Source organism: Dama dama, chromosome 20, assembly GCF_033118175.1.
Source record: "Dama dama isolate Ldn47 chromosome 20, ASM3311817v1, whole genome shotgun sequence".
NCBI classification, from domain to species: Eukaryota; Metazoa; Chordata; class Mammalia; order Artiodactyla; family Cervidae; genus Dama; species Dama dama.
Window position 1 is genome coordinate 19,295,400 of NC_083700.1, and position 72,089 is coordinate 19,367,488.

The window sequence follows — 72,089 nt, forward strand, 5'->3', positions numbered from 1 at the left end:
AGGAGTCAAAAAATCTAAATTATTTTCCATGAAGAATGGCATATCAAGATTTTTTAAGTTATAAAAAGTAGGTCATGGCAAAACTTCCGATTACCCTAAAAATATCCTGAAACTGAATATTCTGAACTTTTTATTTTATTTTTTAGCTGTGCCCTGGTGCATGCCCTGGTGCCCCAACCAGGAATTAAACCCATGCCCTCTGCATTGGAAGTGCTGAGTAGTAACTACTAGACCATCAAGGAAGTCCCTATTCTGAACTTTTCTAACCCATCAGTTTTAGAGATGTGAATGTCAGAATCATGCAATGAGAAAGTCCCTGTGCTGGGAAGCAAAGGCCACCCGATGTTGATACTTGAAGGCATCTCACTCAAGGCACTGCCCAAGTTGTCGTTTGATAGCTGTGCAAACTAGACCTGGAGATGCGTAGCTACACAGGGCAGAGTTTGTCCACATCCAGGTAAATTGATGCTACTAGGCAATTGTTTTAGATTATCTTTTGTATGCTTTACAAATGTGAATTTCCTTCTGCAGAAAGAAATAAACTTTAATAGAACCAAATCATACCACTTGAAATCTCCCAACAGCTCCTTTTGATTCCTCCACTGACACCATACGTGGCAGGACTCACCGGGCCCTCCAGCCCCTTCTGCCTCATCTTTCACTCTCTCCCATTAGCTCCTTACTCTGGTTACTCTCCTTCCTCCTGCAGAAGACTTGTTCAGGCTTTTGCCTCTTCCTCGTGAAGTCTTCCCTCACTGCTCTATAATTAACTCTACTCAACCTTGAGATCAAGCTGTACTTCCTCAGAGAAATCTTTTCTGACCACCCTGACCAAGTAAAATCTGCATATTATATATGCTGTCAGGACACCTGGCCCTCCTTCATCACAGCTGTGCAACTTTTCATTTATTTACTGGATTTCTAATTGCTTATTCTTTCTCTCTGTTGTAAATCCCTACATAATAGAGATGGTGCCTGAAACAAAACTGATGTTCAATAACTATTTATGAGATGATGAATGAAAATCAGATATAAAAGTGATTTCTAGACCTTGAAGACTGGCCAGGTTCATGAGAGCTACTCAAATTCTTGTCTCTGGTCTCCTGAGACCAGTGCAAGAGGGGGTGTCCATGGCCATGTGGTGGTGTTCATTGGGAACTGCTCCTGGGTACTTGCCCTGGATGCCTTGAAAGCCTAGATTCCATCATTTGCAGCTTTTATTTGCGTGATCTTTTCTACACAGCCATCTAACACACAAGTACAGCCCTCCTGAAGTTCTGGAGTTCTAGGAAGATATTTCTGTTCTAATCCATTTTATGCCTCCAAATTTAGCCCCATGTTTCATGGGGATTTAATTTTTGTTTACTTGTTTTCAGCATGAGCTTAATCTTTCTGAGGTCTAGGGAGTGGTTATACAGCCATGTTCACTGTGTAATATACTTATGATTTGTGTACTTCTCTGTGTGTTGTATTTCCATTTAAAACTTTAAAATATCTTTATTAAGACCTTAATAGCAGAGACAGACTGAGAGAGACAGAGAGAGCCTAAAATATATATCATAAGGGGGAAAAAGAGGATGGTTAACTAAATCATCAGCCACAACATTAGAAAACAAACAACAAAAGTAATGGGAAGATACAATTGTATGCACTAACCAAAATTGATGTTCAATATTAATTTCTTTTTTTTTCATTTATTTTTATTAGTTGGAGGCTAATTACTTTACAATATTGTAGTGGTTTTTGCCACACATTGACATGAATCAGCCATGGATTTACATAAAACCAGGTAATCATAGAGCAATACACACATATTGTGATTCTATATAATAAAAGAAAATCTTTAAACAGATAATTGAGATTTATTAATACATGTATTTCCCCCTGCCTTTCCTTTAACTGATACTCCCTACCAAAGAGAATTATGTTTGCCTTTTAAGCTTTGTGATCCCTTCTATCTTATTTATACAAGATCAATAGGATGGGGGAGAGAAAGAGTTATACATTTGGAGAGAAAAGGAGAGGATTTTGTTCCTGGTCACTCCCTCTGAAATGAAGAATCCTGGAACAGGGCAAAAGACAGAGAAAACTAACAAAGGAACCAGAGAGACTGGGGTTACACAACTAGGACCAGACTTGAGTCAGGTCATGGAGGGGAGAGGAGGAGAAAAGGGGAAGAGAGATAAAAGAAGCCACAATTTTTGGATGTTGTAGAGCATTTAGTGGTGCTTAGTGAGAATGTTCTGAGCAGCTGTAGAATATGGGACAATTGAAGAGGAGAGAAAAATGGGGATTTTAGAAGTAAGTTGTGGATTATGAAATAGATTGCCTACAATATTTTACAGCAAGCAGATCAAACAAGTCAATCCTAAAGGAAATTAACCCTGAATATTCATTGGAAGGACTGATGCTGAAGCTGAAACTCCAATACTTTGCCCCCCTGATGCAAAGAACCAACACATTAGAAAAGATCCTGATGCTGGGAAAGATTGAAGGCAGGATGAGAAAGGACGACAGAGGATGAGATGGTTGGATGGCATCACCAATTCCATGGACATGAGTTTGAGTAAGCTCTGGGAGTTGGTGAAGGACAAGGAAGACTGGCGTGCTGCAGTCCATGGTTCACAAAGAGTCAGACACAACTGAGCACCTGAACAACAACAGTACTTTTTAGATACATCAATGCTTGACTGAGTTTTGGGAGATGCCATTCTCACAGAAACTAAGTCTCAGGGGACTCCAGGAGTTTTTCAGCTGTGTGTGGTTGATATATAACCAAAAGGTCTAAATGGATAAAATTCTAACTCAGCATGGACACCCCTGGAAAAGGGTGTAGAATTAGAAGTCTAAAGATAACGTTTCATTTTTTATCTGTATATGTCTGTTAAAATGTTTATACAGCTCATGCAACTTAGTGATTTTTTTAAACAATAAATGTAAAAAAGCATTATAGCATGTGTGCTTGGTCATATCCAACTCTTTTGCAACCCCGTGGGCTATAACCTGCCAGGCTCCTCTGTCCATGAGATTTCCCAGGCAAGAATACTGGAATGGGATGCCATTTCCTTCTCCAGGAAAACTTCCCAACTCAGGGATCAGACCCATATCTCTTGCATCTCCTGCACTGCCAGGCAGATTCTTTACCAACTTTGCCACCTGGGGGAAAAGCATTAGATGCTTCTGTTAATTGCAGAACAAGCTGCACTCTGACCTCCCACAATGAGGTGCCACATGGTGGTACATGAGGAAATTATGGTCCTGGACAAGACTGCTCCCAGCTCTGAGCAGGCGTCCAGTGACTGGGCTGCAAGTTGATGGCATTTGAATAGAGGGATGGAATATGATTGTGGAGCCAGGGGTGATTTCAATGTTTAAATGCAGCACAGGAGTCCAGACCACTTTCTGTCCCAGAGTGACTCAAAAGAGGTTGCTTAGAAACAAACACAAAATTCTCTGTTCTTGTAAAAACATCCATTTATGCATTCACCAAACACATATCCAGGGCTCATGCACCAAGCCTTGCAGGGTTGCTTTGAACATCACTTATCCCTCTACCTCTTCTTTTAATGTGTGGGTTTATAGTCTCTAGTTACTAAAAAACAATTTACCCCAAGCCCTCCAGAGTTAGCAAAGTCATGGAGAAAAAGGTGCTAATGAGGAAGAGTGCCTGGCCTTAGGACCCAAACGACTGTCCACAAGGCTTATCTTCCTCTCTGAAACCTCCCACTCACTACCTGAGCTGTCTCTCCAGTGCTGACAGGGAGATGTCTACCTGCTTCAGGGCAGCTTTAGCTTCTTCTCTCAACTCTTTACTCTATGGTGTCAGGAGGGCAAGCTTATCAGATGAGTAAAACACCCACCATGAGTTCACATCCACTCACACAGCAGCTGGAATATAACTGTGATGCTCCTGGGAAGTTCTGATTCCGTAGCTGCTTCTCCATTCAGGATGACAAACTCTGAGTTTACATCCAGTGGTCATGCTACCAGGACATCCTCATCAAGGCCATACCATTTCCTCAGATTGATCAGAGGGCAAGAGAGAGGTGTCCTTTAGCCCCCAAATCTTCCACCCCGGATCCTGATAACATGTATGCTGCTAAATTGCTTCAGTTGTGTCCAACTCTTTGTGACCCTATGGACTGGAGCCCACCAGGCTCCACTGTCCATGGGATTCTCCAGGCAAGAATGCTGGAGTGGGTTGCCATGCTCTTTCTCCAGGGAATCTTCCCAACCCAGGGATCAAGCCTGCGTCTCTTACATCTCCTGCATTAGCAGGCAGGTTCTTCACCACTAGCATCACCTGGGAAGCTTAACTTGCATAGGGAAGTTTATTCCCAGCTTTCTGGGAGGCAAAAGAGTCCCCAGGGGCCACCAGCCCAACCTGCTTGTTCATGCCCTGCAGATGTTTCATCTTGCTGAGAAACAAGAGTAGAGTGGGGAAGGTAGATGAGTTTCTGAGGGAAAAGTGTATATATGAGCCAAATAAACAGAAAGTCACTGTAAACTGCATTCAAAGCTTTATTCTTGCCAGAGTTTGGGAGTTGCGCTAACTCTGGTAGGCTGCCTTAATAATGAAGCAAGGTAGGGAGGTGGAGCAATGAGATTTGAATACAGGGAGGGGAGCAGAAGCTGGGGAGTCTCCCAGAAGATAGAGCAGAATGGTGAGTTCTGGAGCAGAGCTGTTCTGTATTTAACAGTCGCAGTCATCGTCGCAATCACAGCATGCAGGACCTCGGGACCTCATGGGAATAATTCCTAGACAACAGCACCCAGAGCCACAGCATCCAGAGCCACAGCACCCAGAGCTGCAGCACCCAGAACTGCAGCACCCAGAGTCACAGCATCCAGAATCCTCACAGCCACCAGATGATCCTGAGTTGCAGTCCTGGGGCCGTTGGATCCAGCGTCTCAGGGGACTCACCCCGAAGGTCCGGGGAGCCAGACAGCAGTAGCTGGTGGAACAGGGAGCAGAGCATGGATCAGGGACACAACATGAGGTGACTGAGCCTCTTACAGGAGCCTGAGCATAGTAGGTTTGGGAAGGAGCAGGGGTCTGAACATAGTATGTCTGGGTCTGGCAAGGGGCTGGGGATTTCACATAGGTCGTCTGGCATGGAGCAGGGCACTTCACAAATGTCTGGCAGGGAGCTGGGTATTTCACATAGGTCGTCTGGCTTGGAGCTGGGCACTTCACGAGGGTCTGGCAAGGAGTTACACATTTCACATAGGTCTTCGTCTGGAACGGAGCTGGGCATTTCACATAGTTTTGAGTTGGACACAGAGGTGGACATTTCACGTAGGTTTGAGTCAGACATGGACCTGGGCATTTCACAAAGGTTTGAGTTGGACACGGAGGTGAGCATTTCACGAAGGTTTGAGTCGGACATGGAGGTGGGCATTTTACAGAAGTACATTTGGTACTCTGCACAACCCCCAATCCCGAACCTTTCACGCAAGATGGAGGGAATTGTGTCTGTTTCTGCTGGTCACACATCTTCCTGTGGCTTTGCAAAATCTGAAAAGAAAGTTCTCATTAGGTCTAAGAAGGCTTCCAAGGAAACCTGCAGCTTCCCCTGTGGATAAAGTGGCCTGTAAGTGGTAGCCTTTTTGAGAAGGTCACAGGCACCAAGATCTGGCGTTAGGGCAGACTCAGAATCAGGGATCCTAGGCTCAGCTCTTGTGACTTTATCTGAGCTGGGTGCCTTTGCATAAGCCACTGCTCACCTGTGGGAATCTGTTTCCAAAATGGAAAATGAAGAGGAAGAGTTTGACAGAGAGATCTCCATGTTTCTACCCAACTCTTCAAGTGACTTGTTTCACCTATTCCAACTCCTCCATTATGAATTCACCTGGGGAAATTGTCATTTCCCAGTTGATTTCCCCTCCTCACCAAGTCCCCCACAAGAGGCTTCTCTTCTTCCTCCTGCCTGGTCAGCCAGGACCCAGGAATTCCAAATTCACATCACCAGAGGCTGAATCAACCTGAGTCTCAAGCTGATCCTAACAGAGGTAGGACAAATTTGAATAAGTCTCCACCTTTTGCTCTTTGGATCGGTGGTACTATCCTTGCACCTCATTAATGGACCCAAGAGAGGATGGCACAGCTGAAATCGAAGAGGGAGAGGGTGGCAACCCAGTTCTCTGCAAAACCCTCTCATGCAGAACTAACAGCTGGTCCTGTCCTCTCACACTCCAGACTCTGAGCTTCCAGCCAGTGACTTCCCTTTGTGTCTCATCCTGACCACCCTCATCCCAAGAGCCAAGTGTCACCAAGGCTCTCCTTCTTTCTGTGTCACTGTCCCAGGCATAGACTTACCCTCTTTGCTGATCGAGCAGAACTGGAAGAAGCCAGTGATCTGAAGAACTGGCCATTGGGGACACCTTTTATAGGGTAGCAATGAAGCAATTTAATGGCATCTGAGTGAAGCATGAGATCACAAGGACGAGGCCTGGCATGGCATTGGTGAGATTCCTCCCCAGTATGCTTGGCCCATCATCAGGGCATGTCTCTGCTTGACACTGAATTTTCCTGAACACAAGATAAATGATTCCTATCACTTTCTTCATGAAACTAGTCAGTCTTCTCCTAAGAGTTATGAGAGATGAGATGCCTGGAAGAGCTGCCATTATGAAATGATTTCTACATCACATGAGTCTTCAAGGACTTGTTCAAGATATAATTAGGGTCTCAATTCTTCACACTCTGTACTAAAAGCTACACAGAATCTTCCCAGCCTATATAATGTGTTCTCTCTGAGGGCTTCCATGGTGCTTCCTGCTGGCCTGAGTTGTTGGGCCCAAATAGTTTGGCCCTGCAGTCTCTGCCTCAACGTGGCAGCAAAGCACCCCCCCCCCCCTCAAGAAATGGCTTGTTCTGGGCTGGCAGGTTATTCTAAGTTTCTTGGGGAAACTGGGTGTGTACTTGATGATCCCAGACCCCAGGCTCTATATCTAGGCTGCCTCTCCTCTCCTCCTCATGCACTATAAACTCCCTCATCCTAACCTTTCTGGACTTCTCTATCAGGTCTAGATCCACAAGGACCTAGAACAGGGGGAATTTAATTGAATGCTTTTTATGTGCCAAACAGTTCACAATACATGTTCACTTATAGATGGTCCTGTAACTGAAGCCCCAAAAGATTAAGTTACTCCTTGTCACAAAGCAAGTAAATACCAAAGCAAGAGTTCAAATGTAGGCAATCTGCTTTCATAAGCCATGGTCTTTATCTCTACAACATATTGCGTCCTATTTCTGGACATAGTATAGTCCCTGAATCTCTAAAACCCCAGGTGGCACTAGTGATAAAGAACCCGCCTGCAAATGCAGGAGACACAAGAGATGCAGGTTTGATCCTCAGGTTGGGAAGATCCCCTGGAGGAGAGCATGGCAACCCAGTCCAGTATTCTTGTCTGGAGAATCTCATGGACAGAGGAGCTTGGCAGGCTGAGTCCATAGGGTAACAAAGTGAAACAAGTTAGCACCAGCACCTGGATCTCTACCTCCATTCCCTTCCCAGTACAGTAGATATAGGGAGAGAAATGGGAATATATGTATTAAGCACTTATGTTCTTAATGTACTCAATGTACTGCATACTGTCCTGGCTTCTTCACCTGTGTTACTTCATTTGATCTTCACAGTAACCCTTAAACATAGGCTACATTAGCCCTGTCTTTTAATATTTATTTATCTGGCTGCATGAAGTTTTAGTTGCATCATGCAGGATCTTTCATGGGCTCCAGAGTGCATGGGCTCAGTAGTTGCAGTGAGCAGGCTCAGTTGCCCTGCAGCCTGGGGGATCTTAGTTCCCCATCCAGGGATTGATCCCACATCACCTACATTGGAAGATGGATCCTTAACCACCTGGGAAGTTCCCCTGCCCTGTTTTTAAAGGAGAAGAATCTAAGATCCAAGGCCTAACCACTTCACCAAGGTCATGCCACTGGTAGGCAATGGAGCATCACTTGAATCCAAGCATGTTTTGTTTCAGATTCACACTCTTCCCATCAGGCCACGCTGGGTTGCCCAGTGTAGATTATCTTAATCCTGAGACTAGCACTGGTTCCAAACTACCTCTCCCCTAGATCAGCCAGTCCAGGTCCCACCATGGGCCCTGAGGCCTCTAGGGTAAGAGGTGCTCCTGCATTTGTCCATCAAGGACCCTCAATTTCCCTAAGACCTGTAAGCTCATCAATACCTAGGCCTGACATTGTGCAAACAGAAGAGGAAAGAGATGATGTTTTATTGAGGCCAGGTACTTCACATGGGATAACTCATCAAATTTAGTTCCTACAATAAGTGTCTCAAATAAGTAAACAAACTTGCTTAAGCTCCCATAGCTAGAAGTAGTAGATGTAGAACCCCAGGTTTATATTTGAACCTGGGTTTATATTTCAATTTTTTTTCCTACCACAACAAATTGTTCCTACCACAGCAAATGTTTCAAGTGTTAAAATCCAAAACGCTTTATAACCATTCCTTTAAGTCACTCAACAGACACATTCATTAAGCCCACTATCTTGTACATAGGATGGGACAGCCCCACTCTACAAGGAAGAAAACACTTTAAAAGTACAGCTATTTTAAGGCATTTTAGAGAGACACTTCCAGGTACAAGTAGAACTCAGCCCTGGTTCTGATTCTGCCACTGCCCTGCAGTGTGATTCCACTGTGCCCTCCATCTCTGGACCTTTCCTTCTTCCACTCTGAAATAAAGAGCTAGATGAGGCCCCTTCTGGCTATGATATCCTGTGATTATAAGGGCTTGTTCTAGAAAGGAAATTTATCCACATCCTAGTGGTCCATGGAGTTATTCCCACTGGACTATAATCCCCATGTGTTGGAGACTGTGGACATGTTCCCTGTATGTCACCTGCCTCAAGCACCGGACATAGGGAACTCTGACTAGATGAGTGAATGAATGAATGGGGATGCTTTGCATGGACAGTGCAGTCTCAATCATCTTCTCCCTCTGTATGGTGAGAGCCCATCCTGCTGTTAACCAGTCTTTCCATCTCATGTCATCTGTGAGCTCTCATTAGCAAATGTCCTGCTCTGTGGGGTCAGACTCTACTAATGGGCTTGACATGTTCAGGTAGCACTGACATCCCTGGCAAGAGATACTGCTTCCAGGTGCCACAGGTAGGTGGGTTGTGCCCCACCTATTCTATAGGCGGCAAGGCAAGGCAGAGTTGTCAGATGACTAAGTGCCAGGATGAGTCACAGGGCTATCCCTACAAGGCCCTGTTTATCTCTTTAGATAAAAACTCATTGAATCAGAGACTGTGGACTCATGCAATAATAGTCCAGTAAACTCACAGTGTAATAGGTAGAGAGAATAGTGAATTCACAGAATAACAGAATCACAGATTCAGAATTCTGGCATCTCTGAGGTGGAGAGGACTAACACAAGTCATGGGATCTGGTCTTTGCCATAAACTGGGTCAGTACCTGCGTCATCATCACCTGGCCTAACTTCTACTTAGGAAGATCTTCTGGTCTTCAGCATTCTCTGAAGTCCCACTGGTTAGCTCATTTCAGAATTTACTGCCTGGAGAATCAGCTAATGTATACTAGGTTATCTCTAGAGTTCTTTACAGCATTAGCTGTATGTGCTATAAGGTGTTTGAAGTTGTGCCCCTGAATGTGTGAACAAAACCAAGATTTCAACCCGAAACAGGAAATCAGCGGGAGAAGTACCCAAGTTGGCATGTTGTTCTCTGGGGACAGGGCCTGGATCTCCCTTCTTCTTGTGAGCTTTCTTTGATCAGGGTCTGTGGATGCTCTGAAGGTTAAAATGTGAGTCCTTCCTTTTCTGTGGAAAGAGGAAGTGAGACGCCACCTCCCAGGAGGGGGAGGGCACAGGAACCTTGAAGTCCAGTGAAAAATGTCACTGCCATGTCTGAGAAGATAGTATGGGGGTCCCCTCCATTAGATCCCATATCTGCATGAGTCTCTGTTCCAGACTCAGCTCTAAGATCCTCTCCATCATTATTCCAGTGACAACTGGGGGTTCCCCCTAGATGACTGGGAGATTATATTATAGAGTCATGGAATGGAGGACTAGTGAGGACATTTACAGGCACAGGTAGGAGTAAACCCCCTATATTGTAACTGAGGTCTGCACAGAAGGAAAGAAACTTACTCAAGGCCACACATCCAGGTAAGAGAAGATGCTAGACAGGAATTTCTGAATCCCGTCTAGGGCACATTCCAGTATGTGGTCACTGAGCAGGCCTGTTAAGGAAGCATCATCACCTGGCCTCTTTCTTGCCTCCCTCCCTGCCCTCAAAGTCACCAAGGTTATCACAAGAGAAACCAATGCAAGTCCCCTAAGAAGCATCCTCTACAGAACCAAAATGTTTTCACATATGTGGGGAAGGGTCACCCAGGATTCCCACTGTGTGAACCTATGGGTTGTCAAAAGATGAAAGCCCCAGCCCACATGTCTCAGAGCCCCATGGGTCACTGTGTATATGTACCACAGCCTTCTTATCCATTCATCTGCCAATGGACATCTAGGTTGCTTCCATGTCCTGGCTATTGTAAACAGTGCTATGATGAACATTGGGGTACATCTGTCTCTTTCAATTCTAGTTTCCTCAGTGTATATGCCCAGCAGTGTGATTGCTGGGTTGTATGGCAGTTCTATTTCCAGTTTTTTAAGGAATCTCCACGCTGTTCTCCATAGTGGCTGTACTAGGTTTCATTCCAACCAACGTTCCATTTTCTCTGCACCATCTCCAGCATTTATTTTTCATAGCCTTTTTGATAGCAGCCATTCTGACCAGCGTGAGATGATACCTCATCAAGGTTTTGATTTACATTTCTCTGATAATGAGAAATGCTGGGCTGGAGGAAGCACAAGCTGGAATCAAGATTGCTAGGAGAAATATCAATAACCTCAGTTACGCAGATGACACCAACCTTATGGCAGAAAATGAAGAACTAAAGAGCCTCTTGATGAAAGTGAAAGAGGAGAGTGAAAAAGTTGGCTTAAAGCTCAACATTCACAAAACTAAGATCTTGGCATCTGGTCCCATCACTTCATGGTGAATAGATGGGGAAACATTGGAAACAGTGGCTGACTTTATTTTGGGGGGCTCCAAAATCACTGCAGATGGTGATTGCAGCCATGAAATTAAAAGACGCTTATTCCTTGGAAGGAAAGTTATGACCAACCTAGGCAGCATATTAAAAAACAGAGACATTACTTTGTCAACAAAGGTCCATCTAGTCAAGGCTATGGTTTTTCCAGTAGTCATGTATGGATGTGGGAATTGGACTATAAAGAAAGCTGGGTGCCAAAGAATTGATGCTTTTGAACTGTGGTGTTGGAGAAGACTCTTGAGAGTCCCTTGGACTGCAAGGAGATCCAACCAGTCCATCCTAAAGGAGATCAATCCTGTGTGTTCATGGGAAGGACTGATGTTGAAGCTGAAACTCCAATACTTTGGCCATCTGACATGAAGAGCTGACTCATTTGAAAAGACCCTGATGCTGGGAGGGATTGAGGGCAGGAGGAGAAGGGGACGACAGAGGATGAGATGGTTGGATGCACCATCGACTCAATGGACATGGGTTTGGGTAGACTCTGGGAGTTGGTGATGGACAGGGAGGCCTGGTGTGCTACAGTTCATGGGGTCACAAAGAGTTGGACATGACTGAGCAACTGAACTGAACTGAACTGATAATGAGTGATGTTGAGCATCTTTTCATGTGTTTGTTAGCCATCTGTCTTCTTTGGAGAAATGTGTGTTTACATCTTTAGCCCATTTTTTGATTGGGTTGTTTATTTTTCTGTAACTGAGCTGCAGGAGCTGCTTATATATTTTTTTAGATTAATTCTTTGTCAATTACTTCATTTGGTATTATTTTCTCCCATTCTGAGGGCTGTCTTTTCACCTTGCTTAGAGTCTCCTTCATTGTGCAAAAGCTTTTAAGTTTAATTAGGTGCCATTTGTTTATTTTTGCTTTTATTTCCATTACTCTGGGATGTGGATTATAGAGGATCCTGCTGTGATTTATGTCTGAGAGTGTTTTGCCTATGTTTTCCTATAGAAGTTTCACAGTTTCTGGTCTTACATTTAGATTTTTTATCCATTTTGAGTTTGTTTTTGAGTATTTTGAGTATGGTTTTAGAAAGTGTTCTAGTTTCATTCTTTTACAAGTGGTTGGCCAGTTTTCCCAGCACCACTTGTTAAAGAGATTGTCTTTTCTCCATTGTATATTCTTGCCTCCTTTGTCAAAGATAAGGTGTCCATAGGTGTGTGGATTTATCTCTGGGCTTTCTACTTTGTTCCATTGATCTATATTTCTGTCTTTGTGCCAGTACCATACTGTCTCGATGACTGTAGCTTTGTAGTAGAGTCTGAAGTCAGGCAGGTTGATTTCTCCAGTTTCATTCTTCTTTCTCAAGAATGCTTTGGCTATTCGAGGTTTTTTGTATTTCCATACAAATTGTGAAATTATTTCTTCTAGTTCTCTGAAAAATACCATTGGTAGCTTGATAGGGATTGAATTGAATCTATAGATTGCTTTGCGTAGTATACTCATTTTCACTATATTGATTCTTCTGATCCAAGAACATGGTATATTTCTCCATCTATTTGTGTCATCTTTGATTTCTTTCATCAGTGTTTTCTAATTTTCTATTTATAGGTCTTTTGTTTCTTTAGGTAGATTTATTCCTAAGTATTTTATTCTTTTCATTGCAATGGTGAATGGAATGTTTCCTTAATTTCTCTTTCTGTTTTCTCATTGTTAGTGTAAAGGAATGCAAGGGATTTCTGTGTGTTAATTTTATATCCTACCACTTTACTATAGTCATTGATTAGTTCTAGTAATTTTCTGGTGGTGTCTTTAGGGTTTTCTATGTAGAGGATCATGTCATCTGCAAACAGTAAGAATTTTACTTCTTCTTTTCCAACCTGGATTCCTTTTATTTCTTTTTATTCTCTGATTGCTGTGGCTAAAACTTCCAAAACTATGGTGAATAGTAGTGGTGAGAGTGGGCACTTTTGCCTTGTTCCTGACTTTAGGGGAAATGCTTTCAATTTTTCACCATTGAGGATAATGTTTGCTGTGGGTTTACCATATTTGGCTTTTATTATGTTGAGGACTGTTCCTTCTATACCTGCTTTCTGAAGGGTTTTTATCATAAATGGATGTTGAATTTTGTCAAAGGCTTTCTCTGCATCTACTGAGATAATCATATGGTTTTTGTCTTTCAATTTGTTAATGTGGTGTATCACATTGATTGCTTTGTGAATATTGAATAACCCTTGCATCCCTGGGATAAAGCCCTCTTGGTCATGATGTATGTTTTAGTATGCTGTTTTTAGTATGTTGTTGGACTCTGTTTGCTAGAATTTTGTTAAGATTTTTGCATCTATGTTCATCAGTGATATTGGCCTGTACTTTTCTTTTTTTGTGGCATCTTTGTCCGGTTTTGGCATTAGGGTGATAGTGGCCTCATAGAATGAGTTTGGAAGTTTACCTTCCTCTGCAATTTTCTGGAAGAGTTTGAGTAGGATAGGTGTTAGCTCTTCTCTAAATTTTTGCTAGAATTCAGCTGTGAAGCCATCTGGTCCCAGGTTTTTGTTTGTTGGAAGATTTCTGACTACAGTTTCAATTTCCGTGCTTGTGATGGGTCTGTTAAGATTTTCTATTTCTTCCTGGTTCAGTTTGGTATAATCGCTTTCACAGGGGTTCACAGACTTGACCTCATGACTCCACCCCTTACTTCCCTGATCCCTCACATCTGGTCCCACTCACTCCCCCTCTCTCTCCCCCTGCCACATGGGTCTCTTTGCAGCTCATCTGACTCTCCAGGCACTCTGCTTTGGGGAACTTTGCTCTTACTTTTTCCTCTGCTAAAAATATTCTAACATTTTGGAGGTGACTAACATGTTTACTTCACAGTCTTTAACTCTTTATTCAAATATGACTTCAGGGAAGCCTTTGCTGCTGATTCTGTTTAAAACGAAAACCCAGACTGACTGGCACTTCCTGCCTCTCTTCCAAGCTTAATTTTTCTCCTCAGAATTTAGAATCATCTAATGCATTATCCATTTTACATATATAGTGTTTTCCATTTTCTCCCATCAAAATGTAAATGTATCACAAAAGAAATTTCATCTCCTTTGTTCACTGCTGTATCCACAATGTCTTACTCAGGTGCTTGGCACACTCAAAACATACCTGCCGAATGAGCAAATAGTATATATTTTCTTATTTATCTTGTTTGTCATCTGTCTTCCCTTATTAGAATAAGCTCAAGGAGGGTGAATTTTTTATCTGTTTTGTTCACATTTATATTAGAGTGACTGAGCACGCATGCATAAGTGACACATTGCATGCATGCATGTGTGCTCAGTCATGTCACTCTCTACCCAAACCCATAGACTGTAGCCCACCAGGCTCCTCTGTCCATGTAATTCTCCAGGCAAGAATACTGAAGTGCATTGCCATTTCCTACTCCAAGGAATTTTCTTGACCAAAGGATCAAACTTGCATCTCTGGTGTTCCCTGCATTGGCAGGCAGATTCTTTAATGTTGTGCCACTTGGGAATCCCCATGCATATTATTAAATCTTAAAACTGCTCTTGTAACATAGGTACCTACCTAATAAATATCTTTTGAATGTGCAAGCAAATATTACTGTGAAACAAAGAACATGCCTAATGTGAGCAAGTACTAACTGAATGTTGATAAGTTTTGCTAGTATGGCCGTCTTTTATCCCTCATCAGCTGTAACCTCAGTTGCATTCAGCCCTGAGCAAATACAGTGAAGGCAGATGGGTAGGGTAAAAAAAATAGGGATTGTCTTTTAATGCAGATAAATTATATCCCAGAAAAGCTGTAACCTCCTCAAACAGCACCTGGCCACATCAGCCACTGTGTGCCACACATTCTCAGTCCCAATACATCATTTCAAGAAGTGCAGGATCAGAATTTCAAATAGTGTTCTGAGATCCACCACAACAGTGCTTCTTTGGGTGAATGGATTAAGATGCATGGTTTTGGTTCCTGTGCCCTACAGGGCAAGCACGGCTGTTCAGTATGTCCTGAGACTGCAGACAGGAGTTTGGATGGTACTGCCCTGTCCCTGATGCTTCTGTATCTTTGGCTAACACCCAAGCAGCCCTTCTACTTCTTCAGTCTCTCTAAGGTGCATGTTTGTTTGTTTGTTTTTAGTTTGACTATTTATTCATTTATCTTCAATTTTATTGAGAAGCAATTGACATACATCACTGTATACATTTAAGGCCCATAGCATGACAGTTTGATTTACATATACTGTAAAATGATTAGCACAATAGGTTCAGCTAACATCCGTCTTCTCATATAGAAGCAATAAAAAGAAGAAAAAGAAGGAAAGATAAAGGGAAGAAGTTTCCTTGTGATGAAAACTCATGGGGTTTGCTCTTTTAACAACTTTCTATGTATTGAAAAGCAGTGTTAGCTATAGTCATCATACTGCACTTTACACCCTTAGTTCTTATGTTTCTTATTCCAAGACTTCTATTAAAAAGTCCCTGCACTAAACTCTTCTCTGTTTCAAATAGCCAGAGTGGTCTCTGTTCACATGGCTGGACATTGACCTCATGAAGCTTATATAGTATAAATTACAGAATACAGTCTTCTTCAGGGAGAAAGTAAGAGGCATTTGGCAAATGAAAAGAAAGCAATATGTAATTTCAAGTGGTGGTAAATGCAAGAACAATGACAACAAACTCGATTTATTTAAGAACAGGTTTCTCAGAAGACCTGAGTGTGCAAGCTACGCCTCCCTCAGCTCTACAGTGTTTCCTCTCAGTGAATTCGTTCAGTGCCTCCTCCCCCTTGCATGACCACAACCTAAGATGGGTCTACAATACCTAATCTGCCATACCCAAGAGTTCTGCTTCAGAGGGAGCCCCAAACCAGCAGAACTCTGTAAAAGGGGACTCTCCAGCTCTAGGACAGAGTGGGTCTCTGTGTATAGGTTTCTTTTAAAACTAAAAGTGTGGGTTTCAACAGCACTTTATTTAACCAGATTTTGGTACATGCATGTCACAACTAGTGAGTACAGCCTCAAAGTTCTGTAAGTTTTCTCCATCAGTTCCCAGAGAAAGTTGTAACTATTCTGTTATCTTAATGAGAGATTGCCTTAAAGATGTATGTATGAGGCAATAGGTACAGTTTTATTCAAGTAAATAGGATCTTCTGTGCAAACTACTTCAGTGACGTGGCTTTTTTTTATCACTAATATTTTTCCAGCCTTACTGAGATATAATTGACATGTAACATTGTATCAGTTTAAATTGTAAAGCCTGTTGATTTGATATAATTATGTATTGAAATGTGATTCCATCTTAGTGTTAGCTGACATCTCTATTATATTACATAATCACCATTTTTTAGTGCTTAGAACATTTTAGATTTATGCTCCATCAGCTTTCAAGTATATAGTACAGTATTGTCTACAACCACCAAGTTGTGAGTTCAGTTCAGTTCAGTCATTCTGTCTTGTCCGATTCTTTGCGACTCCACGAATCCAGGCCTCCCTGTCCATCACCAACTCCCGGAATTTACCCAAACTCATGTCCATTGAGTCGGTGATGCCATCCAAACAGCTCATCCTCTGTCATCCCCTTCTCCTCCTGCCCTCAATCTTTCCCAGCATTAGGGTCATTTCAAATGAGTCAGCTCTTCACATCAGGTGGCCAAAGGATTGGAGTTTCAGCTTCAACATCAGTCCTTCCCATGAACACACAGGATTGATCTCCTTTAGGATGGACTGGTTGGATCTCCTTGCAGTCCAAGGGACTCTCAAGAGTCTTCTCCAACACCACAGTTCAAAAGCATCAATTCTTCTGAAGTAGATCCCAGAATTTATTCCTATTCAGGTTGGAAGTTTGTATTATGAACAATATCTCCCCATTTCTCCTAACCCCTGCTAATATTTTTTTAAGTCAGACTCATCTTGGAATTCTAGGCAACCCTTCTTTATTGGCATTACATGAAACGGCAACATTTTAAACTCTTTTGAAGTTATGCGTACATTAAACATGAATTCATTAAAGTTTAATTGGTTGCTTTTTTTTTTTTTCAGTAAATCTGACTTTCTATCTAGGGAAAAAAGATTGGGATTTAGGTAAAAGAGAAGAAAAGTGGAATAAAAACTACAAATAGGGAAAGGAATGCTTACAGTTGCAAAGCAATGCTTTAGAATTTTTCCAACAATCTGAGAAATATAGATACTAACATGAGGCCAATAGAATACAAAATCCAAGACATAACACGGATGGCTTTTGAGAGGCAAATTTTCCATTTATTTAACTGATGAGGGTCCAGAAAGGAAAGATATGAGAGAAGAGGGTAAAACCAGGCTGCAGTAGGTCCTTTGTCCTTTCATTCTTCCAGTGCCCTTCTTCAGTGTTTCTCGTGGTCTGGTCAAGGTCAGCAGCAGCCCCCAGGGCCATCACAGCACCTGCAGCCCCCCAAGAACTCACATTCATAGCAGTAGGGGCTCTGGTGCCCAGGCTGGTGGAAGAGATGGGCTCTGTGTGGCTCAGGCAGCAGCCCCCACACCCAGAGCTACAGCAGCCCCCACACCTGGGGCCATAGCAGGAAGAGACTGGAGATGGATAGGGAGTTGAACACTGGAGTGGGCACTTTGGGGGATGCTTAGAGGTGGGACAATTTGTGGGCACTTGGGAGGGGGTTGGCATGGCTGCTGGTTCTGCTGAGAGGACATCTTGGTGGGATTTGCACTTCTAGCAACATCTCCTCTGGAAAATAGATGCTTAATGATGACAAAGTTGCTACTTGTGTGAATGATATTCTAACAAGGACAAGGAAGATGACTAAATTTCAAACTTGCTTTCCCTCCCTTCAAAGACCAGGAACTAACTACCTTTGTGGTAACTGTGACTGCCAGCTCATAATGCATGAGTTGAAATAGGGGTGGAAAAAGAGTTTCCTGGTAAGTGCTTTTCTAGATATGTCCTCCTGTCACCCCACTAATACAATGTCCCAGTCTCAAGGCATTCAAAACTCACTTGAGGGTCTCATGGAAACAGGGATAAAGTCATAGGTTACAGGGAACAGTTATCACAACAAACTCACCCACATCTGGACCTTTAATCTGTGAGCAACTGTGCCCTGTGACTGTGAAAAATACTGACAAACCAACCTAAGCCCCTGCACTCAGAGTTCACAATTAAACTGGAAAGAGAAACACAGACACCGAAGTTAGATAGTAACCCTGATGTTCAACACAACAGAAAGAGTAGACTGGGCATGGCAGCAGCCAAATTCAAGAGTCAGAATATTTGTGTGGAATCCTAGTCTCAAGTTAGAAACTTTCAAAACCTGATGTGATCAATAAGAAGACAGTAAAACAAATAAATAAGTAAAACACTAAGTGCTTAAAGATAAAGGGGTATTATTAAAAAAGAAAATTGACAAAACAGAGAATTCAAAGGAACAATAAATATTTGGGCAAAATGCTTCTTTTATATCTTTCCTGACACCCAGGCTAACTTAGGTCCCCAATTTTTTCACCCATAACATGAGTTACTGTAACTGCTTGCTTAATCATCTGCCTTTCCTAGTAAACTATTGTAATAATGATATTGTTTGCATTATTTATAATGAAAAATATATTTTTCCTTTATTTATCATGTTTTGACATCTTAGGGACCACTGATGGGGAAAGACTGTCCCTCCCAGAGCTAGCTAATTCCATGTTTCATATGCACATCAACCAGTCCCAAGTCTATGCCCCATCTCCTTTCCAACTCTCATACACCAAGACAGTATTTCTCTTGCCCTGAACCATCCCAGGGTCAGGCACCAGGCAACTGGAGACAGTCCCTATTCCCCAAAGCCTGCTGGAATTATTCAAACTAGCCAGTCTTAAACTGTTGCTCCTATCCCATGGAAAACACAGTAAAGATTATGGTCTCTGTTTCCCCTTCCCTCCTGAACAATAAGGGTTATGGTCTCTGTTTTCCCCTCCCTCCTGCTGTTGCCCCCAAAACCCGGTGCACCCCCATGTGGCCCTGCATGACATGGTGTGTTGCCTTCTCTTGGGAAATAAAAGTAATAAGTATTCCCAATTGCAAGAGCCCCTGCATGTTGTCACCTTTATAAATTAAGACTCAGGCACAGATCAACTAAAAGCTCCTGCTCACAACCAGGCTCTGTCTCATGTCAGGTTCTTGGTAAACAAATTGTTGTTGTTATTTGTGGTTCTTCTTCATAACTTCAATTGTTCCATGAAAATTGTATTTCTATGCTGTGCTTAGTCATTCAGTCGTGTCTGACTTTTTGTGACCCCATGGACTGTAACCCGCCAAGCTCCTCTGTCCAGGGATTCTCCAGGCAAGAGTACTAGAGTGGGTTGCCAAGCTCTCCTCCAGGGTATCTTCCCAATCCAGGGATCAAACCATCAAACCACTTTGCAGGCAGATTCTTTACAGTCTGAGCCCACTAGGGAAGCCTGAAAATTGCAATATTCGTGTTCAAATGATAGGTTATTCTTTTCATCTTTGCTGCAACATTTGTCTCCTGTGTGTTTTTTACAGAATGAACTTCAGTGTACTTTTTCACACTATTTAATGTCTTATGGTTTCTGTGTTTATGGCTTTTTGTTACACAGTTCTACAAAGTTGGATTTTCCCAGACCAACTTTTAGCAGGAAGCTTCTGTGGAAGCCCTAGAGGTGGGGATGGACCTGGTTTAAGCTTTCCACGTTTCTCTGCTCAAGGGCTCCCCCTTCTGTTACAATGAAAGACTAAACGACTAAGCATGGGTAGCCGTTTCACCTGGACTCTCAGGATCTGGTCTAGTTCAGGGAAGGTCTAAAGCCAGCCCTGAGACCCCCAAACACTCCTCAGCCCCATGTTGCCACTGGTCTCGGCTACCAGGGGACCTGCCTCTGCATTCCAGTCCCTTTGCTAGGCTGTTGCTTCCAGACATCTGCCACTGGAAGATCTCATGGCAGAGATCTTCTGCCATGAGCAATTTAGTGATCTGCAGACACCCCCAATTTCATCTTAGTCCTATTCGTGGCTGTTCCCACCCAGGGTGGAGCTCTCTCCTGGGAGTGAGTATTGGCAGATTATCCTGGGGCTTGCCGTTGCCAAGCTGCTCTGACCTTGCTGTTCCCCGTGGTTCCAGCCACAGCTGCCCGTGCAGGCCACACCCTCACATCATTCAGAGGCTGTAGGTTTTCTCTGTATCCCAGATCCACCGCACATGTAGGGATATACGTAGTATATGTGTCTCTGTGTGTATGTATCTACTCACATGCATCCTGTGCTCCTTTTTGCTTTGTATGACTTCCTGGAGGAAAACTGGTTAAGATGTGAAACTAAGCTTCTATCATGTTTTACAGGAATCAAAACTGCCTGTTGTATAAAATCAGTGAACAGAGCAACATAAAGAATTGCTTTCATCTTAAAATCAAAGACATATAAAAGTGTAAATAGAGGAAGAATGCTAATGCCGAGAGTCAACAGTGGCCATGCATTGCTGATTATTTATATTTTCCAGTCCACATATGTTCCAAGTTTCCACAAAAAGCACATTTTCTTTTTTTATAATAAAACAAAATTAACATTTACATTTAGACACACACACACGAGGTTTCTCTGATAAGGGAAGAGGACGATCTGGCGGGGAAATGCCTGCAGGAGAGGGACCTGTCTTTTGGTCATTTCCCTCATCCAGGTGACAGAAGTACAGAAGTGAGAGGACTCCTGGGCTGACGGTCACATGATTTCTCTGTCCTTACAGTTCTTTCTAACCTTCCTGACCCTAAATCCCAATCCTCTAGATAGAAGTTTCTGTTTTGCGTAGCTTTTCGTTGACCCTGGCTTTATCAGTGTTCAGTTCAGTTCAGTTGCTCAGTCGTGTCCGACTCTTTGCGACCCCATGAATCGCAGCACGCCAGGCCTCCCTGTCCATCACAAACTCCCGGAGTTTACTCAAACTCATGTCCATCGAGTCGGTGATGCCATCCAGCCATCTCATCCTCTGTCGTCCCCTTCTCCTCCTGCCCCCAATCCCTCCCAGCATCAGGGTCTTTTCAAATGAGTCAGTTCTTCGCATCAGGTGGCCAAAGTACTGGAGTTTCAGCTTCAGCATCAGTCCTTCCAATGAACACCCAGGACTGATCTCCTTCAGGATGGACTGGTTGGCTCTCCTTGCAGTCCAAGGGACTCTGAAGAGTCTTCTTCAACACCACAGTTCAAAAGCATCAATTTTTCAGTGCTCAGCTTTCTTCACAGTCCAACTCTCACATCCATACATGACCACTGGAAAAACTATAGCCTTGACCAGACAGACCTTTGTTGGCAAAGTAACGTCTCTGCTTTTTTTTTTTTTTTTTTAATGTCTCTGCTTTTTAATATGCTGCCTAGGTTGGTCATAACTTTCCTTCCAAGGAGTAAGCGTCTTTTAATTTCATGGCTGCAATCACCATCTGCAGTGATTTTGGAGCCCCAAAAAATAAAGTCTGACACTGTTTCCACTGTCTCCCCATCTATTTCCCATGAGGTGATGGGACCAGATGCCATGATGTTAGTTTTCTGAATGTTGAACTTTAAGCCAATTTTTTAACTCTCCTCTTTCACTTTATCAGTGTTAGGTAGTTAGAATAGGAAAAAGGAGTCTAGAATGGCGGTGGCTAAAAGACAAGGGAAAAACCCGCAAAAATAGAACCAAGGAAGGTCCGAGGACCGGAGTAAGGACCTCAAGTAAAACAAACAGCACTCCTGGCTAGCCCAATCTACATACGGCAGGCCTAAGGGGAGGAAAAAAACATATAAAAAGAGGAGCCAAAGGGCCGGGGGCCTCTCTCTCCCTCGTGTGTGTGTTCTCTCTCTCTCTCTTTCTTCTCTTTACATCTTTTGGGTTGGCATGCCCTCGTGCCTTGAGGATGTATTTTCCTTTATTTTCTAAATAAAACTGATCTGTCCAAGAACTATAACATGGACTGTCCGAGAGCTGTGATGCACCAAGGACTTTAACGTCCATTGCTTCAAATCTTTGTTGTGACAAGATAGAACCAAGGCGATTACACTCCCCTGACATCAGGGACGTACTATCCTCTGCCTTCAGCCTGGTTCTCCCTATTCCCCTGGTGCCTCTGTGCCTCTCTGGCTCCTTCCCCAGGCATCCTGGCGGGTATGTCCTTTCCTCTCTCACCTCACCGTCATAGCTCCTGAGACGTCCTCCCACCCGCCTAGGCCAGTGATTTGGTCTTGATCTCTGACCATGAGTTTTCTTCCCCATCACAAGATCCTGCTTCCTTTCTCTTTTCATACTTTTGGAACAATTATCTGGTGAATATTTTAAAGCAATGACGGATTTCAATCAGTCCACGGATTTCAATCAGTCTGTCTAAACCTTAAAAACTACCATGGAAGACATTAATATAGATGAAATCAAGCTAATTTTCAACTAGCAATCATATAAAACACAAATATTTTTTATGGACAACCCATCTAGAACTAATTTGGTGAGCAAAAATTTGGCTTTTGGAAAACTGGCATTGGGTGACTTTATTTCCCTAAAAAAAAAAAAAATGTGGCACCCCAGAGTGAGCTTGAGGGACTCAGGATGTTTTGAGTTCTCATTACCAAAGCTTTAATTTAGATCTCTTAAATTATCTCCAGAGCAGATAGTTTCAGTTCAAGGTGAATGAGAAGGACCATAAAATATGCCAGAGGCTCCCTACCTCTTCAGGAGGTGGTCTTCTTTCTCATTTCCCCATGCCTCATTACCCAGAGAGCTGGTTAGAGATGGGATGAAGGAAGAGAAATTACCTACTCGTTCTTCATGGTCCAACTGAGAAGTGAAGAAGCTCCCCTGTGAGTGACAGGACAGGCCCAGAACAGCTCTGTTCCTCTAGGCAGAGGCAGAGGCAGACGGTGAGGAGGAACACAGCAGTGTGACTCTGGGTCCATGGGGAGCCCAAGATGGAGCGTGATGCCCAGAAGCAGTGCACTGTGGTCCTGTTGCCAGTCGCTCTGCCTGGAACAGGGGACTCTCATCTGCCAGCAGAACATCACTACTAAGATTCCGTCAACCCTCCATGCAGTCCAAACTTTTTCCAGATACATCTAGCCTATGCTGCTATCTCTCTATTAATGTTTTTCAATTAGCTCTCATGGAAATATTGAATAAAGCCTGAAAGCTAAAAGAATGTGAGAAACCATTTCTTCTGCTTTTGGAACTGGATATAAAGAAGGTACGGTCTATCCCTTGTTGAGCTTTTGTGTTTAAGCCCTGACATGTGCGCGCCAGGAATTCAGGGGAGAGAGGGTATGTGCTGTGTGTTCTCTCCAGACTTGTAGGGTGCTTGGTGTACAGACTCAGAGGGAAAACTCTCAGGGCCTGGCAACCCTTCCTTAGGAAGCAGGATGCAGACAGAGGTTATAGACCCCTTTACAGATGCTTATTTTTCCCCACCCAAAAAAGTTGATAAGCACATACCAGACATTCCAAAGGGTTTGTAAATGGAAATAACTGCAGGGTACTATGTTACTACTGAATTTCTTTCTGGAATGGCTGGATTTAATTCTGATAACAATTGGAACAAACCTAACTTGCAACAGCATTCTTTCCTTTATATGGCAAGCTTCTCTTTCCAGGCCCCCCAGCCTCTCTCCTTTGGTGCCTCGCCAGGTCCCACCTCTTCCTGCTTGCAGCCTCCAGCGTGAGGCTCCTGCTCTCACATCACCTTCACCCTGGCTCACTCCTCACGAACGACAAGATTGTCCTGGGCTTGCCTTCAGGGGATGCAGGGATTCCAGGATGAGCCACTACGGCTCTGACAGGAGCAGATGGTCCTTGCACAACCTATGCGTGCCAAGTCACTGTTGGCATTCCCCAGCCTCCTCGCTGTCTCCACCAAGGAGGCCTTGGGAATGACTGGAATTCCTCTAGGACCAGCATTGTAGGTTGAGCTACAGAGCATTTAGAAGAGGAGATTCTTAGATCTTGGAATCAGGAGCTTTTTGCTCAGGTGACTGTTATGCTAAGAAATCAAAGGCTCCTGGGGAAATGTCTTTCTGCCCAGAGGCCCAGCCACATCTCTGCTTTGGGCCCCCACAACTCCAAAGCTATTCTCTCAGCTTCTTCCCTGTCTCTACTCTGCTCAGCGCTGCAGCTGGGGCTCTAAGACTCTGAGTCCATCTTCTGCCTCCCCTGGGAAGCTGCAGGGCCAGGCGTCTCCGTACCTGAGAGCAGGGAGCAGTGATGGGGGGAGGAAGGAAGGAAGAAAACTCTGTAGTTTTCCTTATCCCCACACCAGACTCTTGGCTGTTTTTGGTAATAGAGATGTTCTAAACTAAAGGAAGAAGAGGGACTGACTGTTGAGGGCAGCTAGCAGTTTCACAGTATGACTCTGTAGGAAACAGTAGTTGGACCTCTGGGTATCTAGATGCAGCATGTCCTGGGTATGGGGTGTTACAATTGACAGGATCACCCCTGTGACCTTCACCACAAAAAGTGAGGAAACTCATACCTATGATGCCACCTCCCTGGATCCAGATGTGAGGAGGCGCCAGTGACCCAGGTGAGGTAGAAACATCAATTTGGCAATCACCTTGGGAGTTCCCAAAAGCTTCTCTTGTGGTTCAGCTGGCAAAGAATCCGCCTGCAATGCAGGAGACCTGGGTTTGATCCCTGGGTTGGGAAGATCCCCTGGAGAAGAGAAAGGCTACTCACTCTAGTATTCTGGCCTGGAGAATTCCATGGACTGTATAGCCCATGGGGTCTCAAAGAATCAGAAATGACTGAGCGACTTTCACTTGGGAGTTCCCAAAGTTATGGCTTTGGTTGAGGTGTGCACTCTATTTAGGGACTTCCTGAGGGGAAACTACTGATTTGGCCTTATCTGTAATTAAGGAAAACAGTGAAAATGTCTAAAAGTGGAGCTTTAAGACAGCTCAGTGATGGAGCTCACTAAACTGGTGGTTGCCTTTTGCCACATATCTTCTCTTCTTTGTGTCTGAGACCCAGACATGGTGATTGGAGACCAGCAGCCTGTGTTCTGACAGTGTTGTAGATGGAAGTCAGAACTAAGGATGGAGAAGGGGCAGGGAGAAAGGGGCCCAGATCCTTGAGGACATCATGGAGCTACCAAGTGGCCCTGAGCTAATCCCTGCAGATGTTCAAGATGTGAAACAACAAATTCAGTCCTCTAGTTTACTTAAGCACTGTTAATTTCAGCCAAACTGAATTCAAGCCAAACTGAATTTCTAACACAGACACATACACAAGCAAAAGCAAGGTATGATACAAATACATGCCAGAGCTTGTTACCGAGTCTGAGCTAGCTCTGCTTGCAGCATGGCAGATCAATAAATAGGAGACAAGATGTTGAGGCAAGGAATATGACTTTATTCGGCAAGCCGGCAGACTGTGTCTCAAAATAACCATCTTTTGGGGTCTGGATGCCAGTATCCAGAATGGTGGGGGGAGGTGAGGAAGTAAAGTAAAAAGACAATTAATCCTGCAAATTTCGCCTGGAATGGCCAACCCAGAGTGGGGATGTATTAATTTCTTCTTTCTGTAGACATCCACAAGGTCCTGAAAAAAGGCACTTTGGTTTAACATTCAGGCAAAGAGGCAGGATTCCCTGAGGCAGGCTGTTCTGTATATACAGTGTATACAGAAGAGGCAGATAAATAAAGGATCTTCTCATCACAAACGGAGACCAAGAAGTTCCAGGTAACCCTGGAAAAGAAAGGGCAGTTGCTGTCACTTAAAGAAAGAAGTTTCTGTAAATGAACCTGAGTATCCAACTCCTTTTAAATCTTCCCTGACCTCAGACTAATTGAGATTCCTTGTGAAGAACATATTATATGCCATCCTTATTGTAACTAATTAATATTGCTTCATTTACTGGTCTAAAAGCTTCAATTCAATCCACAATGAATCCTCATATGAGGTCTCCAAGGCATAGTTGATTAGTAAATAATGCATTAAAGAGATTTTTATGGTGATTACAGGAAGAGCATGTTTAGAAAACAAGTTATGCCAATTAGGTGTGAACTTAAGTTTGTTGATGTTGCAGCTACTGATGCAGCTACTGATGGTGATGTTGGTGATGGTGATGTTGGGGAGAGTAGTGACCAAATGTGAATCAGCCTCTAGACTAATTGGCCTCTTAGCCAAGCCTGCTCTTGCTTCCATGGGTGTTGCCATCACCTGGTGGTGGTAAAGGGCACATTCATGGAATGTCAGAGCCTTGGCAGCTGTACCCTCTCCTCCTTTCCTCATATACCTTAAATAAGATGTCAGTGTTTGTGTATTTATCCTCTTAATGTTGGACATTTAGACAGTAACTGATTTTTCCTTTACAGTTGATTTCCAACTGTAAATGAGCCGTTGAACTGCTTTAAAGAGTGTTCTTGTGTGCACATGTAAGTGTTTGACTACGTAACAAATTTTTAAATTGTTGAGACAGACAGTATGCCATTTTTTTTGTTGTAATAGTAATGGAAATTTTACCCACAATGACTATATGACAATTGACACTCCACCATAGTCTATAGTAATATCTCTTGATCAAACTCAGTATTTAATATTAGAAAACTATTTCATTTCATATTTGCCAAAATAATATTAAACCTTTTATTAAAATTATAGTTCTCCAAATAACTATAAGGTTTGGCATCTCATTTTGCACTTATTTACTGTCTGAATTTCTGCTGTTGTGAAGGGCCTGCCCATTCACCTATTCAGCTCATTCTTTTTTCAGAGATAAATAATATTCCATTGCATGTGTATGCCACATTTCCTTTATCTTTTTATTTGTCAATGGAAGTTTAGATATTATTAGTTTCCATATCTTGGCTATTGGGAACAATGCTGCAGTGCAAAGGGGGTACGGATATCTCTTCAAGAACCTGATTTCAATTTTTTTGGATATATACCCAGACTGTTGGATCATATGGTAGTTCTTATTACCATCAAAACCCCAATGGCACTTTTACAGAATTAGAAAAACAGCTATTAGGATGGCTACCACAAACATTTTTTTTTTTAAGATAAGCTTTGGAGAGGGTGTAATAAAACTGGAACTCATATATTCTTGGTGGGGGTATAAAATGGTGTACTCACTATGTAAAAATGGTTCCTCAACAGTTAAAAATAGAATGACTATGAGCATTCTTATCCAAGTTTTCATGTGGATATATGTTTTCATGTCCCTTGGAGACAAATCCAGGAGTGGAATTGCAGGACAATATGGCAACTCCATGTTTCATATTTGGAGGAACTATCAAATTGTTTCCCAAAGTGGTTGCATCATTTTATATCCATACCAGCAATGGGTTCCAATTTCTTCACAACTTTGTAAACCCTTGCTATTTTCTGTCTTTTTTCATTATAGTCATCCAAGTAGGTGTGAAGTGGAGTCCCGTTCTGGTTTTGATTTGCATTACTCCACAGCTAATTATGCTGAGTGTCTTCATGTGCCGTTGTGAATTTATGTATTTTCTGGGAGAGATGCCTATTCGGAGCCTTTGTCCATTTTTAATTGGGTTATATGTCCTTTCCCTTATTGAGTTGTTGAGTTCTTCATATACTCTGCACGCGTGCGTGCTGAGTTGTTTCAGTCATGTCCAACTCTTTGTGACCCTTTGGATTATAGCCAACCAGGCTCCTCTGTCCATGGGATTCTCCAGGCAAGAATACTGGAGTGGGTTGCCATGCCCTCCTCCAGGGGATCTTCCTGACCCAGGGATCGAACAAGCATCTCTTAACATCTCCTGTTTTAGCAGGTAGGTTCTTTACCGCTAGCACCACATGGGAAGACTTTATTGTCTGTATACAATCTCTTAAATCAAATTTATGATTTACAAATACTTCTTCCCATTTTGTGGATTATATTTTCCATTTCCTGACAGTGTCTTTTGAAGTATAAAAGTACTACATTTTGATGATTCAATTTGCCTGAAGCTCAGCTATGAGCCAGGTGGCAGAAATGAAAGTGGGCCTAGCCCAGATCCTAGTTTTATACCCCGTGCCCCTCAGGCCATTCTGTCTCTCTTAGCCATGGACTGAGCCAGAGGGACTCGGCAGGATCAGACTTCAGTACCCCTCAGCCTAGATTATTTAAACATTTATGTAAGATTTGCTTCAAGGAGAGGCTGAGACATAAATGAAGACAAGGATGAGGCAGACTCACCCTCCCCAGAAGGTAGCTGAGTGACAACGAGTTATCATTTAGGCTTGTCCCTCTGGGGTACCAAATCTCAGGCCAAGCATTTTATTTTATTTTATTTTTAATTGCTAGAAAATCATTTTACAATTTTGTGTTGGTTTCTGAATCAGCCAATGGTGGGGGAGGGGAGGCAAGCTCATGTCCTTCCCTCCTGAGCCTACCTCCCCTCCCCCCATTCCATTCCTCTAGGCCATCTGTAGTGAGGTGGGGGAAGCTAGAGCCTCTCATACAGAGTGAAGTATAAGACTAAAAAAATTAAAACAAGTATCATATATTAATGCATAAATGTGGAATCTAGAAAAATGGTACTGATGGTCCTAGTAGAGAACGAACTTATGGACACAGCAGGGCAAAGCGAAGGTGGGATAAATTGAGAAAGTGGCCTTGACATATACACACTATCGTGTGCAAAATAGATAGTGGGAAGTTGCTAAATAACACAGGGAGCCCACCCTGTCACTCTCTGACACCAAGCATTTTAAATCAAATGGAAGGAGTTCTGTTAAATACACCTTTCTCCATCTACTCGAATTCCAAATAATTTTCAAATGTGGTTGTCATGGTATGCAGAAAAATTAAAATAATTTACATGTAGCATGATAGATTAAACTGACCAGTCTGCTGGTGGCCTAAAATGCTCAGCCCGGGGATCCCCAGGTTCTTCCGGTGACTTCTTGGGCTAAGAGGACCCAGGGCTCACAGTCCATGATTGCCCAGGGCAATCCCATTGAGAAGCTCTATTAAGCAATCACTCTTCTACGATTACCTTTCTGGAAAATTCTGGTATTTTAACCCTTTATCAGACTCCATTCTTACCAAGGCATCCTATGTCTGTGTGTTGCAAGGACTCTGAGCTGTAGGGGATTTCAAGAGAATGGGATGGACAATGTTGAGGGCATCTTGTAAGTAGGCAACAGAGCTTTCTTGTCGTGAGAAGGGAAGTAGGAAGGGGTCTGGATCCAGTAAAAACCTTGGGTGATCAGAACAAACAGGACACGTCACAGGTCTTCAGAACCCCACGAAGAGAGGAGGAAGAGGGAAAAGCTTCACTCTTGAGGTTCTTCTATGGATTTCTCTGTGATACCAAAGGTCTGGGTCAGCAACAGCCCCAGAGCCTCTGCAGCACCTGGAGCCCTGCAAGGACTGGCCACAGCACTCAGGCCTCTGGGGTCTGCAGTGGTGGGACCTGCAGTGCCTGTGGTGGCTCAGGCAGCAGCCCCCACACCCAGAGCTGCAGCAGCCCCTGGAGTTGACACCGCAGCAGGAGGAGACTGGGGGGCTCTTCAGGGGTCACTTTGGGGAGCACTTAGAGGCACAGCACCTGGGGGGTGAACTTGGGAGGTGGCTGGCACTGCTGCTGGTTCTGCTGGCAGGACATCTTGGCAAGAGATCGATCAACCTGCAAGAGAATAATCGGAGTTTTTGATAGGTTAAATCAAGAGTCATGCTCTTTATCTCTTTTAGTGAATTTAATGAGTTCATGATAAATACATTCTGAGACATGTGGAAAAGCATCCAGAAAGAAATAATATAAATTTTTCCCTGAGTTAAAAGTACATAGATTTAAATCCAAATGTAGTGAACATTTGTTCTCCTTGGAAGCAGGGATTTCTCCATCTTCAAAGACTTGCATGCAGAATTCAAGTTTCTCAAGTGCCATCATTTTAATACAAATAGGCCCCTAATCTCAGTGAAGTCAATACACACCTTTTAACCCAGGACAGCTTCCAGAGTGGCAGAGTGCCAGTGACTTCTTGGTGCTGTGTTGTTAGTCGCTCAGTAGTGTCCAGCTTTTTGTGATGCCATGGACAGTAGCCCTCCAGGCTCCTCTGTCCTTGGGATTCTCCAGGCAAGAATACTGAAGTGGGTAGCTGTTCCCTTTGCAGGGGATCTTCCCGACCCAGGAATCAAACCCAGGTCTCCCACACTGCAGGCAGATTCTTTAATGCCCGAGCCACCAGGGAAGCCCAAACACTTCTTAAGTCAGTCTTTCCCTCTTCTTCTGAATGTTATTCCTACTCAGTGTAGCAGGAATCAAAGACAGCCCCTTCTTTCCACAGCCTCCCTCCTTCCTCCCCACCTTCTGCTCTGCTCTTAACCTCCTAGCCGTCAACTCCTCCCCAGTCCTGCTCAGAGTCCCTCTGCCTCCACTTCCCACTCACCCTGGTCACAGGCAGGAGTCCCTGGGGAGTCAGAGTGGATGAGATGCTAGAGCCAGGATGTCTTTGGCTCCGGGATTGGCCCAGGAGGGGCAGGAGAGGGTTCTTACACAAACAGGCACATGCTGGGTCATTCCTGACATTCCCCTGCTTCCTTGCCCCTGCCTCCCAAGAGACCATGGGAGCTTCCAGAATTGCCTCTAGGGCAGGGGCTAAGGGGCTTTACCAGCCACAGCCTCCCTCAGGCTGAGTGCTGAGGAACTGACTGTAGATCCCCAAAGATCCAAGCCCTGGATGAATACTCATGAGGTGACTTCTAAGGAAACCAGAGAAGTGTTTTAGCCCATCTTTTTCCAATCCCCAAGTAAGGTCTTTGAGCCCTGCTTCCATGGCCTGGCTGGTCTCTTGAGGACTGACTCAAGAACCATGTCCTTCCTTTCTAATACACTCCACACATCCTTCCCTCCCTGGTCAGAGACTCATTCCTGATGCCCGTGTCACTGGCTAACATACAGGTCCCAGCTGACAGGATCATTAGAGGACCAATGTGGTTCTTCAAGTTCCTTTGGTGGCAATGACGATTGTGACTAAACCCCTTCCCTCATACTCTTTAACATAGCAGTTCTATTATACATAAATCCTCTCTCAAATTGAAGCCATGATATCAGGGATCAAAGTACAGCTCTGCTGTTTATTAACTACGTGTGCGTGTTTGCTCAGTCTTGTTCAACTCTTTGCCACTCCATGACTGTAGCCTGCCAGGCTCCTCTGTCCATGGAATTCTCCAGGCAAGAATACTGGAGTAGGTTGTCATTCCCTTTCCTGGGGGATCTCCCCAACCCAGAGATTGAACCCAGGTCTACACTGCAGGCAGATTCTTTACCATCTGAACCACGAGGGAAGCCCCATATAAAAACTTAAGCAGTTATTTGGTAGGTGAAATGCATACAGCCCCATCAACCTCATCATATCAACAAACTTAACAAAAATCTTCATCAATTTTCAGTAAAATATATAGAATTAGTTGTGACCTCACGTGTTCCACTGACAACCACATGACAGATGCCCTTTGTCTTCCATTCACTGTGATTTCCGTTAGCCCAGCAGATGCAGGTCATATTTTGACATCGTCCCACTCCTCTACCAAGTCCTACCTCAGCTTCACTCCCTTCTTACCCAGCACTCCATGCTGCAGATGCCATGAGGTTCTCTCAAGAGTTTCGTGTCACACGCCATGATCCCAGCTTCATTCTTTCACTCCTTACCCATCCCATTTCCATGATCCAGTAAGCTCAGCTGAATCAACACACATATCATAGAAGGCAAACACTTTATTCCCATCAGGGGATCTGCAGAGCAGTGCACACACATGTGCCCCATCACTTAGCACATAGGATCTACTGAGTTGTTCCATTGTCGATCTGTCTCTATGAGCTAGTCAAAAGCAGTTCTGTGTGTCTCTGCATTACCAGTGCCCACAAAGGATAAATCCTGAGTGCAGGGTATGTGAGCTGAATGAGTAAATAAAAGTAGAATGGCAGCCAGTGGACCTGAGCTATGGGTAATTGAATTGTCATTGAAATTTCCTGTTCTGTTTGTCCTTCCTCACAATCTGTGCCTCAGAAACTGCTGACAGCCTGGTCCTGGAAGGATGTGGTCCTGTCACCTTGGGCTGAGCTTGAGGACACACACCTGGGCTGTGCAACAGAAAGCTCAGCATAAAAGGGCTCGGGTCCTGGGATCCAAGGTCCACAGTCAACTCAACAAGAGCCTCTCCTGCTTGCACAGACTCAGGTGAGTGTCAGCTGGGCAGAGAGCCTGAGCTGAAGGGGCTGAGCAGATGAACCTGTGCTTCAGCCAGGAGGCGGCAATAGGAAGACAGGATGGAGGTGGCAGAAATTTTCCCATGGTGAGCGGCAAGGCTGGGATTGTGAGGAAGAAGAGTCCATACACCATGTCAGGGGTTTTGTGATGCAGCAGACCTCAGCGTCTCTCCTTCCTCATTTTCCCAGACCTGCACCCTTTTCTCCTCACACCCTCAGTGATCTCCTTGCTCCTCACTTGGTGTCTGGAATGTACTTAGTCGCTCAGTCATGTCCGATTCTTTGTGACCCCATAGATTGGAGCCCACCAGGCTCCTCTGTCCATGGGGATTCTCCAGGTAAGAATACTGGAGTGGGTTGCCATGCCTTCCTCCAGGGGATCTTCCTGACCCTGGGATTAAACCCAGGTCTCCTGCCTTGCAGGCGTATTCTTTACCGTCTGAGCCACAAGCGAAGCCCAAGAATACTGGAGTGAGTAGCCTATCCCTTCGCCAGAGGATCTTCCCGACCCAGGAATCGAACCGGAATATCCTGCACTGCAGGCGATTTATGGGACAGTTGTGTGTCGTGTGCACTGCCTGCCTGCAGGGGGCGCCATTCACACTACATCTGTAGGGTGTTCGCAGTGTCTCTGAAGACTCATCTGGAAGTCTGCCAGCTTCCTTTCCTTCCAGGAGAGAGATGAAGCAAAGACAACAGTAGGCAAACAGTAGGCACATTTAACTCCAAATCAGATTCCATCTCTCTTCTGTGTCGGGAGCTGCTGGGATGCGCCCAGTCGGTGACAAGGTCATGGGACGAGAGAGGAACCTGCAAGGCAGCTCTTCCCCTCGAGGTTGTCCCGGGGGCCCGGTATGTCCCTTTCTTCCTTCTGTCTTACTGTTGTTGGGCTTTCTATTAATTTTTGGAAATATAATAGTAATAAAGCCTCACTGGAAAAGTGCAAGCCTTTTTGGAAATGCTCATGATTGCTCTGGCTCAGGACACGACCATAAACATCAAGTCAAAAAAGAAAAGGCCACAGGTATAATTTGGCTGCTTGCTTAAAAGATTATAATGTTCTAGAATAGAAAAGAGTAGAGGCATTTAGATTTAGAAGTAGATACACTGCTTCAGTTTACTTGCTCCTTGGTTAAAAGGGTTTTCACTATTGCTATTTCCTTGCTGCTATTTGTTTATTGTTTCCCTTTCTTTAAACAACATGGGATATTGTGGGTATTTTTGTAAAATTAGAAAATGGGGTACATAGGATTTTAATAGAAGATTTATATTAACCAGCTTCACTGCCATTATCTCACTATTAATAGAGGTGTTTTGCTGCTTTAGAGGTGTTTTTGCTGTTTAATAGTTAATCATTGTAAATTGAGATTTTTGTGGTTTCAGGTAAAAAAAAAATATCAGGGTTTTCTCATGGTACTATTCTCAGAAATGTCAAACATGTTACTGTGACCCTTCCCATGTATTGTTTTATTGTCCAAAGAATTTACACTATACCTGAGATTTGTGGAACATTGTTTTTGTTAGAGTAAGAATGTTAGGCCATTGAGGCAAGAAGACTATGTATGGGACATTTAAGTATAAACCCTGTAATCGAAAACGTTCTAGATAAATGCATAGGGGAAAAACATGGGAAAAAAATATTGACGGAAGCACAAACCAATATCTGATGTAATATGTGGTGACTTAAGGGGGAGGTAACGTTCATTCTATAAAAACTGAGCTATCCTAAATATATTTTAAAAAAAGCTACCTCTTCTACGCAACCTTCTGTGTGTGTGTGTCTGTCTGTCTGTCTGTCTTCCTTGCCGATGCCACTCATCCCTTGGGTATTCCTGGTCCTTCCGGGGCTGGACCTCAGCACTTCTGATCCTGACTCCAGGACCAATTGGTCTGAAGGGAGAAGGACCTACAAATAAATTATACAGTGGCCTGAACCTTCTGCATTGACACGTACTTGTTTCATTTCTGTTTTGCTCAGGTTTGCTGACCTCCCACCGAGATGTCCTGCCAGCAGAACCAGCAGCAGTGCCAGCCCCCTCCCAAGTGCCCCTCCCCCAAGTGCCCCCAAAGAGCCCAGCACACGGTCTTCCTCCAACCTCTTCAGGCTGTGCTCCCAGCTCCGAGGGTGGCTGCTGCCTGGGCCCCCACAGACGCCGCAGGTCCCGCCGCTGCCGGCACCAGAGCTAGGTCTCCTGTGATAGGGACAGTGGTCTGCAGTCCAGGTGCTCTTGCTGTGGCCAGGGATCTGGGGGCTGCTGCTGACCTGGATCATGAGATTAAGTAAAAACATTTGGTTCTAACATGACTGGAATCTACCTCTTCTGGTACATTTGGTTCCTGTGCCCTTCTCTCCTGCAGAGATCTCCCTTGGAGATTTCCAAATGTTTTCCCAGAAGGTTTTCCCAGAAGGCTTCAAGAGCTCAGGAGAGCTTCACCTCTCCTTCTTGATGTCCTTGTGAAAAAATAGAGCTTTTCTTTCACATTGCAACCTTTGTCTAACGTGTCCATGTCTTCGCCCCACCCCAGGCCGCCCAATGTTGGGTGCAGAACCCTGTCTCAGGAACACAAACATAGCAGCTCATACTCTCCTCAACTCACAGCAAGCTTTGGGGGATCATGTACTAGGGTGAAGGTAGGGTTAAGGATGGGGGGGACAAGTTAGTGAAAGTCTTAAGTTTTCCTGTAGGAAAGAGAGGAGATAGTACGGATGTTGAAATCCTCAGGGTCAACTCACGGAGTTTCTGTAAGAACGTTGTTCCAGGCTCCTCAGCTGAATGGCAGGGCCGAGAGGGCAGAGAATCAGAAAGAGGCCAAAGAAGAACAAGATTAAAGAGGATGGAAGAGGAGACTATTAAGCCAGTCATCAATGAAGGATGAGAGAGGAGAGGTTGTAGAGTGTAAATGGGAAGAATTTGAAACTGGGGGATGGGAAGGAGTGGATTGGAGAAGCTCACCAAATGAAGGGGTTCTGAGAGTGTGAGCTGGGAGGAGACACAGAATGAAGGGCATGGTGGATGGGGAAGGAGCAGCACTCAAGAGCAAAGGAAACTGCAAAGAGTAAAGGAGCTGCAAAGAGGCCCAGGGAATGCAGAATCTTGCTCTGCACAGGGCATCTCTTTCCCTGACAGCTCCTGACTTTTCACCTGACTCACTCTCCGGAAAGCTCCATTTGGGTGGAAGAAGACCTCCTTCCTCCCCCTGCTCCGATCCTGTGGTTGCTTTCACACAAAGTGCTGGGCTGTTCTCTAGGAAGCAAGGGGAAAGGAAAATCCCTGGGGAGCCTGGAAAGGGGAGGGTGGGAGTAGAATGGTGCAAACGCAACCCACAGTCAGATGGTGCTCAGCAGGAGAATCTTTATAATTCCATGAGGTCACAGACAGGGGGCAAGCTGGGAGTGGCACAGAGCTCTGGAAAGCCGTGGAAATGAGCTGCATGGTCCAGCTGAGGCCCCTGAGTGGCACCCTGGGAGCCCAGCCATGGCCATGCCAGGGAGGGAACGAGGAGAAGCACCAGACTGGGCAGCTCCTTGGCCCCTGGGCTGCCCCAACCCTGATGCTCTGTGGTCCTTGTGACCCAGAGCAAGAGAGGTTCGCAGAGCTGTGACAGCAACAGGGGTCTCCAGAATGCTCTGGTATAGTGTCAGTGGGATGTGTGGTCCTCGTGAGGGATCAGGTAGACTTTCCCCCGCCAGAGCTGGAATCACAGAAGAATGAGACTGGAGACAAACAGTCTAAAGGATATGTGAGATTTAGACATGGGGAGGGAGATGACATTGTTGATTTTTCTTGGCAGGACATCTCTGCTCAGTGACACTGGGGGAAATAAATAAAGCAGGTGTAACATTGAAATACACACACACGCGTACATATCCCGTCCTTTTGCCCTTTCAATGACATTTTGCAGATCCTGACTCTATGACTCTCAGCCCACAGTGTAAGGAACCTGAAGGCAGCAGGGAAACAGAAAGGCCTTTGGGCAGAGACGATCTGGATCAAGACTGTTGATCAACCCCCGGACTTTCTCTTTTCCTCCTTTGATGTATAGCCAAGGGGCAAAAAGGGGGACCCTATATGAAGAGTGGAGACAGTGAAGGGTTATCATCTGAGTGACAGATCCTCAAACTCTCCAGCCCCAGGCCTTCAACATTCCCTTGGTAGATTCCCAGACATGTTTCTGATAAAAGGGAGCTGAATAGTCCCTAAGCTGCTCAAATGTCTGCCCTTGACCCTCAGGACTTTTGAAGGCTGGGTGTTTATAATTCTTCATTCGTTCAAACAACGTACATTGAGTACACATTTCAGAAATGTGTTGAACATAGCGAATTCAGCACTGTATCAGACACAGTTCCCAGCCTTGAGAAGCTTGTTGTGTAACAGACAGAGTATAGACTGACATGAAATGAAATTATCATTAACTGGAATGGTACTTGCTCTAAGTATGTGGGAAATCCTTGGAACTTAGGTCATAGAGTTTGGACATCTTGTCAAATGGACAAGTTCCCATTTGACAAGATTGAGGCATCTAGCCATTGTCACTTGTACCACTTAGGGACAGTGAATGAGGTCTTCAGACTTCCAAATGGCTCTTTGTGTAGGGCGGGAGCTAAGATGTTGCTCTGTGGTAACCCAGTTAAGGTGTTTAAGAGGAACTCATGGGATTCAAGAGCCAGGAGTCCCTGGGCTGGAGATTTCCGGAAGGAAGGAGAAAATAGCTGCATTTTTCCATTGTATTTTATTTTAACTTTGTAGAATGAAGTAATGACTTAACATGACATATGTAAAAAAATGGATGTCTTTGATAAGACATTATTGTTGCAATAATGATTCTGAACTTTCTAGATACACAAAGGCTGTGGGAACAGTCTTTCTCTTCAAAACTTGAATATTTTGTAATCATGGCCAGTATTTGAGCCTTTTCAAAATTTATACTAAGGCTTCAAGAATAGGTAGTATGAGCTGGAAAGAAGTGAGGTTAGTGGTCAATATGCCCACTGAGATAATTTTAAAACATAGCTAAAAATTCCTCGACTCCCTGCTCATTGAGAAATAAAGTCTGTGTTCCCTCCCCTTAAATCTAGACAGGCTTATGACATCTCTAACCCATAGACTATGGTAGAAGTGATGCTGTGTAACTTCTGAGCCTGGACCATGAAAGGTCATGTAGATTCCTCCTGGTCCTCTTGGGATGCTGTCTCTGGGAGGTACCATGTGAATAGTCTCAGGACCACTCCAAGATTATCATCATGCTAGAGAGGCCAGGAATAAAGCATGCAGCTGAAGCCAGCATCAACTCCAGTTATCTGAGTGAATGACTCTTTATTGCTATTGGATTCGAAAACTAGCATTCAATAGCCAAAAAGTAATGGAAATGAGTTCCATTCTACATCAAATCTCTTGAAAAAAAATGTACAGGCATCCAGTCTGCAACCCTCTGAGATGCTTCTCATGTCCTCTTTTCTTCTCAGTTTTCTCAAAGCCCAGAGGTTCTCACTTGCTGGATGCCCCGTGTATTCTTTCCAGGAAAGCCCTCAGTTTGGGTTTCTTGAGAGTTCACTGCCTGTCCAGTTCACCTCTCTCTCCCAAGTTCATTATTTTCAGATGAACTTGCTCTTTCTCCACCAGGTCTTTCTTTCGCCTCCAAGTCCTCCATCCTCTTTGGTCTCATTTTCCTCAATGTCTGATCCTTCACACTAGCCTCAGCAGAGAAACGGATTCCGAGGACAGCTCATCCCTCCTCTCCCATGTTATACATGGCCTTTTTCTGAGAGTGTTCTCAGCAACCAAACAGCTCCTCTTCTCCCACCTGCCACCCCCAAAACTCCCACTGGGCCGCCCACACAAGCCCATGTGAGAAAAAGCAGACCTATTAATGTGCCAGGCCCCTGCCAGGATCATTCCATGGTGCAGGCAAGCTGGACCTTCAGGAATTGAGGGAGGGGGTTGGGTGGAGCAGTCAATGGACAGGTGAGAGGCATGTGGTGTGAGAAGAGGTTTTATTTCCCTATGTGGTCAAACAGGTGAGAACACTGTGAGGCACAGAGCAGGGAGCCCACAGGCTCTTGGGAAACACACCTTGGAGTCTCTTAGGGAGAGCTTACCACCCTGCTGTGAACATTTCAGCCAGTCAGCCTGGGAAACAACGATTAGGGTGTCCAAGAAAGGATGCATCAGCTGGGGCTTTTCCTTGGCTTTTGGATTCTTGTTTCCTCTGAAATCACGTGTCTCAGCATCAGGAGGCCAGGTCAGCAGCAGCCCCCAGATCCCTGGCCACAGCCAGAGCGCCCGGACTGCAGACCACCATCACCGTCGCAGGAACTGGAGCTCTGGCGCCGGCAGCGGTGGGACCTGGGACGCCTGTGGGGGCCCAGGCAGCAGCCGCCCTCGGAGGTGGGAGCACAGCACGAGGAGGCGGGAGGCAGATGCTGTGCTGGGCTCTTTGGGGGGCACTTGGGGGAGGGGCACTTGGGAGGGGGCTGGCACTGCTGCTGGTTCTGCTGGCAGGACATCTCGGCGGGAGGTCAGTGAGCCTGGACACATTCAAGGAAAAGGTCAGTGCACAAGCTCCAGACCAGTGTCTCCCCTGTGAGCGGTCTTACTAGGGCCTATGCTCCTAAGCCCAGCTGCTTCCTGAGCTGTGATGTTTAGGAGGAAAGTGGAAACGGATCTCAAGCTCAACTGACCTGGCAAGACAGTTCCCTCACTCTACTCCTGCCCACAACCATGCTATCTGCCTCTAAGTGGGCCCCGTAGAAACACAGAGGCAAATACACCCCACTGGGAAGTGACCTGTGGAGGATGTCTCTGGGTGCATGCATGTTTCAGGATGAAGCGTGGGGGTGGTGCTGAGAGCCATGTGTCCCAGGCCCCAATGCCTCCCACACAGGTCCTTGCTCACTGCCCCCTGCCCTGTTCCCAGTTGCCCCCCAAAGTCTGATTCTTGCTGCCTCCACAGACACCTCTGCTTTCCTCTTCCCCACCAACCATGAGTTTGTCTCCCCCACACTCCTAACTGAGGCTCTGTCCCCTTCCAGTCACTCACCGCTGCAGTGCAGGCAGAAGGATGCTCCTGAGTAGGCTGTGGATGCACAGTTCAGAGCAGAAGCCCTTTTATCCTATGCTGGGTGTGTGATGCACGGCCCGAGCATCCTGCTGCTTTCACAACAAGGGGAGGGCAATGACAACACACACTTCCTACTTGCTTGCCTCGTGTCTTCCTGGGCATGAATCTAAAATTCTACTAAGGTGGAACCAGGATGTCCCTATGACTGCTGAACTAGTTCCTACTCAGAGCTGCTCTGGATCTATTGCTATGTCTTTAGTCATTCATTCACTTCCATTCCTAGACCAAGCTCTGTCCATTTTACTTCATTTGTCAAGAATAATATAGAGAGATGTATGACAGGTTTCTTCTCTGATTATCTCACAGGTTAAATAGATCATGACACAGAGAAGTAAATATATATTTTAAAATAATTTTTTAAAGTCTTTATTGAATTTGTTACAATATTGCTTCTGTTTTATGTTTTGGTTTCTTTGGCCACAAGGCATATGAAATCTTAGCTCCCTAACCAGGGATTGAACCCTCACATCCTGTATTTGAAAGTGAAGTTCTAACCTCTGGGTGGCCAAGAAAGTCCCTAGGCAAGTAAGTATATTGATCTATTGAGATAAGTGCTATCACAGAAGCGTTTACAAAGAACTCAAGCCTAAAATTTTAGCTTGTGATGGTCAGTCCCCCTTGTCCCCACATTGCACTGCAAGTTCCAAACAGTAAAGGAGACTTCAGTGTTCTCTGAAGTCTGGTCAAGTTTCAGCTGGTCAAGGTCATTGTCCTGAGGGAGAAGGGAGATGTGTAGGGTAAGGGATGGAGGTGGGAGCCAGTTCTTGTCTAAGACAGACAGGTTCCTGAGAGGACCTCACTGTCCCATGAGGCAGCATGGGCAGCAGTAGAGGAGTCCCACTAAGAAGGAGCCTACAGCTCTAGATGTGACGAGATTCACGATTGATACTATTAACAAGGAGGAGGAGAAGGGGAGTGGGGCGAAGTCCACTCTTCACTGAGGCTCTGTTGTGTCCATATCTGCCAATGTGCACTATTGATTCTAACACCATAGAAGCTAATAGAAGGAAATGGTTCAGGTGTTGGAAGAGCTAAGGGAAGGGAAACTGTGCAAATGATAATAATGAACCATTTTGCAAAATGGTTGGTAATTTTAAGGTTGACCATGGTGGAGGTTTTATATGAGCCTCATTTGATATCATAGACCTAATAATGGCTAAATTGAAAGTGTTTGTTGCTCAGTCATGTCTGACTCTTTGTGACCCCATCGACAGTGGCCTGCCATGTTCCTCTGTCCACAGAATTCTCCAGGCAAGAATACTGGAGTGGGTAGCCATTCTCTTCTCCAGGGGATCTTCCTGACCCAGGGATCGAACCTGGGTCTCCTACATTGCAGGCAGGTTCTTTCCCATCTGGGTGCTATTTTCCCATTGAATTTAACGGTGACATTACATATCCATTCCTCATCAAACTGTATCTCCAATATGAAAAATATATTACATTACACTTACCAAAAATAAATTTATCATTGACACTTCAGCATTCACATACTTAAATTTAATTAAATAGAATTAAATAAAACTTTATTATAGCAAATGTATTACATTACATTCCAATTTCTTATAAGCGTAAAGAACTAGCTACCTGTTTTTAGACACAAAATTAATAGTAAAGGCTATGGTGTCCTTTTTCTCTTCAATGTACAATTTACTTGTTTTGAATCAGTGATTCCAAAAGTTCTTCCAGGATACATGTGGGGACATAAATGGTCCTGGACAGGGGGGCTGATGGTGTATTTTCACCCAGATATCTCAGTTAAATATATATTCCAGGAAGATCCCCTGGAAAAGAGAATGGCTACCCACTCCAGTATTCTTGCCTGGAGAATTCCGTGGACAGAGGAACCTGGCAGGTTACTGTCCATGGGGGTCACAAAGAGTCAGACATGACTGAGCAACTAACACTTTCACATTAACCACTATAAGGTCTATGATATCAAATGAGGCTCATACAAAACCTCCTAAGGCAAAATGTGTAGGTGGAAGGGAGGAGAACTGACTCAGTCTTAGGGTTCAAATCTAGCTGCAGAAGGGAGCTAATTATTTTTCCATGCAATATGCTTTTCTAGAAATAAGCACAGAGGCCATGTTTAACCCCAGCAATGTGTGATTCTGAGGTGCTGTGAGGCTACACTTTGGGTGTAACACGTGTGCCCAGTCAGTGTGACTCAAAACATTGCAGAACCTGCCAATAGAACTGCTTTCTGGTCCTGGTACATCACCAGCTGACTGGTAGCTGGCTTCCTCCCAGCCCCACCCCTGAGTCCTTGTCTTAGTCCCTGTCTCCCGATGTGCTCATTCTCTTCCTCCTTATGATGGAGCTCTTTAATTTCACACCTCTCTCCTGGAACCTTGCCAGGTGACTCAGTGGTAAAGAATTCACCTGCCACTGAAGGAGGCATAGGAGACGAGGGTTCGATCCCTGGGTGGTGAAGATCCCCTGGAGGAGGGATGGCAATCCACTCCAATATTCTTGCCTGGGAAATCTCATGGACAGAGGAGCCTGGTGGGCTACAGTTTGCAAAGAGTCAGACATGTCTGAGCATGCACATTCTCCTGGAACTTCCCCCACCTCACAGCCAGGGCTTTCCTTCTCAGAACAGAGTCCACAGTGAGCCTGAGAAGGCCGAGGAAGACACTTGAATTCACAGCTCAAAGCATGTATCGACTCCAAAGATGCTTTACTGTGAAGATGTCAGATTCTGAGATAAAACATGGAGAAGAAACTAACATGGAGAAGAAACTGACCTGGTTGGCCTAAAACGAAGATCTTATGATCTAGTAACGTGTATGTGCGCTCCGGAGCAGGAAGTGCTTTATCTGAGGTCCAGCTCCTGGGCAGGCCTTCTGAGCCAGGTGTATTAGTGACAAAGAAACAAGCAAGGAGCAGCCCTTCTCATCGGCAATTTATGACTGATGTTGTGAAAAGGGGATGATGAGAAAAGTAAGGCCCAAAGTCGTATCCTGGGAAGGTATTTCTGCTTATAGTTTACGTCCTTTTGTTTTCTTATTATCAGATACCGAGTACAGACTGGAACTAACAATAATCCTTGGTTTTCAATGTATGCTGGTCATTGGTCCACACATGCCCCCTCTTAATTTTTCTACCTATCAATCATTTAAATAAAAACACACAAAAGTCTACCACCTAAGTGAAATAATAACTTTATAGTAAATTACATGGACCTACTGAGTTCTCTGTCATCCCATGTCCCAGCCAACTGACATAACCAAAAGCCTGAATTTTGTACTTAATGTTCTTTCTTTCTTCCCTTTTAATATATTTTTGTCACATTTGCATATATTCCTAAAAAGCACTGTTTTAAATTTTTTCTATTATTAAGTCAGATTCCTTGAGGTATATTTTGTTGCTATTTAGTCACTAAGTTGTATCTGACTCTTTGTGACCCCATGAGCTGTAGCCCACCAGGCTCCTCTGTCCACACTCTCCAGGCAAGACTACTGAAGTGGGTCGCTATTTTCTTCCCCAGGGGATCCTCCCAACCAAGGGTTTGAACCTGCATCTCTGCATTGGCAGTAGGATTCTTTACCACTGAGCCACCAAGGAAGCCAAGGTATATGTCACATACTCTAAAAAAATCACCCATTGGAGTATACAATTCCATGGGCTTTAACTAACAGATAACTGCGGTCATGTAACTGCTGCTACAATTAAGATATGGAACAAGTCCATCACCCCAATATATTCCCTCCCCCATCCCAACCCTGGGCAACCACCAATCTATTTTTTAGTCTTTATAGTTTTATCTTTTCCAGAATGTCATATAATTCAGTTCAGTTCAGTCACTCAGTCATGTCCGACTCTTTACGACCCCATGAACTGCAGCACGCCAATCTATCCATCACCAACTCTCAGAGCTTACACAAACTCATGTCCATTGAGTTGGTCATGCCATCCAACCATCTCATCTTCTGTTTTCCCCTTCTTCTCCCACCTTCAATCTTTCCCAGCATCAGGGTCTTTTCCAATGAGTCAGTTCTTTGCATCAGATGGCCAAAGGATTGGAGTTTCAGCTTCAGCTTCAGTCCTTCCAATGAATATTCAAGACTGATTTCCTTTAGGATGGACCAGTTGGATCTCCTTACTGTCCAAGGATTCTCAAGAGTCTTCTCCAACACCACAGTTCAAAAGCATCAATTCTGTGGCTCTCAGCTTTCTTTATAGTCCAACTCTCATATCCATATGTGATGACTGGAAAAAACAAAGCTTTGACTGGATGGACATTTGTCAGCATATAATTAGAACTATATAATATGTGACATTGAAAACCTGACTTCTTTCACATAGAAAAATGTGTTTAAAATTTATTCCTGTTGTTTCATATAGTAGCAGCTCATTCCTTTTTTACTGCTAAGTAGCATTCCACTGTATGGATGTATCATATTTTTAATCCATTCACCAGTTGAAGGACATTTGGTTTATTTGCAATTCATTGCAATTACAAACAAAGCCATTATAAACATTGACTTACAGGTTTTTCTCTGAATATAAGTTTCATTCCTTTTGGCCAATTACCTAAGAATAGGGCTCTTGGGCAAATGGTGAGTATACATTTGTATTTATGAGATACTGACAAACTATTTTCCAAACTGGTTGTATAACTTTGCATTGTCACCAGCAATGTCTAAGAGCTCTAAATGTTCCACATCCTTCATAGTATTTGGTATTGTCAGTTATTTTTTTTTAACCCTTCTAATGTGTGTAGAGTGGTATCTCATTTTGCTTTTAATCTGCATTTCCTTAATGACAAATGATGTTCAGTGTCTTTTCTTGTGTTTATTTGCCATCCATGCATTTTCTTTGTTGAGACGTCTGTCTGTTTTCTGTTTTCTTATTTTTAGTTTTTAAGTATTTTTAATATATTCTAGACATAACTCTGTAAGATATATGTTCTGCAAATATTTTCCCCAAGTCTCTGAATTTTCTTTGCATTTTCCTAACAATGTCTTTTGAAAAGTTAAAGTTTTTAATTTTGGTGAAGTTCAGTTTATCAAGGTTTTCTTTTTTGAATGACTCCTTTTTTGTCATATCTAAAAAATTTTTGTATAACCCAAAGTCATAAGAGATCATCTATTATGTTTTATTTTAGAAATTTTATGTTTTGCATTTTGGTTTAATATCCTTGTTGAGTTAATTTTTGCATACAGCATGAGGTAAAATTTAATTCTTTTTTAACAGAGAGATGGCCAAGTGTTTCAGCATCATTTGTTGAAATGACTGTCCTCCCTCCATTCAATCGCCTCTGTACCTTTGTTTAAAATAAATTAATCCTCTATGCTAGGTCTGTTTTTGAACTGTTCTTTTCCATAGATCCTACCCTTGCCTTGCTCCTGATTTTAGGAGAAAAACACTCATTCTCTATATCAAGTATGAAAATATTATGAGGATTTTTTTGTAGATGCTCTTTATAAAGTTGAGGATATTCCCAAGGAATCCCTACAAGATTCGTTGTCTTTCTGAAAGCTTTTTTTTTTTTTTTATCATGAATTGACATTGGATTTTTTCAAATGCTTTCTCTGCATTTATTGAGATGATAATATGTTTTTATTTTCCCTTTAGTCTGATGTGAATGCAATAATGTCTCAACTATTTCAAGATTCTCCTTAGAATTGCTGGACTGTCTGGATTTTTTTTACATTTACCAAAAGACACATAATTTTACAAATTACGAGTATCTCATGTAATGTATAATCTAAATATCGGCTGTTTTTTTCAGCCTGTGAGTACAAAGTAAGACTATAATACATACATCTGCCCAAATAACAGTAGATGGAAATGACCATCTAAACAGTCACAAAGTGTCTCAACACTATTTCTTGGAATTTCCAAAGGGGAGTGTCACATGGCCATACCAGCCAGTCTGACAGCTCTCATCACCGCATATCCACCCAGCTCATCCTGTCTTGATCCAGCGCACATCCTTGATGTCTATCTTCCCTGATAGTCTGCTGGGAAAATCATCCTCTGTTCTGACATTTCTCATAAAATTCCTGGCTTTCTATTTTTGTATGACAGTGTTAATGGGAGAGATAATTCTACAGTTTGTTAATATACATAAAGGAAATCTGGGACTCTTCCAATGAGCTGTTTAGAAGTTAAGGATATTTAGATGCTATGGTTTTAGGGTTGGGGCTCGAATATTCTGTAATAACATATATGGGAACAGAACCTGAAAAAGAATGAATATATGTATAAATGAATCACTTTGCTATACACCTGAAACTAACACAACATTGTAAATCAACTATACTCCAATATAAAATGAAAGTTAAACTAAAATATAAAACCTAAATAAGAAAAAATATATACAATACTAAGAAAAATCACAAACCAACATCATGTTAAGGTCTTAATCCATATGGAATATTTTCAATATTTCCATATGAGGAGACATTTTACATCCCAAAAGGGCTAGACACCATCTGGGGAGGAAAATTGATACATGAAAGCTAGGAAGAAATATCCTCAATTAGAAGATTGGGAGGCATTTTCACACTCCTTTGCTCCATTTTCCCTAAAAGAAATTTGAGCCACTGGTCACAGAAGCTTCACACAGTTCTCTCCCCTCCTGGTCCCATCCCTGAAAGAAGGAAGAAGTTTGTCTTTGTTTCATTTCTTATGTAACATGACAGACTTGATTGATGAATTGAGATTTAATGCCTCCAAGCGCATTTTAAGAAAGATGCATCAGAAATAAAGTGCGTTCTCTCTGGTAGCTCCACACTGCAGGTGCCCAGCTCCTGAAGATGAGCTGCTCACACTGGTTCTCACAGAGCTGCCCTCATGGACTCACAGCATCTTCTTCCAACATCAAGGACATCTGCTCCATCTGCAGGTCTGTCTGGGAGAAATGTAAGAGGCTATGAAGAGGGGTTTCCTCCCTGAGGTGAATGTAAAACGAGAGAACAGCAAATCCAGGATTAAACCAGGTGCCCATAAGACAAGGAATGAGGGATGGAGCCTGGAGGAAACCAGAGAGAAGTCCACCTACATTTTAAAAAATATTTGTTGATTTATTTGGCTGTGCCGGGTCTTAGTTTTGGTCTTCAGGACCTTTAGTGGCATCATGTGGGATCTAGTTCCCTGACCAGGGATTGAACCCAGGCAGTCTGCATTTGGAATGTGGAGTCTTAGTCACTGGACCACCAGGGAAGTCTCCCACTTATATTTTAAGGAAGATAGAGAAACCTTTACACTGTGAGCCACCCAGAAGTTTTGGAACTTATTCCACCACTGAGATTGCTGTTACCTTTCAGCTGTTGTTGACTAATGACTCAAGACAGAATTGTACTCATTTGGACCAAAAGGAACCTTTGTACTTGTTTCTATTGAACAAGTCAAAGCGGAAAACTATTCACATTTTGCAGAGGTCTGAACCCTGGACTGGTTCAGGCCTTCTCCTTACACCCGCCACAGCACCTGCAGTCTCTCTTGGATGCATGCTGCGGCTGCTGCTGCTGCTAAGTCACTTCAGTCGTGTCCGACTCTGTGCAACCCCATAGACGGCAGCCCACCAGGCTCCCCCATCCCTGGGGGTCTCCAGGCAAGAGTACTGGAGTGTAGACAGTTGTAATTCATCATGGTGCCCCTCCTCTCTGCTAGACTGGCGGTCCTGTGGAGGCAGGCTATGTTTCCTTCATAGCTGTACTCCCAGTGCTGAGACCAGGCCCTGACCCACAGCTGACACTCCCTTAAAGTCTGTTGAATGTAGGAACTTGGGGATTAACGACTGGCTGAGAAGAAATATTCAGGAAGAAGGAGGGCTGGCAATAGCAGAATCTGGTCTGCAGGGAAAGAAACAGTGGGTGACATCCCCCTCCTGGTCATCCCCCAAGGTCAGCGGGGACCTTCGGAGGAGCCCCAGGAGTGATGTTAGCACCACTTCCTTTAGGCTGACCACTTACCTCTGTATTCTGCCACAAATTAGGACATGACCGAGTAGTCACACTGGGACACAAGTTGTATACTAAGACTTCCCCAGGGCACCAGGAGGGAGAGTAGCCAGCGTTTGTGGCATTACTGAAGGCTTTCCCCATCCAGAAAAGCTGATGAAATAAATATGGGTTGCCTTCTATCCTCTCCTTCTGCATCCTCACCATGGAGTCCAAGAGGAAAAATAGTGTCTCTTTTCATAGCTCATATTTTCCCCTTTGCAACCCAGTATCCAGTTGTAGGGGTCTCAGTGAAGTGAAACAAATGGTGGTCAAACTGAAAGGGAGGCTGGGGCTGAAAGCAAGGCCTTGGAGCTGTCAGGAACCTCACTCTGGAGACAGGAGAAGGTCAGTGGGGCCACAGTTCCCTCCACACCGTCTCCACCACCTCCATCCTAAGCTAACCCTCTGAAGGTCCACTCCATGCCAAGTCCTTCCTGCCCAGGGTCTTGAAATACTATACAGGTGCCCAAGGCTTTAGTGTTGGGTGAGTGCTGAGTAGAGGGAAAGAAACAAAATTTCCTATAGGCAGGAAGCCATTCCTAGAGGTTTTAATGGTCATAATAGAATAAGATACCTTCCTCTACAAAAAGACTTCATTCAAAATCTCACTTAATTGGGACTTCTCCAGCAGTCCACTGGTTAAGACTCCGACCTCCCAATACAGGGGACATGGGTTTGATCCCTAGTCAGGGAACTAAGATCCTGTGTGCTGCCAGGCATGGCCAAAAAAAAAAAAAAAAAAAAAAATCACATAACTATGTGCACTGCTTTTTACTAGTTAATAGGCCATGAACATTTTTCTCTGTAAGAAAATATGTGTGCTAAGTCGCTTAAGTTGTGTCTGACTCTCTGCAACCCTATGGACTGTAGCCTGCCAGGTTCCTCTGTCCATGAGATTCTCCAGGCAAGAATACTGGAGTGGGTTTCCATGCTCTCCTCCAGGGGATCTTCTGGACCCAGGGATCAAAGCTGAGTCTCTTATGTCTCCTGCATCAACAGACAAGCTCCTTACCACTAGCACTACCTGGGAAGCCCTGTAAGAAAATATAGGAACATGATATAATATTATTATAATAGCAAAACTTGTTTAAATTAGCTATGGATTATTAAAGCTTACAGCCAAAATTATATATTTTAATGATATATAGTATACTAGATTTAAGTGTGCAAATAGTTATTTTTTTAACCATATAGAGTTTTATTTCTCATTATTACATTAATTTTAATAAATGCATGATTGACCTGTGCCCTGTGTTATATCAGATCTCTTTTTATTTTTTATGTCCTCTCCCTCCCATCTCTCTCCTTACGTGTGCAAATAGTTTTGAGTTCAGATGATTGCACCAATAGCTTTTTTTCAGCTCAGGTCAATTTATCGATTTGTCCATCAACACCTAACTGGGCTCTGCTCCCATGCATGAGGCTGCCTGCTGCTGCCTGGGTGCCATCAGAGGGGCTAGACAGGGTGTAGGCACAGTCCCCTTCCCTTGCCTGTATCTCACTGTGAGGTGCTCAGGAGGCAGTAGTGGATTATTCTGAAGTTCCTGGTCACTGGGGCAGCCAGGAAACATTGTCCACTTGGAACTTTTTCTATGATTTATTAATTTGTCTGTCTGTCTGTCTTGGTAGACTCATGATCCAGTGACGGAATTCTTCTGGGATTTCCCTGGCAGTCCAGTGGTTGAGACTCTGAGCTTCCAAAACAAGGACAGAGGTTCAATCCCTAGTCAGGAAACTAGGATCCTACCAGCCATGTGGTGGCAGAGGGAGGTGGGGGAAACAAAACAAAACAGAATTCTTCCATAGCTGTACCTATTCCCAGGAAAGAAGGTGAGTCAGAATCTGAATGGAGGCAGATGGTCTGAAACAACGAAGGAAGGAAGGAAGGTTGCCAGGCTCCTAGCCGCCCCAGGGTGAGGTGTGTGGACAGTTATCATGCTTCCTGATGGAACCTCCTTAGTTGGACATTATGTAAGTGCCCAGGAAAAGGGCTTGAGGTCTAGTCCTGGGAACATGCCAGACTGTCACCCTCCCCGATTGTGAAAGCAGTAGCATGCTCAAGTCATGTATCACACACCCAGCGCAGGATAAAAGGGCTCTTGCCCTGAGTTCTTCATCCACAGCCTCCTCAGAAACAGACTTCTCCTCCCTTCTGGCACCTGGTGAGTATCTAGCAGGGACTGGAACTCTACCTGCGATGCTGGAAAGGAACCCTGAGATCATAGCAGAAAAGGGGAAACCAAAGGGGTCTGAAATGAAATCCCAGAAGTATGGTTGCACAGAAGGCAGCCAAGGGGGTGGTGTAAGGGTCAGGAAGGAGTTCCTTTGGGATGTGACAAGAATTCTGGGAACTGCAAAGGTCACAGGAGCTCATGACACTCCCCATGTTCTTTCTATTCATGTCTACACACGGTTCCTGTGATATTCACTTTTCAGAATACTTTCCTCAAATGGGTACATCCCTTGTGTGTTCCCTTTGAGATACAAAGGCCTGGATGCTCAGTTAGATTGGCACCATGGGATCCTGGGTGGAGAGCAACGTAGGAGGCATCTTGCATGATCAAATTAACTCCACATCAGTGTCCCTCTCCCTCCTGCGGCCCTGGCTTAAGAAGCAGCTGGCCTGACAAGAGAGGGATCGGGAAACCAAGAGTGGGGAAACACTGGACTGTGCATTCCAGGCTGACAAGGTGATTTTGTTTTGCCCAGGCTCACTGACCTCCTGCCGAGATGTCCTGCCAGCAGAACCAGCAGCAGTGCCAGCCCCCTCCCAAGTGCCCCTCCCCCAAGTGCCCCCCAAAGAGCCCAGCACAGTGCCTGCCTCCCGCCTCCTCAGGCTGCGCCCCCACCTCCGAGGGCGGCTGCTGCCTGGGCCCCCACAGACGCCGCAGGTCCCACCGCTGCCGGCGCCAGAGCTCGGGCTCCTGCGATGGTGATGGTGGTCTGCAGTCCGGACGCTCCGGCTGTGGCCAGGGCTCTGGGGGCTGCTGCTGACCTGGCCTCCTGATGTTGATTTCAGAGGAAACAAGAATCCAAGGGCCAAGGAAAAGCCCCAACCTGAGGCATCCTTTCCCGGACACCCCACTCTCATTTGCCCAGACTGAGCCAGGGGATGTTCCCACGCAGGGTTCGGAGCTCTCTCTGGAGGGCTCTTTCTGTCTGATCTCCAGGATCTCACAGGTCCCCACCTCCTGCACCTGCTGATGATCAGCAGAGCCTGTGCCTGACCCTGTGAAAAAATAAAGCTTTTCTTCCTCATTTCCAGGCTCATGTGTCATTTCACTCTGTCCCTCCCCAGGTCCCCCAGTGGCCAACACAACCCACACAAGTTTCTGGAGGCAGAATCTGAGCTCTGGATCAGGAGAAGAGAGCAGTTCATTTCCCCCTCCATTCATGAAGGACCATGAGTTTTCAGTTGGAATGGAGACCTATTGGCTTAGGTCTTGCACCTCTCAGTGAAAGGACTAACTTCCCTCGAAACCTGCAGTGGGTCCTGATACAACCTGGGAATTGCCAGGGTGTGATATGGGAGTTCTGTTATTTTAGTAAGCTGTTTCTGAGTCCGAAACAAACAGGGATTCCAGAGGCAAGGGAAGTGGAAATAAGCTGAGGAAAAGACACAGATGTAAAGAACAGACTTTTGGACTCGTGGGAGAAGGCAAGGGTGGGATGATTTGAGAGAATAGCATTGAAACATGTATATTACCATATGTGAAACAGATCGCCAGTCCAGGTTCAATGCATGAGACATGGTGCTCAGGGCCAGAGCACTGGGATGACCCTGAGGGATGGGATGGGGAGTGAGGTGGGAGGTGGGTTCAGGATGGGGGAGTCATATGAATGTATGGCAACTTAAGCCATGGCCGAGTCATATGAATGTATGGCAAAAACCACTACAATATTATAATTAGCCTCCAATTAAAATAAATTAATTAATTTACAAAAAAAAGATAGAGGAAGAAGATACATCTAAGGAAGGAAAGTTAACTCCATGGACTCTATGAAATGCAGGGGGAGATGAAAGGTGAGTGAAGGATTGAATGAGGTCTAGGAGGAATGGTGTGGCTGGGAGTTTAGTTAATGAGATGACTGGAGCATGTGAAATGAGAATTTTAGGAAAAAGAGAAAATGAGAAGTGTTGCTGGAATTCTATATAATTGATTAAATTTGAATTCTACACTATCGTGAAGCTAAATAAAGTACCATGTTTTAGCCTAACTTGTGAAACTCAGACATTTCTGAGGCTGAAATAATGTTCCTAAGTGTGAGCCAAGAGTAACATCTCAGTTTGACCCCTGGAAAGTCAGACAGTGTCAGAACTCAACTACAGTCGATTATAAATACTATATGAAGATGATATTAGGAACTGAGCGGGGGAGCAAAACTGGAAAACTTTGCAACCTTAAATTAGAAAATGATTTTATCAAACCTGGAAGTTAACTCCTAAAATTTGGAAGTCAAAAAGCCTCCGAGGATATTAATTCCAGATACATGCCAACTCCATCTAACAAATGAGACATGATTCCCTGGAGCAGGAGTCCCAGTTCTGGCCATTAGTTTAAGTTGGGTTAGAAATCAGCAGAGTGCTCAGCCTTCAGCAGGGCAAGGTAACTCCTGGAAATGGTTGACAAGCTGGCTCGCAGGGAAGAGCCTGCAAACCTGGAATGCAAGGTGTGAGAGCTGGAGACCACAGGCCCTGCAGCCCTGTGCGGACCGGAAACCTTATTCCACAAGCTGAACAAAACTGCAGGATTAGAGCATGCCGCCTGACAGAGGCTGCGGAAGAAGACGTGGAGATTCAGAAGCACCTCTAACTGCCACCTGAAGGGCTTACATAGTCACAGCTATGGCTGAGTTAAAACTGTGTTTAAAAATGAAGAAAGAGAGAGAGAGAAAGGAGCAGGGTCAACCAGGACAGCTTCTAGCTAGCATTCCAAGGGGGTCTTGGGAAGCTAGAAGTAACATGAGAGCATCTTTAACATGGAGCCCAGCTGTGGAGAAAATCAGACTCCCCAAAGCTCATCCAGGTGACTCCAGGTCCTGTCCTTGGACCAGTTTATCTATTCAGTTCATTTTTATTGAGCATCTATTGTGTGTTCAGTTCTAGGCACTGGGGATATGGTTGAGAATCAGAGACAACATTTCTTCTCTCGAGAACTTGCATTCAAATGGGTCTACAGGCAGCAGTTGATTGTTTCATACACAATGTCGAGTGAAACACAATGACTCTCTTCTCAGTTGGCCTCATACTCAGAGTGAGTGGACACTGGTGCTGGCTTAATAAACCCAGAGAAAACATCTAGCCTGGAGAAAATATTGACCTTTGAGATAGTGGCTTTGGTGGTAACAAAAAAAGGACGTTGAACATATGCTAGCTTCCATATCCAAAGACAGCAGGTGAGAATGGAGTGGGGGCAGATTGTTAAAAACCTCTGGAACAATGTTAGCGCATGAGCAGACGGCATCCTCATGCCCTTTCTCCGGCCCCCTCCCTTATTCTACAGCCCCGGTGAGAAAATACCTTCTTAGAGGTGCTCTTTTCTTCCCATGAATATTCTTTTTTTAATCATCTGAAAAGAGATGGCTGCACATCAGGCCTTCCTGTACAAGCATAACCAGACACATATTTTTCATAAATGTTCATAGAAAATAATAGTATTTTGTCATCATTGTAATTCATAATCATTGGAATTGAAAGGATGTGTCCTCTTCTTAAATGTGATGTTTCAGAGAGCAATGCATCTCCAGTGTTATAAAAGGTGCAAGGGCGAAATAGCAAACAGCTTACATAACTGAAATTTCCAAGACATTTGGTTAATCGCTGCTACTCACCATTATCACCCTCGTCATCACCACACCCAGTCAGTTTGATTCACAGCTGAGCTAATCTCCCTTAACCACCCCAGCCAGCATGAATCCCTCCCTCCCCTATACTATTTCTGGAGCTCCTAGAATAAATAGTATAGTCACTAAGGCACTAACTACAGTGACCTTTAGATATATCTTTTTTTTTTCTTTAAAGAACCAACCAGTTTATTTACTTTTTTTTTTTTTTTTTTTTTTTGCGCCACTCCATGTGGTGTGTAGGATCTTCTCTGACCAAGATTAGAACCCATGCCCGCTACAGTGGAATCAGAGTCTTAACCACTGGACCACCAGGGAAGTCCCTAGATGTATCTTAATTGACAAGCCTTCTGCAGAGTACTTGTCTCTGTCTCTTATTTTACTCCTCACATCTTTGGTCTCTTGTGCCTCTATCACTTTATAGTTTTTGTCTTTTTTTTTTTTTTTCCCCTTTCCCAGATGCTAGCTGTTAACAGAAGAAGCCAGAATGCAAACACAAACAGAATATCTGACTACAGATGAATGCCCAACAAGCCCCATTCTCCCTCAGCACCAGCAGGACCTCACCCCTCTAATGAGGATTCTTGGGTTCTGTGAGCTCCTCTTGGCATCACCATCTGGGCTGACTGCCCATGGACATACCAAAGATCTACCCCTCTGTTCCTGCCAGTTGTCCAAGTACTGTTTGTTTTTTTTTACAGGCCAGGGTCCTCGTCCCATCCATCAGCCCCAAGTGATCCTAAGTGACAACATCTGGATGCAACTTCCCCTCAGAGTCACTGCAGACAAAAGGGGACTAATGCCCAAAGCCTCTGACTCAGGGCCCGAGGACCCCACCCACCCCCAACACACACACACACACACACACACACACACACAGTACATCTGAGGCACAGGGTATTTGAGGAGTCCTATGACTTTCCTTATAAGAAAACTCTTGGCAACTGCCCAGGAAGGTATGGAGGACCTAGGAATGAAGATTGTTGATGGTCTGTGTGCTTGGTTGTGTCTGACTCTTTGCGACCCTTTGGACTGTAGCCCACCTGGCTCCTCTGTCCATGGAATTTTTCAGGCAAGAATATTGGAGGGGGTTTCCATGCCCTCCTCCAGGTGATCTTCCTGACCCAGGGATTGAACCTGGGTCTCTTTCATTGCAGGCAGATTCTTCATCTGCTAAACCACCAGAGAAGCCCAGGAATGAAGATTACAAGGACTCAAATCAGCTCAACATATGTTAGAAAAGGAAGGCGGGAGGGAGGGAAAGAGGGAGGGAGTGAGGGAAAGAATATGGAATAAAAGAAAAATAAGAAATGACAGGCTCACAGAAAGTTTCAAAGGACAAGTATTTGGACAATTTGGGGGGCTTCCAAATCCCTTCCATCAGAAAAGCTCCTGTTCCCTTTCTCTCCAGCTGCTGTAACACTGAACCCTGTGGCGAGTGATGCAGAGATCTCTCTGTGTTCTCCCAGATGCCAGAAGGACCCTGAGGACCCACGACAGTCATTAAGCTGTCCCTCCTACTCAAGGCACAGATACAGATCCGTCAGGTCCACTTTCCTCCCCACTGTCAGGATGTGCAAGAAGTTATGAGAAAATATGATCAGGTATGAAATTGGGGTCAAGAGATAAAGGAAGTAGCCGGTGAGAGTAGAGACCAGAAAGATTTCATGTTCTTTTATGAACAACAGGTGAGCGACACACAGATGTTCACACCCTCCAACACTTCAATTGTGTCTCCTCCATCTCATGGGACTTGATCTAAGAAGTCCCTATGCATTGAAGCTACTAAGGCTGTTCCAGTGATCTCATCCTCTCTGGTCTTCAAAACCCATCCCCTCTCTTGGTTACTGCTTGGCTCCCCCTTCTAGGTGCTGGAAGGTAAAGGTGCAAACCTTTGTGAATTAATGACTGTTCCTTCCAGCTCCACCCACCTGCCCTCTGCCAGTCCTTTGTGCCTGAAGGCCCCCAGCCTCACCACTCAGTGAGTCCACCCATTCCTCAGCATTTCCAGATCCCCCCACTGACCTGAAACAATGCCCAAGGACACAGAAGATGAGTTCCTAGTCACCCACAGGTGACTCATATGAACTGAGGACCTGGTGGGGGGTTGGGGCTTAGTAGAGGTGAGGGTTTGAGAACATAGAGTTTCTCAGAGTTGATATCTTATACAGCATTTCATAGTTTCTTGACTATGAAATATTGATCTCTTGGAGTAATGGTTGTACGTTGTTGTTTGTCATTAAATCATGTCTGACCCTTTTGTGACACCATGGACTGAAGACCATCAGGCTCCTCTGTCCTGGGATTTCCCAGGCCAGAATACTGGGGTGGGTTGCCATTTCCTTCTCCAGGGGATCTTTCCAATCCAGTGGTTGAACCCGCATCTCCTGCATTGGCAGGTGGATTCTTTACCACTGAGCCACCTGGGAAGCCCCAGTGAAAACATTAAGTAAGCAAGTGTTAGTTGCCCAGTCATGTCTGACTCTGCAATCCCATGGACTGTAGCCCCCAACCCCTCACCAGGCTCCTCTATCCATGGGATTCTCCATGCAAGAACACTGGAATGGATTGCCATTCTTTCTCTAAGGGATCTTCCCAAGCCAGAGATTGAACCTGGGTCTCCTGCCATTGCAGGTGGATTCTTTACCATCTGAATTACCTGGGAAGCTCAAGGTGAGTTCTTGGAGTAATGGTTAATAATATTAAAAAGGAAGTCTGTCCTAAATGCAACCTGTTGAACATGGCCCAGTCCTTGGGATTATGTTCCTAGTTGGCTTATAGTATAAAAGGGGAAAGAGCTCAGAGAAAGCCTTGGAACGGAGATCTTCAGAGAGCCTTCTAACTGCTTTATTAAACAAGCTGAACTCAGTGAGTTACAGAAAGAAAATAGTTTTATCTTTATCCAGTCACTGTCTTCTGCACTTTGCCAAATTTCTCCTAATACTATCAGGCAGATTCCATATCTAGGACAAAAAGGTCAGTGCAGCTCAATGTAATTCAGCATACAACTTCTGTCTCTAACGCTCCCCTCCGCCAGCACAGTCCAGCCCTCCTGCAGTGGGTAGGGACACACTGCTCAGCCTCTCTCTGTGCAGAAGATAATCCACTTGTCAGCTCTCTGCTGTACACCCTGGGCCAGTCTGGTGGGAGTGATTGTAGGGGCTAGAGCAGCTCTGCTTTTTCTGAACAAGTCCTGATGGGATGAGATTGGGCCTCTCTAGCTTCTTTAGAAGATGAACTTGCATGGATATTTTCTTTTCAGCTTTGGTACTTTCAACATAGCAACAAAAAACCCCTCTGATCCTGGAATCCTAGAACCTTCTGGAACATTCTCCATGGTCATAGAGAGGTGTTGTATATCTCAAAAGGTGAAAACATTATTCAAGGAGGGGTTAGGACTCAGAAGAGAATAGAAAGGAAAATGTCTTAAATTAGCAGACCAGGTGGCATTTTTAGATCCTCTCATCCCATCCTTCGTAAGAATGACCCAGCTGCTTGTCACAGCCTTGTTAATGGTTTTGGTGATGGGATGGTCCTGAACTGAGCAGGAGCTGTGTTTTTCAGTAAACAGAGAAATATTTTTCACTTTTCAAGTTTATAATTTATTTTTAAAGGAAGCTATGACAAATCTAGGCAGTGTATTCAAAAGCAGAGACATTACTTTGGTGTCAAAGGGCTGTATAGTCAATAATTATGGTTTTTCCAGTAGTCATGTGCAGATGTGAGAGCTGGACCATAAAGAAGGCTGAGCACCAAAGAATTAATGCTTTCAAAATGTAGTGCTGGAAGAAGACTCTTGAGAGTCCCTTGGACAGCAAGAAGATCAAAACAGTCAATCCTAAACTAAAGTAAATCATCCCTGAATATTCATTGGAAGAACTGATGCTGAAGCTGGAGCCCTGATACTTTGGCCACCTGATGGGAAGAGCCAACTCGCTGGAAAAGACCCTGATGCTGGGAAAGATTGAAGTCAGAAGAAGAAGGGGGCAGCAGAGGATGAGATGGTTAGATAGCACCACCAACTCAATGGACATGAATTTGAGCAAACTCCAGGAGATAGTGGAGGACAGAGGAGCCTGACGTGCTCAGGCTCCTCTATGAGGTCACAAAGAGTTGAACATTACTTAGTGACTGAACAACAACAAATAATTCAGATGGCCTGATTACAATGCTTTCTGAGGAGCCAAATCTGGGCATTTCCACCACTGCTGGCATCATCCCATTGGCACTACCAAGACTTGGAATCCCCCAGGATTTATCCAGCCAGGCCAAATTCCACCCCAGGAAACCAGAGCTCCAAGGATGGCATCCCTCATTGAGGTGACCCTCAGAGAGTCCCTCTCGTGTTTGGAGCAAGTGGCCAGGCTATGGTCTCCCAGCCACTGGTCTGTCATCACAGGACATATGCTCAAACTCGGGCCCATGGAGCTTCCACTCTGATGAAAAGTGGAGGACTGAGAAATGGGAGCTCCTTGGAAGGGAGATCAAATTGATGAGCAACATCACCCCCAAGCCATGCAGTCTAGGATGGGGCCGCAGAAAGGCCCACAGATCCCCATTGCACATCATGAAGAGAAAAGAAGTCTCCACACACAGTTCTGGAATGTTTAGAAATTTCAGAACTTCCTCCCCAATTTTGAATCCCAGTAGCAAGAGATTTTACTCCTAAGAAGTAAATAAGCCACTCAACTAAAGTTATTTTCAGCCCTACCATCCAGCTACCATGAGAAAGTGCCTCCTTCCAGTCTATGATCTACTCAGAGAACTCAACAATATGAGTAAAATGGCAACTCAATCATAGATCCTGAAACTAGCTCCCATGTTGGAGGCAGGAAAAGGCTGATGAGGATATAAATGCCCAAACTCTTCCCACCCCATCCACATCTAGAATGAGCTTTCCCTCCCTGTGGCACAGTGCAGTTATGCTCCCACAGGCAATTTGAAGTAAGTCATGGCACTGCTATATTCTCAAGTGCCAGGGGGAATGGGAAGATGAAAACTGCATCCCTCTCTGTCATGAGCACAATTCAATTTCCATTGAAAAATATAACTTTAATTCAAATATGTATAACATTTGGTTATAACCCTGTGAATTATCTTAAAAATATACAACAAAATATATTTATTTTAATATTAGGGAGTAATTGGATGAGAAATTCATCTCTAAAACTAAAATGAAATTCACTGGGGAAATAACATTCAGCTTGTATCAATGGGTCATACAAAAAACATCGACCCTATGAGGTCAGCTCCAGTAGGTGAGATGCACCCAACACTACCACAGACCTCATAACACATTCAACAGAACCATCTCCATCAAAGCCAACCTGATCATTTATGTCTGCATACTTTCCTTAACTGGTTCAAGCAGAGGAATCGAATCACTCCTGACTCTGTATGGTTAGGAGTCTTCCTTTACGGTCTTCAAATGAAGAACACACATTCCCTCAGATCTTGATTTTGTCATAGGTGAACTGTGATTCTTGTCACCCCAATTATTGCAGTTTCCTTCTCTAAACTTGCCCTCCAGTCCAGCCCTGATTTGTCTCCACTCCTTCTCTGCCTATGGGTTCCATGCTGCTTTCCAGGTCCCAGTAAGCTTCTCTCTGGGACCCCCACCTCCCCATCTTCAATTTTCTATCCATTTTCCACACACAGCCCACCCTGAATGTCCAGTATCCTCTGTTCAGTCAACACCCCACAAGGCAAGAGATGATGACATTTACACACCTGATCTCCCTAAAGAGCATGCAGGAAAATTAGGATATGCAAAGAACTAGGAATTGTAGTTAGTCACTTATACTGCAGCACTTACCAACATAGTAACAGACTGCTTATTTACTTGTCTGTCTATCCAGTTAGTTAATCACTATAAATCAGGTTATGTGTCATCTTCAACTATCTACAATCCACTGTAAAATATGCACGTGGGACACGGCCTCTGCTAAGTACCTATGTAGGTTTCCTGGTTCCCTTTCATCAAACACATTGTCTTATGCCCGGAGCTGGGCTGGGAATATTTGGTGCTGTCACCCTTCCCCAACAACACACTCAAGCTGTGCAACACACACCCAGGAAATCCTGTCCTGGGCAACTTAGTCTACAACCTACTCAGAACCAGCTTTCTCTGGCTCCTATGAAATCAGCAGAATGTCCAGCTAGGGTGGACCTGAACTAGCAGCGTTGTGACGACAAACCCAGGACTCCATCAGAGAAGTGGGAAGCAGAGGGTCCAGAGCACAGGCAGCAGGAAGAGTGTGGGGCCAATGAGCACCTTTATGGGATGTTTCCACAGTCCTGTGACTTGCAGAGGCCACATGTCCTCACCCTCTTCCTAGACTGGTTCTAAGAGATGCACTTATCCCACCAGACATCCTCAAGAAAACTTTACCCAAAAGGATTTGTTCTCCTCCGTGATTACATGGAGACAAGATGTTGTTCCCAGTTAGAAGAGAGTCTGTGTGTTTTCCTCGCAAGAGGCCAAAGAAAGAAGAGCACCTTTCCAGACTAACTCTAAACCGGGTTTCATTTTCCTTCCCACATTTCTTAGCTCAAAAGTAGAACACATGATCTATGAAACTCACTAGAGAAGAGTTGTTGATCAGAAGCTTTGGCAATATGATGTATCTTATTCTCTCTAGGGTCATTTACCCCTGCTGAGATGCTCTGGTAGCAAACCAGCAACAGTGCTAGGCTCCACATGTCTCCCAAAGTGCTCATCTCAGCAGCCAGCCCCTTGCCAGTCTCCTGCTGGGACCCCAGTCTAGCAGCCACTGCCTGACTCCTCACAGCTCTGTCTCTTTCACTGATATCAGAGCCCCAGAGCTCCAGTGGCTGGAAACATACACCAGCGATCTCTAGAATCAGGCTAAAGGACTCAGTAGTGCCTGTTAAGTGCCACCAGAATTCCTGGTCTTAGTGAATCTATTTAGAGATGAAGAGTAATGAGGCCAGAATTAATCAATAAAATTTATATTGAGTGCCTTTCTGGTGGTACAGTGGATAAGAATCTGCCTGCCAACGCAGATGACATGGGTTCGACCCCTGGTCCGGGATGATTCCAAATGCAGCATTAGCAACTAAACCCGTGGGCCACAACTACTTACCCTGTGCTCTAGAGCCCAAGAACCATAACTACGGAAGCCTGAACATTCTAGGGCCCACGAGCCATAACTAATGAGCTCATGTGCTACAACTACAGAAGCCTGCATGCCCTAGAGCCAGCAAGTCACAACTACTGAAGTCTGTGTGTCTAGAGCTCACACTCTGCAACAAGAAAAGCCTCCACAATGAGAGCCCCATGCACTTCAACCAGAGTAGCCTCTGCTCTCTGAAACGAGAGGAAGTACTCTGTCAGCAACGAGAAGAAAAAGCACCCAATGCAGCCAAAAATAAATAAGTAAATAAATTTATATTGAGACACTAGGGTAGAAAAGGGTAGCCAGAATTTATGTCAGTTATGATTCTGTCACTGAAAGTTGCCCCCTGGCAAGGGAGTACTTTGCAGTTACAGAGAGACAGATTCTTCCATCTTCACCTGGGAACTTCCCTGGTCAAGCCCAAGTCCATTTGTTCAATTATTCATTTGTTCAACCAGTGTATATGTGATACCCATCTAGGTACTTGAATCAGTGAGGAACAAAACAGACAAAATCACTGCTCTCAGGGAGCTTACATTCCAGTGGGTTATGGGAGGCCTCCTCTGATTTCCTTGCAAGGCAGCAGGTTTAGACAAAGGTGGTTCTATATTCTGTTGGATTCTCATCCTTGGGCTTTGGATAGATACTGGTAAATGGTTGCTAAACCCAGTGAAGACAGTCATCACTGACAAATCTTTGAGAAAGGGTATTGTTGGTTTTGGGGTAACAAAAAGGACATCTAATGTCTGCTTGTTTCCACACCAAAGGTGAGAGCTAAGTAAGACAAGGGGATAGAATGCTGGTACCAATGGTGACGTGTTTGTTTGAAGGTTGGCCTGTCTTCCTCCCCTTGCAGTCTTCCTTAGCCAGTCCCCAAGGCTCAGCAAAAAATCACATTGGCACAAGTATCTTGAAATCACTTCTACTTGGTTTTCTACTTGGTTACAATAAATGGAGCAACTAAAACAAGATGGTCATGCCCATAGTCTTTCTTGTGTCAGGATAATCAGATGCAATTAATATAATAATAATGTTTTATCAAAACCAATCATTTTAAGATATATTTGAAATATAAATGATTTGTCCCATTCTTCAGGATCTTAAATGCATCATGATTCAGTGAGGAATATATGTCTATTATCACAGAGATAAAACACTACAGCCTGAGGTACCTGCACTTTCCACAACCTTGATCCACTTTCCAGGAGGTGTTCACATTTACTATCGTTATCAGACTCATCATCACACCCATCAATTATCTTTCATCTTTGGTCTGATCTCTTAGCCATCCCAGCCAATCTGAATCGCTCTCTTCCCTTAGTGACTACCCCTGGCTCTCTTAGAATCAATACTGAAGTCACTAAGATACTGACACAATAGCCCTTAAAGGTTTTTTCATTTGCAAGACACGTCACTATGCTTTTGTAGGTTTCTTATGCCCATCTTTAGTTGTACCTGTGGCAGCTCTGGTTCACTGTACTTCCACATGAATAGTTTTTTCTTTCCTTAAGGAGGAGCATACCACCTCCTTAACATAGCTATGAAGAGAAGGGAGAGATTCAAACTTGGCAGTTTCTGTCTCCAGAGCAGACAATCTTAATGACCCTATTATTCTGCCCCCAATGTCTTAGACACCTCCAGTGCTCTCACAGCTCATTCTCCCCTCCACACTAGCATTATCTCTTCTTCCTGGTGGACCACTAGATGCCTCTTGAATTCTATGAGCTCCTCTTAGTTGCCCTGACTGAATTTACTGTGCCTGGACAGAGTACAGTCTACACATCTCTGCTCATCATCAACCATCCTGAGTGATAGCAGATGACAACATCTCAGTGACTCATTCACTCAGAGTCACTGCAGAGGAACAAAGGACTGATGCCCCAAAACTCTGACCTCCAGCCTGAGGACGCCCCAGATGTGTATTGCAACATCCTCTGTTAGTTTATGTTTATTTCACTACTTGCCTCTTGGACCTAGTACATTGTGAAATCTAAGGGTAGGGGTAGCATCTTCCTTGTTTTTTAATCACCTTTGCACAGCATAGCATGTTCTGTCATTTCAATACTAGTGGTTTGAAAGAATTAATGATTTTTATAAATAAATGAATAAAAGCAAGAATGGCAGAGCCATAGGAAGACTGAAGAACATATTTGAACTGTGTTGGGAGTTCTTGGATTCCTTCTCTCCTCAAAACTCTTGATACCATGGAGACTTCCCTGGTGGGCCAGCGGTTACCAATCTGCCTTCCAATGAAGAGGATATAGATTTGATCCATAGTCAGGGAACTAAGATTCCACATGCCTCAGGGCAACTAAGCCCACATGCCACAATTACTGGGCTCTCACCCTCTGGAGCCCATGTGCCACAACTAGAGAGAAGCCCACATGCTGCAGCTAAGAGTCTGTGTGACCCACATGCCACAGCTAAGATTGGATTCAGCCAAATAAAGTAAATAAATATTAAAAAAAAAAAAAAAAACTCTCAACTCCATGGAGATGCAAAGGGCCTGAGGTTAGAGATGTAAGAAGCTGTCCCTTAAATAAGACTTGCCACTCTCACCCTCTCCAACTCCCACCCATTTTTCTGCCTGCAAATTGAAAAAGGAAAAGACCTCCAAGATTTGGTCTCTTCTCAGCTGGTAAAGAATCCACCTGCAATGAGGGAGACCTGGGTTCAATCCCTGGGTTGGGAAGATCCTCTGAAGAAGGGAAAGGCAACCCCCTCCAGTATTCTGGCCTGGAGAATTCCATGGACTGTATAGTCCATGGGGTCGAAAAGAGTCAGACACAACTGAGCAACTTTCACTTTCTCTGGAATTAGGTTCCCTTCACTCAATTTAGTTTCTATTTCCCTACTCTTCTTTGCTCATAAAGTTTCCCTAAATTGTGGGTTCAGAGCCACAAGCACTGAATAGTCATTTTTAAAAGTTGATGCAGTCATGTGCAATTATTTGCCTTTTTACTACCTCTAGAGGCAATAAAATCCCCCCAAGATGTCATGGAACAAAATTAGGAGGAGTATCAAGTCCCTGCCAAATGTCTCAGAAGTTCCTGCTCGGGGCTTGGGGCCCACCTGCTGTCCTTTCTGCTGAGCCTCTTCTCTGGGGTCTGCCATAGCTTCGAGAGGAAATTAGGATCGTAAGAACTTTGGGAAAACACACTTTCAAATTGGCATTGAAGTTGTGAGGTATTTTCTGGCTACCTATCCCAATTTTATTTGTTTGTAGGACATATATTAAGTTAACCTTAAAAACACATTCCAATATAATTATGTGCAGACAAATACTGTTTGATTCCACTTATATGAAATACCTAGAATGGTCAAATTCATAGAATCAAAAAGTACATTGATAAGTGCCAGGGCCAGGGGTGGGGGTGGGGAGAGGGAATGGGGACTCACTGTTTAATGGGGACAGAGTTTCACTTTAGCAAGATAAAAAGATTCAGGAGATGGGTGATGGTGAGTTTCACAACAAAGTGAAAGTACTTAGTGCCACTGAACTGTGCCGTTAAATATGGTCAAAGAAGTATGTTTTACATGATATGACTTTTACCCCAGTAAGAAAAAAAAAAATTCTTTTTAAAGAGGGTTTCCCTGGTGGTCCAGTGGTTAAGAATTTGCCTTGGAATGCAAGGGACACAGGTTTGATCCCTGGTCTGGGAAGATCCTACATGCCATGCGGCAACTAAGTCCTCACCCCACAACTACTGAGCTCATGAGCTGCAACTACTGAAGCCCATGTGCCTAGAGCCTGTTCTAGGCTCTAGGAGCCTAGAGAAGCCAAAGAGAAGCTCACACACTACAACTAGAGAGTAGAGTCTACTCGCCACAACTAGAGAAGATTGAGGTGTAGCAATGAAGAAGACCCAGTGCAACCAAAAATAAGCAAATAAAAGTATTAAAGAAAGAAAAAGAAAGACTAAGCTGCTTGCCATGGAAGGAATTGTGGGGGTGGGAGGAGCCAGAACTGAGCAGCAACTGTGAGTTGTAAGCAAAGGATTTTGCATTTGTTGATTCATCCTTGACTGCCGATATGAAATGTCCAAAATACACTCCAAGGAGTTAAACTTGAGATCCTGTACCTCCTGTTCCTGCAATTACCAATTGTAATGACTAAGTCATGAAATTGTCCCAAGATTCATCCAGTCACACCCGTCTCTTTATTTCCTTGATGTCTCTGGGCCACAGGAAGCCATGGCTCCTCGGGATGGGTCTCCTGAGATTGGCGACTCTCGGGGAGTTGCCCAGGTACTATGGGGGAAGTGACCAGGCCATGATCTTATGACTGTTCTCTGTCATCACAGCATGTCAGCTCTGCTTGTGGGGCTTGCAGAGCACCTGATCTCATGAGAAAAAGAAGGGGTGAGAGACAGGAGCAACTCATCAGGGTGGAGGTGAGATTAATGAGCTCTGTCTCCAGGTCTTCTGTGGAATCATCCAAGACAGGCAGACAGGGATGGGGCTAGGGCAAAGCCCTATTGAGAGTCCTCCACTGATGTTTCATGAAGAACATGGAAAACTGCCCATTGACAGTCATTGACAAGGATAGTTTGATCCTTTGAAACTATCCCAAAATGTGTGACTTGTGTTACTTTTTCACAAATTGCTCCCTCCTCTCTCATCCACTATTGCACCCACTGCCCTACATTCCACACCCAAGCCCTACCCCCACCAATGACTCAGGGTTGCCATCCATGGTGGGGAAATGGCTTCCATGCTTCCTTCTTTCGTGAGAACAAGCCTCACATCTGATCACCACAACATACAGAGATATAAACATTCATTCATTTTTGCAGTGAAGTCTAAACCCCAACAGCTTATTTTTCATGTGCCCCTTGGCACCTGAATTCTGTACAGTGACCATTATAGCTGGTAAGGGCTTCCCAGATAGCTCAGTTGGTAAAGAATCTGCCTGCAATGCAGGAGACCCCAGTTCGATTCCTGGGTCCAGAAGATCTGCTGGAGAAGGGATAGGCTACCCTCTCCAGTATTCTTGGGCTTCCCTTGTAGCTCAACTGGTAAAGAATCCACCTGCAGTGTGGGAGACCTGGGTTCAATCCCTGGTTTGAGAAGATCACCTGGAGAAGGGAAAGGCTACCCACTCCAGTATTCTGGCCTAGAGAATTCCATGGACTGTATAGTCCATGGGGTCACAAAGAGTTGGACACGACTGAGCAACTTCCACTTTCACTTTCATAGCTGATATAAATAATTCTATGTTTACTCAGCCTGCTATACTGCATGCTCCCTTAAGGAAGATACCATACCCTCCTTCTCACTGCTCTATTGCCATGCTGATCATGGTGATTGGCCTATAATTATTACTGAGAAAAGAGCAGACCCAGATTGCTGTCAATAAGCTGCCCTAGATCTAACAATTAAGCTATATATTCTCCAGCCAAATAAAAACAAGTTCAGAGAACATCAGACAGTCAACACTGTGAACATGAGGGAGTAAGATAAAAACAAGAACCCTCTGAGAACCAAAAAAACAAGGTGTTGGCCAAACCACAAAAATGACCAGCATCCCCTTTTCTCAGCCAACATGAAGAAATGCTCCTTCTCTATGAATTAGATCTTTCAGTTCACTTCAGTCACTCAGTCGTGTCCCACTCTTTGCAACCCCATGGACTCCAGAAAGCCAGGCTTCCCTGTCCTTCACTATCTCCCAGAGCTTGCTCAAACTCATGTCCATTGAGTCCATGATGCCATCCAACCATCTCATCCTCTGTTATCCCCTTCTCCTGCCTTCAATCTTTCCCAGCATCAGCGTCTTTTCCAATGAATCGGCTCCTCGCATCAAGGGGCCAAAATACTGGAGCTTCAGTTTCACCATCAGTCTTTCAAATGAATATTCAGGATTGATTTACTTTAGGATTGACTGGTTTGATCTCCTTGCAGTCCAAGGAACTCTCAAGAGTCTTCTCCAACACCACAGTTTGAAGGCATCAATTCATCGGCAGTCAGTTTTCTTTATAGTCCAATTCTCACATCCATACATGAAAAACCACAGTTTTGACTATACTTTGTCAAAGGATCTTTGTCAAAAAAAGTAATGTCTCTTTTTAATATGCTGTCTAGGTTGGTTGTAGCTTTTCTTCCAAGAAGCAAGTGTCTTTTTAATTTCATAGCTGCAGTAACCATCTGCAGTGATTTTGGAGCCCAAGAAAATAAAGTCTGTCCCTATTTCCATTGTTTCCCCACCTATTTGCCATGAAGTGATAGGACCAGATGCCATAATCTTAGTTCTTTGAATGTTGAGTTTTAAGCCAGTTTTTCACTCTCCTCTTTTGTCTTCATCAAGAGGCTCTTTAGTTCCTCTTCACTTTCTGCCATAAGGGTGGTGTCATCTGCATATCTGAGGTTATTGATATTTCTCTCAGTAATCTTGATTCCAGCTTGTGCTTCATCCATCCTGGCATTTCTCATGATGTACTCTGCATATAAGTTAAATAAACAAGGTGACAATATACAGCCTTGACATACTCCTTTCCTAATTTGGAACCAGTCAGTTGTTCCATGTCCTATTCTCACTGTTGCTTCTTGATCTGCACACAGATTTCTCAGGAGGCAGGTAAGGTGGTCTGGCATTCCTGTATCTTTAAGAATTTTCCACAGATTATTGTGATCCACACAGTCAAAGGCTTTAGTGTAGTCAATAAAGCAGAGTAGATGTTTTTCTGGAATCCTCTTGCTTTTTCTATGATCCAACGGATACTGGCAATTTGATCTCTGGTTCCTCTGCCTTTTCTAAATACAGAATGAACGCCTAAAACTTCTTGGTTCACGTACTGTTGAAGCCTACCTTGGAGAATTTTGAGCCTTACTTTGCTGTCCTGTGAGATGAGTGTAATTGTGCAATAGTTTGAACATTCTTTGGCATTGTCTTTCTTTGGGATTGGAATGAAAACTGACCTTTTCCAGTCCTGTGGCCACTGCTGAGCTTTCCAAATTTGCTGGCATATTGAGTGCAACACTTTAACAGTATCATCTTTTAAGATTTGAAATAGCTCAGCTGGAATTCTATCACCTCCACTAGATTTGTTCATAGGAATGCTTCCTAAGGTTCCTAGACTTCACACTCCAGGATGTCTGGCTCTAGATGAGTGGTCACACCATCGTGGTTATCTGGGTCACTAAGAACTTTTTTTGTATAGTTCTTCTTCATATCTTTTGCTTCTGCTAGGTCCATACCATTTCTGTACTTTATTGTGACCAGCTTTGCATGAAAAGTTCCCTTGGTATCTCTAATTTTCTTTAAGAGATCTCTATTGTTTTCCTCTATTTCTTTGCATTGATCTCAGAGGAAGGCTTTCTTATGTCTCCTTGCTGTTCTTTGGAACTCTGCATTCAGATGGATATTTCTTTCCTTTCTCCTTTGTCTTTCACTTCTCTTCTTTTCTCAGCTATTTGTGAGGTCTCCCCAGACAAGCATTTTGTCTTTTTGCATATTTTTTATTGGGGATGGTTTTGATCACCACCTCCTGTTCAGTGTTACAAACCTCAGCCCATAGTTCTTGAGGCACTCTGTCAATCAGATCTAATCCCTTGAATCTATTTGTTACTTCCACTGTGTAATTGTAAGGGATTTGATTTAAGTCATACCTGAATGGATAGTGCTTTTCCCTCCTTTCTTCAATGTAAGTCTGAATTTTGCAATAAGAAGTTCATGATCTGAGCCACATTCAGCTTCCAGTCTTGTTTTTGCTAACTCTATAGAGCTTCTCCATCTTCTGCTGCAAAGAATATAATCAATCTGATTTCAGTATTGACCATCTGATGATGTCCATTTGTAGAGTTGTCTCTTATGTTGTTGGAAGAGGGTGTTTCCTATGACCAGTGTGTTCTATTGGCAAAACTCTTAGCCTTTGTCCTGCTTCATTTTGTACTCAAGGCCAAACTTGTCTATTGCTCCAGGTATCTTTTGACTTCCTACTTTTGTATGTCAATACCCTATGATGAAAAGGACATCTTTTTTTTGGTGTTAGTTCTAGAAAGTCATCAGTGAACTATTCAACTTCAGGTTCTTTGGCATTAGTGGTTGGGGCATAGACTTGGATTATTGTGATATTGAATGGTTTGCCTTGGAAATGAACAGAGATCAGTCATTTTTGAGATTGCACCCAAGTACTACACTTCAGACTCTTTTGTTGACTATGGCGACTCCATTTCTTCTAAGGGATTCTTGCCTGCAGTAGTAGATCTAATGATCATCTGAATTAAATTCAACCATTCCAGTCCATTTTAGTTCACTGATCCCTAAAATGTCGATGTTCACTCTTGCCATCTCCTGTTTGACCACTTCCAATTTACCTTGATTCATGGACTTAACATTCCAGGTTCCTATGTGATATTGTTCTTTACAGCATCAGAATTTACCTCCATCACCAGTCTCATCCACAACTGGACATTGTTTTTACTTTGACTCAGCTTCTTCATTCTTTCTGGAGTTCTTTCTCCTCTCTTCTCCAGTAGCATATTGGGCACCTATTGACCTATGACATCTTTCAGTGTCATATCTTTTCATACTGTTCAACTCAATTTCATAATATCTAACTCAATTAGCCTTTAGCCTTGTCCCTTTGCTCCTGTTTTCTGGGTAAAGAATCTGCCCGCAATGCAGGAGACTTGGGTTTGATCCCTGGTTGGGAAGATTCTCTGGAGAAGGGAAAGGTTACTCACTCCAGTATTCTGGCCTGGAGAGTTCCATGGACTATATAGTACATGGAGTCGCAGAGTCGGACATGACTCAGCAACTTTCACTTCACTTGGGCCCTACCCCAAAATTACCTAACACGAGCCCAAATTTTTTAGCAAGCACCTCTTAATGTTTCCCCATCAAGTACTATATCATTGCAGCAAGTCAACACAACTTTGTTCTACTGTATGTGTACTCCTGGTGGTCTTTGCATGGGGAATATAGATGATGCTCAACAGAAGTTTATTAAGTAAAAGAAATGACTTAAAGGAGAAGGAATTACATAGGAGGGCTGGTGGGATGGTTAGTAAGGGGAAGGGACTCAGGGCAAATATCAACCTGTGAGAAGAAAGACAACAGGTGGTGTCTCCATCCGAAGTCACAGATCAGGAACCATGATGGACACTTTAGAAGATGTGAGCTCCCTAGGAGCATGCCCTCATTAGAATGGCCACTTTCCCATTTAGCATTCTCTTAGTCTCCATCACCAGCAAAACTAGGAGAGCTAGCTATGAGGTTTTCAATACTATATGTCCCACTTCAGTATTATCACTAGTCTCATATGAGAAAGGACCAGTTTCACCATTCACCAGTAATTCCTCCCAATGCACCATCAATTGGTGGGTCCCTAACAACGTGAAGGAAATGGATACTTCAGCACAGTCCTAGGGCTAAGCCTACTTATCCCCTCAGCAAGAGATGCCTTCTTAATACAGGAGAATATCAGCACGGAAGGTCAGTGCCAGCTCTGATCCTTCTCCATTCCCTCGTCCCCAAGTTACTATTCCTTATGTACCACTGCAATTCATTCTCCCATACACAACTCAAAATAAAACAGGGAACCCCTAGGCTTTAAAGTAGGTAAGCTGTAAAGTACAAATCTATATAGGAAATTTTGTACCTAAAAGCAGTAAAATACAGAAAATAATCACATATATTTACCATTAAAATATTTCATTTAAAAATGTGTTTAATTTAAATATAAATAATTAAATTTCTGTTGTACTTCTGACTGTATTCTTTTGGAAACAAACAGCAAAATGCAGCTATTATGATAGTAGAGATGAAATCAATGGCAAATTCATCTCTAGTACTTGGAAAAAACAAATCCAGTGGGGGGGGGGGGGGGCGCTTCCCTGGTGGCTCAGTGGTAAAGAATCCTTCTGCCAATGTGGGAGACATGAGTTTGATCCCTGTTCCAGGAAGATCCCACGTGCCATGGAGCAAATAAGCTCTTGCGTGTGTGCTCAGTTGCTCAGTCATGTCTGACTCTTTGGGACCTCACAGACTGTAGCTTGCCAGGCTCCTCTCTCCATGGAATTTTTTAGGCAAGAATACTGGAGAGGGGTTGCCATTCCTTCCTCTAGGGGATCTTCCCGACCCAGGGATCGAACCCACATCTCCTGCATCATCTGCATTGACAGTGGATTCTTTACCACTGAGCCACCTGGAAAGCCCAGCTAAGCCTGTGCACCAAACTACTGAACCTGGGCTCTAGAGAGCAGGAGCTGCAACTGCTGAAGCCTGCGCACCCTGGAGCCTGTGCTCTGCAACAAGAGAAGCCACTGCAATGAGAAGTCAGCACGCAGCAACTAGGGAGTAGCCCCTGCTCGCCACAACTAGAGAAAAACCTGCACAGCAACGAAGACCCAGCACAGCCAAAAAAATAAACAGATAAATAAAATCATTTTAAAAATGCAATGGTAAAATGGGATTCAGATTCTATACAAAATCATCATATACAAACCTGAGAAACTCTCAGATCAGTTCCATTAAATTGATGTATATAATATCACCATCATCATCAGCCTCATCAGCAGCATCATATTGAACAAATCATCTGCATGGCTCTCATCAATCATCTGAAGCATTTCACACTAGTAGATGATTTTATTTTTTATAATCAACATCATTGTATCTCACAGGAAGCTAACTATGGACAAACTGGATTTTTCTCATAAGTATGAGTCTTATGATCTCAACTACTGTATGTCCTTTTGATACTTAAACTGCTCATTTATATAATTCTCTCTCAGTTCTTTTAAAGGGTCTCTCTGCATCCCATCCTACATCTGTTGCCCAACACATCTCATCCCCAGGGTCCAGTGGTTCAGGCCACTCAATATCTCCAGATGTCAGGAACCAGTTATATCTGAAAACATCATTACCCTTGGAAATATGCAGAGCAGTAGGAAACTGATGTCCAAAATACAGTGGCATTTGGAGACAATTGTATCACAGGACAAATCTCACAGTATCAGACATATGTGTTTGTTTCTGTGAAGTCTGTCCACTTAAACTTGAAATGTTCAAGGTCAGGAAATATGTCACATGTATCTCTACATCCTCACATGTCTTCATTCAGCAAAGATGCAAGAGGCAGAGCTGAAATTAAAGCATCTGAGCTGCATGAATGAAAGGAGAAACGGCAGGTCCCCAGCACACCTAGGGAGTAGTCATCCACATTTCCTAATTCCCTCTTACCTGACATGCAGGTGAGAAGCTGGAAACCCAGGATGGGAGTGTGTGTCACCCTCCCCTGGTTGTGAAAGCAGCAGGATGCTCGGGCCGTGCATCACACACCCAGAACAGAATAAAAGGGCTCCTGCCCTGGGCTCCGCATCCACAGCTTCCTCGGGAGCATCCTTTCCCCTGCCTCCACTGCAGCGGTGAGTGACTGGAGGGGACAGAGCCTCAGCAGGGAGTGTGGCGGAGACAAACTTGGGGTTGGTGGGGAAGAGAGAAGCAGAGTTGTCTGTGGAGGCAGCAAGAAGGGGACTTTGGGGAGCAGCGGGGGGCAGGGCAGGGGACAGTGAGCAACAACTTGTGTGGGAGGAATCGGGGTCTGGGACACACCAGAGCCCTGGTTCTCAGCATCGCCCCACTCATCATTCTGAAATGCATACACACACAGACATCCTCCGCGGGTCACTTCCCAGTGGGGTGTATTTGCCTCTGTGTTTCTACGGGGCCCACTTAGAGGATGGTAGCATCGTTCTGGGCAGGAGTAGAGAGAGGGAACTGTCTTGCCAGGTCAGTTTAACTTGAGATCCATTTCCACTTTCCTCCTGAAAATCACAGCTCAGGAGGCAGCTGGGATTAGGAGCACAGGCTCC

General features: G+C 44.1%; 3 protein-coding genes across 3 annotated transcripts; 1 reads left to right on the forward strand and 2 right to left on the reverse strand.

The window, feature by feature from the left end:
• Nucleotides 1–4,693: 4,693 nt before the first annotated feature.
• Nucleotides 4,694–5,497, reverse strand: KPLCE (KPRP N-terminal and LCE C-terminal like protein). The gene has a single exon (XM_061119893.1). It carries the CDS (start codon nt 5,495–5,497, stop codon nt 4,694–4,696), a length of 804 nt encoding a protein of 267 aa, XP_060975876.1.
• A 32,962-nt stretch (nt 5,498–38,459) lies between these two features.
• LOC133040141 (late cornified envelope protein 3B-like) lies at nt 38,460–38,723 on the reverse strand. The gene has a single exon (XM_061119895.1). It carries the CDS (start codon nt 38,721–38,723, stop codon nt 38,460–38,462), a length of 264 nt encoding a protein of 87 aa, XP_060975878.1.
• Nucleotides 38,724–50,022: 11,299 nt separating this feature from the next.
• Nucleotides 50,023–50,286, forward strand: LOC133040142 (late cornified envelope protein 3B-like). Its single transcript, XM_061119896.1, has one exon. It carries the CDS (start codon nt 50,023–50,025, stop codon nt 50,284–50,286), a length of 264 nt encoding a protein of 87 aa, XP_060975879.1.
• Nucleotides 50,287–72,089: the final 21,803 nt, after the last annotated feature.

Bases quoted from the DNA above. Each gene is read 5' to 3' on its own strand.
- KPLCE (XM_061119893.1), bottom strand. From the start codon at position 5,497: ATGTGTGACCAGCAGAAACAGACACAATTCCCTCCATCTTGCGTGAAA.
- LOC133040141 (XM_061119895.1), bottom strand. From the start codon at position 38,723: ATGTCCTGCCAGCAGAACCAGCAGCAGTGCCAGCCCCCTCCCAAGTGC.
- LOC133040142 (XM_061119896.1), top strand. From the start codon at position 50,023: ATGTCCTGCCAGCAGAACCAGCAGCAGTGCCAGCCCCCTCCCAAGTGC.